This window comes from Lissotriton vulgaris, chromosome 10 (genome assembly GCF_964263255.1).
Source record: "Lissotriton vulgaris chromosome 10, aLisVul1.2, whole genome shotgun sequence".
NCBI lineage: Eukaryota > Metazoa > Chordata > Amphibia > Caudata > Salamandridae > Lissotriton > Lissotriton vulgaris.
Window position 1 is genome coordinate 696,420,471 of NC_141698.1, and position 72,089 is coordinate 696,492,559.

The window sequence follows — 72,089 nt, forward strand, 5'->3', positions numbered from 1 at the left end:
ACATCCACTTGTCCCATGTCTAACTAACTATACTGAAAACGCCTGTTACTACAAAACCAAATTGTCCATGGTCTAGCTATATTTCTTCAAAAAGTTCTAATGTTGTGCTGATCTCCAACAGTCTCATAATTACACAGTTCCTTCTCTGCTCTTGCGCTGAACCACGGTGTTGTTGTGTGTGTGAACTCGTGTAGTCGATAACCATTCCATTCTTCTTTTAGTGGGTGCTGTCCTGATGGTTGGACTATAGTTATGATGCTTTTTAATGAGAACAGGACGCACACCTTTCTTCTCGATTTATATCCAATTTATCCAAATTAATCCTTAGGTGCGTGCAAATTACGGTAGTGCCATGCCCATGAGCACAGGGGTACTAACATCATTCAGAGTGGGACTGTCTCCAGTCCCCAGAAATGCACAGCAAGAACGCAATTTTTGGCTGTACCTTTTAGAACCATTTTAATTCCAATTTTTATCAAAGTAATCCATAACCCTTAATCATTAGTATTCCAAATCTTTTGTAGACGGGAACACGCACTCCGTGTAAACGTAATTTTTCAAGTTTCTGCTGTTTAAATGGTGTCAATAAAGACTTTTTCCAAGAACATGATCGAGACGTAAAATTCAGTCCAAGCAGTGTTTATTCCTATACATAACCCAATGCATTTCGGGCTTCACGCCCTTCTTCGGGGGTCACTGTAAATGATGATATTACAACATAATTATATAACTGTTCACACCAGTATCCACGTTTTACAATGTCAAACCATATGCAGCAACATTTATCTCTTGTTACTATAAAAAGTGATCTCAGTATACCTCAATTGATTTACACAAGTGAACCAATAAAAACAACCTCAGCTTCGAACCCATGCCTATTCGCGTTACTTCCCACTGTTGAATCATGCTGAGCCACCCTCTTCTACTGGCGACATACACCCCTTAATCCTGAAGCAACCTGTTCGTTCTGTATGTTTGTGTGTTCTATGTTCCTCCATTAATTACGAATTCAAACATACAAACATCAGCTCTGACGAAAATTATATGCAGTACACATTGTTTTTAGCACATTTTAGCTAGCGGTTAAAAGCTGAGGTTGTTTTTATTGGTTCACTTGTGTAAATCAATTGAGGTATACTGAGATCACTTTTTATAGTAACAAGAGATAAATGTTGCTGCATATGGTTTGACATTGTAAAACGTGGATACTGGTGTGAACAGTTTTATAATTATGTTGTATTATCATCATTTACAGTGACCCCCGAAGAAGGGCGTGAAGCCCGAACTGCATTGGGTTATGTGATATGAATAAACACTGATTGGACTGAATTTTACATCTCAATCATGTTCTTGGAAAAAGTCTTTATTGACACCATTTGAACAGCAGAAACTTAAAAAATTATGTTTACACGGAGTGCGTGTTCCCGTCTTCAAAAGATTTGGAATACTAATGATTAAGGGTTATGGATTACTTTGATAAAAATTGGAATTAAAATGGTTCTCAAAGGTACAGCCAAAAATGGCGTTCTTGCTAAGCATTTCTGGGGACTGGAGACAGTCCCACTCTGAATGATGTTAGTACCCCTGTGCTCCTGGGCATGGCACTACAGTAAATTGCACGCACCTAAGGATTAATTTGGATAAATTGGTTATAATTCGAGAAGAAAGGTGTGCGTCCTGTTCTCATTAAAAAGCATCATAACTATAGCCCAACCATCAGGACAGCACCCACTAAAAGAAGAAAGGAATGGTTATCGACTACACGAGTTCACGCACAGAACAACACCGTGTTTCAGCGCAAGAGCAGAGAAGGAACTGTGTAATTATGAGACTGTTGGAGATCAGCACAACATTAGAACTTTTTGAAGAAATATAGATAGACCATGGGCAATTTGGTTTTGTAGTAACAGCCGTTTTCAGTATAGCTAGTTAGACATGGGACAAGTGGATGTTGGGAGATGGAGTTTTTTAGCAAAAGACCTCGGGTGTAATCAACAGTTAAGACGGAGAGAGCAGGAACTTTTCTGACTTTGCACCAATTGGATCACTTGATATGCGTTTAAAAGGGAGAGGGATTGTGGGATGGACGAGGGTTGTTGGAGCCAGAAGCGAAGCAATGTAACCTTTTAACCTTGTAACGGCAGGTATGTGTTACACAGGGGACGAGATTTCATGACTAGTGATAGTGATAGGGAATATCTATAGCGCACTATCACTCCGAGGAGCATCTTGGCGCTTTTATGGCTTGTGTATTCCAAAAATTAAAAAATTACGTTTACACGGAGTGCGTGTTCCCGTCTTCAAAAGATTTGGAATACTAATGATTAAGGGTTATGGATTACTTTGATAAAAATTGGAATTAAAATGGTTCTAAAAGGTACAGCCAAAAATGGCGTTCTTGCTGTGCATTTCTGGGGACTGGAGACAGTCCCACTCTGAATGATGTCTTTAATACATGCCTGGGTTGGGTGAAAGCTGCACTTCATGCATTCCCTCTAGACAGACACAAACACAGGAACGTGAGGCTCATCTGCATTCTGAGCACTCATCAGCCTGCATCTACATTCTGATGGGTCTTCCTAGGTAGGAAGGTGTAGGTAGAGGTGGCTCAGGCTTACCTCTAAATAGGCTGTGACTTGTCCTCACACAAACCATTGATTTACCCCCCCCCCAGTGTTAGCCTGGTAGACAGGGCTGGGCTGAAAGGGATTATTTTGCACTTCAGAGAGTTCTTTTGAAGTCACCCCCTATATCCAAGGCACTTTTGAGTGTTAGTACTGGGTGTATGACCCCCACAAATCCAACACTTTTGGATCTTGAACTGAACCTCTGTCAAAAGAACTGCTGTGCTGCTTAAAGGACTGAACTGCACTCATTTTCTGGAAGGGCTTCTTTTCTGCTTGTTGCCCTGCTTCCCACTGCTCACTGACTCTTTTGGAAGCAGAGCTGCACTCTGTCTTCCCTCCAAGTAAACTCCAAGGGCTTGCTGGCTTGCCTCCTGTTTTCTGATGTTTCAGGGACAAAAAAAGACTTCCTACAATTCTACTGGTGCTGGTGGACTCTTCCTTCTTCGAGTCCTACCATTGCCTGAGGTGCCCCATCCAAGCTCTGGGATTCAGAAGAAGGTTTTGCAGCTGCTTTCATCACCTAAGCTTCTGGGCACTTGAATCCAGCTTTGTGGCTCATCGCAACCACAAACAGACAGGGACAGTGCCGCTCACTCAAAGGATCAGTGTGAGCCGCGACCAGCAAGCATCATTGACTGCAAGGACCCATCTGCTATCTGCGATGCCCGGTTGACTCTTTGGGACCAGAGGATCATCACTGGCAATGCTCTACTTGCTCCCAGCAACTGTGTCCTCCACGAACTGAAAACTTCACTTAGCTTTTGAACGTAAAACTCCAGAGGACTGTTTGGAACTGTATCCTGCACGCGCTCCATTGCAGTCGGCCTGAACTTTGGGTTTACCCTGGTCTAGCACAATCTAAAGAAACCTTTTGGCGCAATTGACTTCTAACCACTGTTCCGGTTCTACTTAATGGATTTTCATCATTTTGGTCTTGTTTTATTCATATAAATATAATCTATATCTTTATCCCTTTAACCCTTTCGATGCTGATGACGAGCTCAGCTCGTCATCACCCACGGGTGTCGTGTGCTGATGACGAGCTGAGCTCGTCATGAACAATGGGAAATGAGAGGATCCAGCATACGGGAAAAATCATGGCAGCAGCCATGTGGTTAAGGAGTATGTTGTGGTGTATTCATTGTGTTACTGTGTGTGTGTGTGTTGCACAAATACTTTACACATGACCCTTGTAGGTAAGACTGAGTGCTCTGTGCTATGCTACCAGAGGGTGAGCACAGGTTCCCCCACTTTTTAAATAAAATTCATCCTGTCCTATGGACCATTTATGGCCTACTTTAGGGGTGACTTCTCTATATTAAAAAGGAAGGTTTAAGCCTTATTTTGCCAAGTGGAATTAGCAATTTAAAACTGCCTTACAGGCTGCAATGGGAGGCTTGAGACATGCTTTGACGTGCTACTATAGTATGTGGCACAATAAGTGATGCAGGCCAACTAGAAGCATTTAGTTTACAGCATTTGGTACATGTAGAACCACTTTACCAGGGATAAATGTGTACATTAAATGTGCCAATTGAGTGTAAGGCAAATTTACCATGTTTTAAGAAAGGAGCACAATCACTTTCTTTAGAACTGGTTAGAAGTTAGTTATTTGAGGTGCCTGACTTCCACAAGGTCGTGTAGTGACACAAAACCCTTTAGAGTGAATAATTATTGTAGTATTCAGAGACAGAGGAGGAAAGATTATGTAGCAATGCTGCCACTTTACGAAACATGTATAATTTAACTTTTTATAATAGTGTTTGATTTGTAATGTTACTTCCTCATTGTGAGAGAGGTATCGCACTTATTTTAAAATACATAACATGACAAAATGGTTTGATTTATATTTATCACATACACAATGTACAAATGTCTTTTTTTGCAGTAACAGGTAAAAACTTTATAATGTTGACATGGAGTTAACATAATAATTGTAGATATACCTTTTTACATACATTGAAATCTGATAGGATGTTAAAGTTAATAAGTAAATCATTTTTTTAAATGAATATTATTAAAAGGTTAGATAAGTGAACAAATTAAAAGACTGACCTATGATAGAAAATGTTTGATTTTTTGTAAATTTTCAATGTATGTCTACATTAATATTTTTCAAATATGATAAGCTTTTGTATGTACATTAACACAAAAGGGACGGAGCACATTTCAGGGTAGCATGCCCCAAATACTGCCTTGAGCACCGAAAAATGTTGAAGGTCATTACATGTTGATGTGCATTCTACCACTTTAGATAGGCAACTATTACCCTTTTTTGTCCATGGTTTAGTTTGTACCCCCATTTGGAAATCTATGTATAATAGGGTTTCTTTTTGTCAAAATAAAAGTCAAATGGTAACAGAATACTCAAGGTTCACTTTTTGATCTAAGTTCAATGTATTGAGAACATCTGCAGATTTTACTGTTGTGTTTAAATTTTCCAGCAATATTCTCTTACAATTGTGTATGTTGATATTTATTTACATTTCTATATTTGAATTAATTTAGCATGGTTTGAGTTCCACAGCATATACACTGAATGCTCTGTGCATGTTTAAATAGGATGGTATTGTTTAGCTATTTATGTTTCACATGTGATTTAACCCCTCCCATGCTTGTGACGGAACCGTTCCGTCACGAGCCTCGGGTGGGCTGTGCTTGTGATGGAACGGTTCCGTCACGGCACTCTCGCCGCGCCTGCGCAGCGCGAATTCCGTGCCTGCGCTAACGTTCTGTAGCACGGGCGGGGCCATGACCGAACCGTTCCGTCACAAGCACAGCTCACCCGCGTGCCGTGACGGAGCGGTTTCGTCACGAGCACGGGACCGCCGCACTGCCCCCCCACCCCCTTAGCAATGCGGCGGAATAGCCGCCGCAGTGAAGGGATTAATTTCAGTGTTGCAGAGAGCACTATATTTATAGTAATTCCTTTATAATTTCACTGAATGCTGAGTCATGTGATATTTGTTAATCACTTGACACTATTCACAAATAGTAAATACACTTCTGGTGATTTCATTTGAGCACTGAGGGATGGTTTGGAATGTGTGGTTTATCACTTTGGTGGAGATATGTTGAATTTTTGAGGTTTTGGTCCGTTTAAAAAGATGTTTTTTTGGTTGCACAGTTAAGATTCACAGCACAGTTTTGTTGCATGCTCACATTTTGGTTTACATGAAGGTGAGAGATCACGCACATGTAACACAGATCACAAGCACGGAGCATTGGTTATAAGTGTGGGGGCATGGATTTTGATGTTCACGAATGCATTGTTGGGGAGAGCTTGTTTTAATAGTATGGGCTGCACTTACTGTAACATTGTGTATAAAGGGGGGCACAGCATTTACACACAGTTATAAGTTTATAAAATATTTTACAGTTTATACTGGTAACACTTGGTTCTTATTTTGATTCTTTCATCAGAGTTACTCCTGAGGAAGGGCAATTCTTGTCTGATTGGGACTACAATTCCAAGTTTGTATTATGAGGAATTTTTAATGTCTATGTGTCTGTAGTAAAGCCTGTACAGACACTTGTTGAACTGTATTAAAGAGTGGAGCATGAATATGTTAAATGAGCATTTGGATTACTGATGATTACTTATGATATAAATGGATTAAGAAATGGATGATAACTTTTGAACTTGGATTGTTCAAAGACATTTGTTCCGTTATACATATAACAGTGCCACAAATGGCTGAAGGTATGTCCTGTGCCACCAGTACATATCAATAAGGCTCTCATTCACCTATACACAGATATCTCATTCATATGTACACATGTTTATACAACCTCAAGGACCATGCTCTCACTAACACACATGGCAGCCCTGTCATAGTGCTCCTAGTCAAAGTATTTTACCATAGCCTCTGGCTCTATGGGCATTAGGATTCAATTCAATTAAACTGGGCATGAGGGTGCCTGGTAACATTGTGTGATTGGCTTTGCCTTCAGTAGCTCACAATGATTTTCACTGATCAGAAGTAGCTCTCACTACAGAAAAGTTTGGAGACTCCTGTTTTAGACTCCCATTTAGGACTTAAAGGTACCCTATTGAGGATGTAAAAAAATCAGATGTGTTTAGTTACAGACATTTTGTAAATTCACTGTGTTTACACGTTCACCATTATTAACACCTTAGCTGCGTGTAAACATTTCTCCCCAGTGCTGCGCTGTCCATTGGAACTAGTGCTGAATGGACGTTCAATGGTCGTGCGCAGCACTGGGGAGGTAGCGCTGCTGACGACCATTGGCCGTCAGCAGCACTTAAGGGGTTAACATGACACTTCATGGTAATTCCCACCCTGTCTAACTCTAGCAAAAGGCTTATATAAATGTGTGCTGATAAAATGGCAATATTTTTTACCGCAGGTCATTCCCCAATTTTTTTAGGCTAACCTTTAAATGCTGTGCTAACGTCTCACAGTGATAATTTTTCTATTGTTGTGCATTTACACTCTATTTCCCAACTCTTAAATTGAAGAAAGAGTTGTTAATAATAAGAAATTAAATGGTCTAGCTGATGGTATTTTTAACACTATCTGCAAATGTGACCTGTGAAATTTGTGAATGGTGATCATGTGTTACAATTGACAGTAATATGGAATACCAATTCTCTAATTGCCACCTGGAAAAGTGATATCATAGAAAGAGTAGTTATATACTACCTGTAATATTTCTTCAGTATTAAAGACCATTCATCTTTCAATGTTCACTTATGTTTAGAAATCTGCTTTTCCTTCTCATTTCTAAAACACCTCTCTCCAAAGTTTTGCTTACTGCTACTCAAACATCCGGTTTCAAAGATCGCCTCCTCTCATATAAATGAAGTCCATCGTTCAACAGCTCTCCTCGAAAATCCACTACATCATTTCTGCACATAGCAGATCTACTTCTCACCCAAATGATTTTCAAAAACCACCAACCTCCTGCTGTGTGACTCAAGAATCAGATACCCTATCACCGGTCCCTTTTCCTTCCATGTAACATTTATCATACATCATCTCATTACATTTTGAATCAACTCTCCCTGTTATTAGATGCAACTCCACAACACATCTCTTGTCAAACCTACCTCTGGGACTACCCCGCCCCCTTATGGTCTGCCTATTCATATATTATTATTGATTTGAAACACAAACTCAACATACTTTAAAATGAAAGCAAACGAAAAAGACTTTAACCATGTAAAATTAGAAGCAGACATCAATCCTTTCTGAAACACTGACTGCCTGCACTGCTTGCTCTATAACTGCTGACCCACAAGTGTCACCATATTGAAAGCCACCACAGCTTGTTCTACTATTGCTCACAGGAACCTAAAGAAAATATCACAAATTATGAGTGACCCCCCCAGATATTCCATCATAAGCCTAGACGTACTCAAAATACCAGAGGTTGTTTTGGGCGTAATACACCTATATAATCTTCACTATAAACAAATCAGCTACCAGACATTCCATTCTTCCAATGCCGGGTGCCTGGTGCATAACTTTAAACTTTCCAGCTTCCTCTCGAATACTAAACATTTCCTTTCATCCAACAAGTGACAAGGAAAACTTTGTAGATAAATGCATTGAGTTTATAACCACTCAGCTGATATATTCCACAAATATTATCCTTCTGTGAGATTTTAACTTACACCATGGTGACATCAACAATAGCTGCTCAGTATTCAGCTTTGCTTCCTTCCTATATGACAATGATGGATTTTAGTTTTGTAAGAAATCTTCTCGTTCTAAATGTGACGTTCTCTTCAATACGATATCTTTGGAAAGCAAAATATAGGTTAAAAACCTCATGAAGGTGGACTGGTCAGATAATTTACAAATCCTCTTTTTTCGCTCCATCATTTTCAAAATATTGTAATGCATGGGCAATCAAAACGTTCATCTATGATACCAAACATATTGGCAATAACCCCTATTGCTAAAACGTGTTTTTACAAGTGGTTTGATTTGGCTAAATCAAACCACTTGTAAAAACTACTGAAGACCCAGAAGATCTAAAACAATTCTCTGAAGCAAACTATTGATTACCAATCTGATTGCAGAACTTAGTGCCGCTCCCAAACCACCAGGCTCCACATTGTAGATGATGGGGATACTCATTCCAGCCACTCCATCCTTTTAGCTCTACTTTATCTATCTGCAGTTTTGATACGGTGGACCAAACCCAACACACTTCTTTCTACACCAGAACAACCTTTGAGCATTGATTGTCAGGTACATGGATGGATCTCTTAATTTCAAATGGGAACAGTTGCACCTAGAGCACAGCGTTTTTATATACCCCAAAAAACAGTTCTACCACAATTTACGACCTCCAAAGTGCACTGAAAAATTGATCCAAGAGACTGACTTTAAAATAACTCTACGCCCATGGAATTATGTAGATTACATTTCGGAAATGCTATTTCCATTGCACTAGCTAAGGGCACGTGAATCCATCTTGTGAGCATTGTCCATGCTGAGGCTCAATTGATTTACCAGTATCCTTAAATGTAACCACATCCATCCTCGTCTCTTTCCAGTGGCTTTCCACTTGTGTTAGATACATCTTTAAAATGATATGCAATAGGGGCCCTATTCAATGGCTTTCCATATTAAATTGAAGAAAACGGGGGGTTAGCAAAAACTTAATTATGAAACCCTGCACTTGGAAACTCCTATTTTCAAACAGCACCACATTTTGACTCAATTATTCTCAGGATTTACACCCAGAATATTGTACTTCACCTGGTTCCATTGTACTTGACCTACAAAAAAGAGCCAAAGAATTCCTAATCGAACAAAAATGATCTATATTGTTACAATAGCTCCGACTTCCGTTTCTGCCCTACATATGCCACTGCAAATGAAAATGTAAATATTCACGTAATGCATGCAACTATTTTTGTCCTCTCAAAGAGATGAAATGTTTCTAACCTGTTGTTTCTTGACAGAAAAAAATGTTGCCCATGGCATGTCTATCAAATATCTTTCCAGATGAAATTCCGATGTTATCGAGCTGTAGAAAAATACACATTTTCTTTTTATGAGTAGCTGAAATATCTACTTTAATATTTGTTTTAAAATATTTGTTTCCATTTCTGCAGAGGGGAGCTATGCCAGATCCTTTATAGTTTTAGCTATATAAACATTTCCTGAACAACCTTACATTGTGTTGTTTTTAGTAAAATCGGATGTTTCTCTACGCCATCCGGCATATTCTCAAATAATTTGACCTTTCTCCTTGTTTGATCTTCAAAACTTAGCTCAGGTTAAGTTTTTCCTTGTGATACTGCTGTCAAACCCGGTGCAGATAGGATTGTTAATATGGGCTCGTCATACATTTTTGTGGCAGCTTGAACATACATGTCAGAGTCAAAGTCAAAAAGTAGCTCTGTTCGGTAACAATTTAGAAACCATAAAAGCACATATTAAAAAACTACAAATACAAATTTCAGCTAATTAATTAAATACATAATTACTTCAGTTAAGATGTATTAAGCATTATATGCTGTAAAAGAAGAAATCTGAAAACCGGACAGCCACTAATTACATGACTAACATCAAGAACTCGGTTCATTGATAATCTAAATCTTAAAACACATTTTAAAAACACTGAAACACTAAAAAGGGTAAGCTCATCCTCCAACATTTGCAGTCTTAACAGGGCCGGTCTGCATTGTCCTAATCCCCAATTTTTAATTAGATAGACAATATACCTTTTTCTAATTGAGGTATAAAATTTGCAGAACAAGATGCATAGTAGAGTCGTCTGTTGTGATGCATCATCACAGGGACAGAGGGGCAGAGTTTCTGATCAAGTATTTACCTCCGGAAAAGTCACAAGTCTAAAAAAGGTACCCCCTCGGAAACGAGTGAGTAACATCCGGGTAAAACAGCTTAAAGTAAGTGATAAATATTTCTGTAGGCCAGGACCTTCTAGCAGCATATGATTGTGGATGACAGTTGATTTCTTGCCCTCCAGTTGCCACCTGCAATCTTTCAGGAGGGTAAGGCAGGCTTCTTTTAGTTTCTGCCTGGAGACGCCTACCATGCTAGATGGGTTATCAAAATAATCCTGGTGGCCTATAGCAATTAAAAAGCGTCTCACATACCTTAGCCACTCTATTTTCATGCACCCTTCGTGAGACATACAATCATTGATGATGTCCCTGTTTAATCCTGTTTCTTTTGAGATCCAGACCCTATGCCACAACAAGACCTGGCTCACCTTTATAAGGTCCGACACATAAGCTATACCCAATTCCTTGTGACAGACATATGTGGACGTTGACTTTGGTACCGCCAGTAAGTACCTTAAAAATGTGTTTTCACACGCCTGGATTTTTCTGGAATCCGTAATACCCCATACACCTGCCCCATAGGTTACTGTGGACACACACTTTGCCTTATAAATATCAGTAAGGATTTTTACTGATCTGCCTCCTAATTTTGTAGCAAAATTTCGTACTGCACCAATGGCTCGGGAAAATGCTAGTTTCCTTGCCATTGCCGCTGTGGCCCAAGACCCATTATTATCAAAGTTAATGCCTAAATAGGAGAAGGTTTTGGTTGGTTCAATCTTTACGCCCTACAAAAAGTTGTTGCACCGGACCTTATCTTTCCTTGGGCAGGGCATGCTAAATGTCTTACTGCTGTTAATTTTTAGGCCTCGTGCGCCCATAAAATCAGAAAAAAAGTTGAGTGACTTCTGAAGACCCAATTGCGTGCGAGCCATTATGACCGCATCATCTGCGTATAGCAGGATTAGGACTGGCTTCCCTTTGACCTGTGGATAATCCTGCTTCTTTTCTATCAAATGGGATGCTATGTTGTTAATACATAAATTAAATAAAAACGGAGCCAAAATGCACCCCTGTCTAACGCCTTTTTTAATTGGGAATTTAGAAGTACATTCCCCCTTTATACTGAAGCGGACTTTTGCTTATAATTGCTTTATGAAAATGTATAATAGTTGGATCAATTTCCAGATTTGAGAGGGTTTCCCATAGTGTTTCATGACTGACTCAGTCAAAAGCAGAGCTTAAGTCGACAAATTTCATGAAAAGCTTGTCCCCCTTTGCCGACACATATTTACCAGTCAAGATTGCTAGATGTAAGCCCTGCTCCACTGTGCCCAAGCCTTCTTTGAACCCTTACTGGTAAATGGAGAGGACACCCGTGTCCGCAGCCCATGACTGTAGCCTATTTAAAACCATCCTTCCCGCCACCTTCATTAAAGAATCTAATAAAGAAATGGGCCTGTAACATTTTTGGTCTTTGGCGGTCTCCCTTTTTAAAAATTGGTATCACTATGGCTTCCTGCCAAGTTGTTATAAAGCCTATGTTGTTGGAGCAGTTTAACACATTGGTCAGGAGAGGGGCCCATAATTTATCATTTGATTTATAGATGTCAACTGAAACCCCATCCGGCCCCGGGGCTTTACCGCCCGAACTCTCAGCTATTGCCACTTCAATCTCCGAAAGATCAAAATGTAAATCCAGTGGGAATGCAGCTGATGTGATACTTTCTACCTCTCCTCCACTACCCACTATAGCTACCCCAGGTAGAGGGTCCGTATCATATAGGCTAGTAAAGTGATTGACCCAGGTTGCTTCTTCTATTACTAAATCGATACAATTGTCCTTCTCCTGGAAGAATGGGGCATTGACTGCCTTACCAGAAGCTAATATTGTCTTTCTGGGTGCTAGCTTTGTGTAGAGCCTCCCAGGCCTCCTGTTTTAATGCTTTTTTCCTTTTCTTTACCGCAGAGTAGTAAGCACTTCTTGCAGTACGGATATCATCCGAGTTTTTGGGTTCTTTCTTAAGTGCTAGTTTTAAAGCTGCATGTGCTTTGGAGTATTCCGAATGGAACCATCCCTTATTTTTATTGTTTTGTCTCTTACTCTCTGTCCTTTCCAAGGAATTTTTAATATCCTCGGAAATGTTTGAAAACGCCAGCATCACGGCTTCAGGCTTGCTAGATACTGTGAGGCAAGTCTGAAAGTCCGCTGCTCTCTTACTAATTATATTCTGGAGAAAAGGGACAGGGTCAATTTTGCTCCACTTTAGGGCGTATCCGTTTTTCTTGGCGAGATTTAGCCTATAAGAATAGAGGCTATTTACTATTCCACTACTTGCGTTTTTCGACTTCATAACTTCCAGTGAGAAGCTTAGTGGAAAATGGTCGCTGATAGCGATTTCGCCTGTTTTAAAGTCCACCAAGGATTGAGTGAAACTGCTCGAAACCAGGATGTAATCAATCACCGTGTTACTACCCCTACCGTTAAAGGTGGGTTTAAAATTAACCTGGGGATCACAAAGTTCGTTCCCAAATGACAAGTCCATTTCAGCCATCGAATTGTTTGCCCATGGGAGAATGTGAGAAATGGGTGCATGGTTCGCCTTTATTATTTACTAATTCCACAGATGTTAGAAAAACCAACCGGACACAGCGTGCAATTGAAATCCCCCACCCATATTACCCTATTTCCTGAAGTGCTATCTCTGTTTGAGTTAAGCAGAATTTGAGTAAGACCCTCAACAACAGAACAAAGCTCACCCTGTGGGATGTTATTATAAAAATTCACAATACTAATGGTCTCATGACCCTCGGTGGTAAATTCCAGCATCTGATAATACTTTGATTCGGAAGTAAATTTCTCCACTTTAATTGTAGAGGTGTTTGAGATCAAACAACACAGCCCCCCTTTATGTCTGCCCCTGACTACTATTTCTCCAGGGGTATGAAAGGTACGGTACCCATTTAGGTGTACGGGCTCTAACTCCCACGTTTCCTGGAGGCAGATTATAGAAAAATCCCTGACAAAGTTCAAGAAAGTGGGGTCATTTAACTTACTCGACAGGCCCGCAATATTCCATGATGTGCATGAAATAGGCCTGCCTTTGTTTCCTGCCTCTTGTGTCATGGCTAAATGTGTCAATTTACAATGCCCGTTCAGATTGGTGGGTTGCGGAGGGTCTTAGTTGGTTAATCGGAAAGATCTCAGTGAAGGATTCACCCCACCACGGGCCTCCATCTGGGTGGTTACTAGCAATTTGATCTCCTCTGTTGGATACTAGTGATGGGGTTCCCTTGGGGGGTCTAGCCATATTAATTGGTCTAAATTGCGTTTTGAGAATAGGTTCCTGCTCCTCTGTTCCCCCCTTAGTTAAGGATTCAATGTGGGTTTTGGGGTTGTTCAGTCAGTCAACCATTTCTAACACACTGAACCTATTTTGGAGAGGTAGGTAATTCTCGAAATGTGGAAGGTCCTGCCTATAGCCACCCACCCTGTTCTGTCTGAAACACACCTGTGACCATGTACCAGTGTTCTCTCAATGGACTGGTGGTGGGAAAAAGAACGAGAGTGATCTGGTTTCTATCATTGTACCTTGATTAGGATTAAAATTGTGTTGGTCCCATGAACATATGAAATCCACAACGCGGGGGTCACTAAAATTCACCAGAACACAGTCCCCCCCTAATTGATTTAGGTGAATATCCCACCCAGGGAGCCCTGCGCACCATCAAAATTCTGCTTCGCATATGAGGAGGAAGTGGCCTGTTTAAATTAAGCCAATGTACTACTTTATTTTTCAAACAGGGATATGACTCTTGGGTAGAATATTTAGTTCTGGTACCCCCATTAGAACTACAACATACGGGCTGGAATGAGGGGGAAGAACATACATGTCTATTTACAGGTGGTTCCATGCTACCCAGCAGTTGATTGAGTTCTGTCCTGAAGTGGAGCATTGTTTCAATATGTTGTTGCATGTCACTTGCATATAGGCCATATTCTTCCTTGGTCAAATCAGATATGTTGGCGCTAAAAATCCTGCCATTTGGAACTTTACTTCACCGCAACTGTCTGTCTGTAGGCTGATGCCAAAGACATAGTAACTGCTGCATCATGCTATGGCCTGCTGTCCAGTCATCGTAACAAGGTCTATTTTTTAAACATTATTTTTATAATACATTTCCAGACAGAGCAGGAACATAGTACCTTCACCTTACAGTGGCATCCCCGATCCTTATTATGTTCTGCGCTCCAATCGTCCAGTTGAGAAATCTGGAGGCGGTGTAGCGATTACTATCCATTTGAAACTCCATTTTCTGCAGATCCCTTCCTTAGCCATCCAAGCAGTAGATTACCTTTTTATTAGATCGGTCTCCACCACGGCCCCTTTAACCTGTGCCCTTTTCTACCGCCCGCAACAGTCTATGCCCCTCTTCTCTCATGCAATTGGGTAACTGCTGGCCACTCTTGTTGTCAATAATTCTCACCTTCCCATGCAAGGCGATTTCAGTTTTTGGCCTTCTGACCCCCGGGAGGATTCCTATTTCAAAGATTTCACTGATCTCCTTTGTAATTTGAATTTTTCCCAGCACATACACTCCCCAACCCATATCCATGGTCACATCCTAGACCAGGTTTGGTCGGCTAACTTAGACATTTCCTCCCCGACCATTAGCCCTTGCCTTTGGTCTGACCACCATTTAATTTTCTTTTCCTTTGCCCTCAAGGAGGTGGGCAAACCCTCGCTCCCTTCTAACACCTAGGCCCGTAACTGGGGACGTGTGGTTAAGTCCCTTCTTTGCTCCTCTCTCTTATCTTCTTGCCCTGATCTATCTGGCTTTTCTCTCCACGACCAGGCTGCAGCCATCAACAACTGGCTTTCTTCTGTCTGCGACCAGTTGGTTCCCTAAAACTACTTAAGACTCGATGCCTTCACGATTCCAACAGATGGTTTTCACCCGAGTTAAAGTTAAAAAAAACTGGCCCTTCGGCAAGCTGAGCTTCAATGGAGGCTCAGATACTGCCCCACTTTAAGATCTGTGTATCTCTTCTTACTGCATGATTACAAAAAATCTATTCTTTCTGCCAAATCGGACTATTTTATATCTAAATTTCTTCTTTCCTCTAATAAACCTAAGGGTATTTTCTCCATTGTTCACGACCTCGCTACATCTGCAAGGGTTACCCTTAAATCCTCCCCCTCACAAGCCCTCTGTAACTCCCTCAATGAGTACTTTATTGACAAAATCAACACTATCAAAGTGAATATTCCCTCTCCCTCTCCCAACTTTTCTTGCCCTACCCCCCAGCCCAATACCCATTGTCTGGAACAGTTTCCTCACATTTCTAGGGAACATTTTCTCATCTTGCTTTCCAAAGTCAAATCGGGTTCCCCAACTGACAGCTGCCCTGTCCACCTACTGAAAGAGGTCTTTTCTGCTTGTCCTGACCCCCCTCTTTCACTTCTTAATAATCTGGGGACGGTCCCCGACTTTTTCAAGTCCGCTAAAGTTATACCCATCCTGAAGAAGACGGGGCCGACCCCTCCTTTCCCAGTATTTTCCGCCCTATCTCTCTGCTCCCCTTCCTGGGGAATCTTTTAGAGAGCCATGTTACATCATGTTTAAATTATTTTGTTGAGACTTCCAATTTTTGGGACCCCCATCAAGCGGGCTTCCGTCCTGCGCACTCAACGGAGTCTGTTATCCTCACTGTCCTTGACGAACTTAGATGCGGCTCTGATGCTAACTCTTCTCAGGCTTTGGTTCTCCTGGATCTCTCGGCAGCATTTGACATGGTCGACCATGCTATTTTAGTCGACCGTGTCAAGAGTGCAGGCCTATGGGGATACTCTCAGGCTTGGATCTCCTCATTCTTGGAGAACCATCCGCAGGCCATTCAGCTAGCTGGCGTTTCAGCCACTGCCTGTTCCATCACTTGTGGTGTCCCCCAGGGCTCTTCTCTTTCTCCCCTCCTTTTCAATCTTTATATCCTCCCTCTTATCTTGGCCCTTCACAAACTGGACGTCACAGTATTTAATCATGCAGATGATCTCCAGCTTTTCTTTAATATTTCTTCCTCTCTTTCTTCTATCCTCAATTTTCATTCTGTCATGACTTTTATCAGTGACTGGATGAGCTCGAACCATCTTAAGCTCAACCCAGAAAAGACCGAGCTGGTACTCACCGTGGCGCTCCCAGTCCCTGGTCTTCCATCTTCTGGCCCCCTTCCCTTGGTTCTTCCCCCTCTCCCTCTGAAACTGTTAGAAGCCTAGGCATTAAGGTCAGCAGCGACCTTTCTATGCATCACCAAGTTAGCGCTGTGGTGTCCTCATGTTTTTTTAATTTGCACATTATACGCAAAATTTCCCGCTTTTTTTCCATCGAGGCGCTTAAACTAATCTTGATAGCCATGGTTACTTTGCGTTTGGTTTACGCGAATGCTCTGTATGTCGGTATACCCGCCTACGAGCTTTGCCGTCTCCAACCTATCCAAAACCAAGCGGCAAGGTTAGTTTACAAACTTCCTAAATATCATCACACTACCCCTCTTCTAAAATCCCTTCATTGGCTACCCCTCACTGAACGTTCTCTGTTTAAACTGGGCTGCCTGATCTTTAAGGCCTAAGCCGGTTCTGCCCCTGTGTTTATATCTGCCAAACTCAAGTACTATGTCCCTACTCGTGACTTTTGATCCTTCACCAAAAACCTCCTGCATATCCTTCGCATCAAAAGGAAGAAATATGGTGGCCCGAGCTTCTCTTATCTGGCCGCTTCCTTTTGGAATTCTTTACCTCTTTCTATTAGAACAAAGGCCCATTACATGGAGTTCCGCAAACGGCTGAAGACCTGGCTGTTTTCACAAGCCTTCGCTGAGGGAGCAGTTCTCCTTTTCCACTTGTCCTCAGCGCCAAGAAACCGCCTGGTCAATGTGTGCCTAACAAATCCTTTCAACTTCAACTTCATCAGAAGTAAGGCAATGTTATATAGCATATTGTTTTCGACAGTACATCATATGCATAGGAACCTGTAACGTGTTCCCTGTTTTTCTATAGTCTTTAGGTATCAGCATAGAAGAGCAAGTACAGTAGCAACATAATAGGAACAATTATAAACTACTGATTAGGTGTCAGCAGATGTAGTCATTAAATAGTCTGTGAATGGACCACACAAGTCCCTAGGGCGTGATGCTACCGGCAGGTTCTCGGCATATAGCTCCAGGGACTCCTTACAAAAGGCATAATCGTGGACCATGTGGAACCTCTTCAGCTATATTTGTGAGGGCCCTTGTGACCTCAAACCAGTACTGATTAATTTTAGGGCAGGTCCATGCCAGGTATAGGAAGTTGGACCCCTCCATTCCACACCTATCACAATTTGCAGCTGACCTTAGGCCGTATCTAAATAGTTTAGTTGGGGTGATATGTGGAGGTATTTGAAGTGTATGATGCTAAGGTTACAATTGGGGGTAAGTCAGCCAGTAAGGGTGCAACAGAAATCCCATTCCTCGGGCGAGAGAGAGGGATCCAGAAACTTATTCCACGTGTCAAGCGTACTTCTGCTCTTCTCCGTGCCCCTCTGGCAGAGAAGCTTTATTTAGTGTGGTGATTAGGCATCTACGTGTTGGTGCACTAAGCAGAGCCTGAAGGGAGGCCAATGCTGCCGGCTCCGGAGGAAAGGGCGCATACAGTTGTTTCACAGCTCTACGCAAGTAGGCATATGTGAACACCACGAGTGGGGTCTGTGGTTGCTGCGTGACAAAGTCTGACAGGGAGATGAAGGATCCATCAGGAAATATATCCCCAATGGTTGTGTAACGAGAGTCTTTTAAGATCACAAGCACCCCAGCATCACTCGTGACAGACAGTTCTGGGTGATAAGCGAGTGAAGGCGCTGGTGCATGTAATGGCTTTTTTTTAGCCCAGGTGGCAAGGGTGTGCCAGGCCGTCCTTGTACAATTTGCTGTGTTAATTTCCGAGCAGTGGGTTCCCGCGTTCCCTTGCGGCAAGAGGGCCATTAGTGGGAGGGGGTGCGCATCATCGGCCTCATTCGCCTAGTGTGGTATGTATTTGTAGGGGCGATACCAATAGTTTGTAAAATGTGCTTGGCCTCAGAGATAGCATAGATGAATATCCAGGGCTCCAAACCCTCCCTGTGTGTACGGGAGGGTGAATTTCCCCCACCTGACCAGAGGTTGCTTACCGTCCCAATTTAGTGTAATCATGTGCGAGCGTATAGTGCTCAGCAACTGTAAGGGCGGCATAATGGGTCAACAAAAAGGTAAAGGAACCTCAGGAGGACAATCATTTTGAAAAGGGCTATCCTATCGGCCAGCGATAAAGGGAGATTATTCCATCTGGCTACCTGCTCCACCAATCGCGTTACTGCCCTTCCACAGTTTTTCTGTATTACCGTGTCCGGGTCCAAATGAACCCAGACACCCAGGTATTTTACGGTATCATCATTCCAATCGAAAGGAAACTCAGTGTGGAACCATTGTGTGGCTGGGGTCAATGGGAGGATAACCAACTTCATCCAATTGATGCTTAACCCTGCAGAGTACTCAAAACGTATATATTCTGTGATCAATGTGGCTGAATGTGCTGCAGGGTTGCAGACATACAGTACCATATTGTCTGCCTATATGGAAATACTTATCTGGTGAAGTCGGAATCTCAGAGATCAATCTATGTGTTTTAGCCTCATTTTGCACACTAGTGGTTCAAGCATCAAAATAAATAATAATGGGGACAATGGGCAGTCTTGCCATGTGCCTCTTCTAATGCGCAAAGGTCACTATGCCGTTTTATTTTTATCTATTGCTTGGCTCTGTGTATAACAAAGTAGTACATTTTATAAACATTTGAGCTATACCCAATCACTGCATCTGCTGCAGGCATAGAGGGAGTTAATTGATGAAAAAGAACGAAGATCATGCGTAAGTTATGTGTAATGGATTTTGTGGGTGTGAAGGCAGATTGGTTGAATAATATTAACACTTGTTACAGTAGCTGGAGCCTATTGGCCAGAATCTTCGCCATAATTTTGCCATCAATATTTATTAGGGTGAGTGGCCTATATGAGCCACATTGATCTGGTGGCTTGTCCAGTTTAAGTAGAGTTATCAGCAGGGCCTCTCTCAATGACAGGGGTAGTGGGTCCTTTTCATATGCCTCTGAGTACATTTTATGTAAATGTGGTGCTTAGAGGTCATTAAACTCTCTGTAAAATGTGCCTGTTAGGCTGTCTGTCCCTGAAGCCTTGCCTTGCCTTCAGAATATCTTTTTGTGGGATAGGTTGAGACAGATATGCTTGTTGGCCCTGGGACAGTCATGCAAGCGCTACATTGTCGAGGTACTCTGCAACTTCTGCTGCTGTTGTGCATGAGTAATATGTCTGCACAAAATGCCTGGAAATGTTGCATTATAGAGGGTGTGTCATGGCATAGTAGTCCTTGAGTATCTCGCAGCTTTACTATGTGTGTAGGTGCCCAGGGCATTCTGAGTTTATTGGCAAGTTTGCCCTCGCCATAGGCATGCACCTCTTAACGTCTGGCTAGAAACTTAATCTCCTGCTCCGCTATTCCTTGATATTCTGACATTTTTTCCCTAATTACCACTAGAATCTCTTGTGCAGGTTCCCCCTCATAGCATCTTTCTAAGTCCCGAATATCCTACTCCAGCACCCCAACTGTTTACAGATATCTTTCAGTATCCCCCATGTTTCCTAATACAGATCCCCTTTAAAGTGAACTTGAATGCTTCCCATAAGACATCTGTGCCAGATACAATACCTTTCTTAAAGTCAAAGAATTATGTTTTGCCTTGTGTACTTCCACTCTAAACACCTGGTCCAATAACACAGCCATGGGAAATCTCCAGCCAAAACACTTTGACATCGGAGCAAATTACCAACGTTAATTTCACCGGAGCATGTTCAGAGAGCGTTTTCGGCATATGGCACACATCCTCTGTCCATATATTAATCTTGGGGGGGATCCAGCTGAGACCAAATGCTGTGCAAGGACAACATGTAAGTACCTTCCCTTCCGCCGGGTTTGCGCACTCTCCACAGGTCCAATAGTTAGCTTTCAGCCCGCTGTCTTAAAAATTACATGCCACCCGTTTTGTGGTTCTATCAGAGTGTCCTGATATGTCCATTTAAGGGTTTAGGCAGATGTTCAAATCCCGCCCCATATAATGGCAGAGGGGGTAGAGAGTGAAATTTGGTCCACATCTGAGTAAACAAATTAAAGATCTTCTGTGTTAAGACCATAGGTGTTTACTATGGTCACTAGAGTATCACTGAATCTGCCCTGCACAATAATGCCCCTACCTTGAGTGTCTACCTCAGCATGAGTAAGCCCAAATGGGGTACCCTGTTTTATCAATAATAGCACTCCTCTAGAGTAGGAGGAGTAAGAAGATGCAATTTTTATTGATGCCCATCTCGTACCCACCGTGGTCTTAGTTTGTGTAGTTAGATGTGTTTCTTATAAAAGTGTTACCTGAACAGCAAGCCTATCTAGGTAAGACACCACTTGGCAAATCTTACAAGGGCTGTTAAGGCTTAGCAAATTCCATGTTATAAGAAAAAGTCAGTTACATGTTATATTATTTACAGTCTCAATAAAAAATATACAGTTATCCCTGGATGTGCCATGAACATTTTGTTGTTAGTGCCATATAATGCCGCTGTAAGCCCAGTACTAAACCCCATTAACATCAAATTCATCCCCCATACACTTCAGTATCCCAATCATGCTAAATTCATACCCCAATATCAATAGTCCCTGTAACAAAAACATGACTATCTGTAAGAAAGCCTGGGTCCCAATATCCACCCAAGTACAAACAAATCAGTGAGGAATTGCCTGCTGCGCGACAGCTAGCGTCCCTTCAAACCTCCCACTGGAAGGGGAAGGTGGCCAAGAGGGTTTACATGTTTATCAATGTCTATGAACAGTTACATGAAGATGTGTGGGTGAGGATCAGTAGCCCCACTCTCGGCCCCACCGGCTTGCCAATCTCTGCACCCCAATAGGGATGTGAAGAAGTGCAAGTTCAAGTGAGCAGAGAGCGGAGAGCATAGCAGCAGCGACCGAGCTGGGTGTTCCCTGCGGAGGTCGCTCAATTGAGGAGCTGAAGGAACTGAAGGTGGTAAGCGGAGGGCTGAGGTCCCTACCACATGCATACCTCACGACTTGGGGGAGCGGTAAGACACAGTGAGATGCGGACGGCACAGTTAGACACAGACATGGGCGTGGACGGCAGAGTTAGGGGCTAGTGCCGCTGCAGCACCCGGTTTTGCTGAGGCAGCCAGCGTTTAGGCCTGTGCAGCTTGTAAGTCGGTGTGGGCTGCCTCCATTTCATTACGCTGTTCTCTGACTGTGCTTTTACCTGCATTCTCGACGCTACCTGATAGTAGCATCAGAGGCACTCCCCTGAGACTCCAAGCCCTGAGACCGAACACAGAGTGAGGCAATGAAAGAACTGTGGCGAAGAATGAGCGGGTTAGGGGGAGTAAGGTCTTTCTGAACACCACCCACACCTGGACCAGAGACTTTAGGTTGTCTTCCACCTGCTTACTCTTCCTGAGGTCCCTGCACCAACCTCTCTGAGCAGTAGAGCGAGCATAGTCACTGTGGAGGCGGCCCACCTAGGAGTGGGTGCAGCCTGCAGAGTCGCTAGGTGTTCTGGCTTGTTGCATGTGGGCCAGGGATGGACTTGTTTTTATTGTTTTACTGTTATGTTTTTACTGAACTTGGATACGTTTGTAGTTGGCTTCATCACACCACATGTATTTACAACCCCATGCTGAGCCCGAGCAGGCTGCATCAGGTTATTTGGTTTATCCGGCATAATTAACTCATCAGCATATCTTTTCAGCCACAGCCAGATCTGATGTAGAGGCATTTTTTACTCCAATTTCCCGAACTGAATTACTCATTAGAGATGCCATCCAGGTGCCTGTATTCAGGGCACATAAATGTAAATGCACCAGCAGGATCTCTCACGGGATCGTCAGGGCTTCCTGTAGGACCATCTAGTTACACCTCAGACCATTCTAAACCTTTTAAGTGCCAACAAACCATCAGGCAAAGGAAAATCCGGAGGCACCACTCACATTTTAAATCCTATTCCTCAGTGATGTCAATGCTTAGGAAGGGTGTGAGGAGCTCCCTAGGGGGTAAAGCAGTAAAGGATGAGGCCCAGGATGTGGCCTTTTGTGTAAGACATGAGGCTGAGGTGGGAGTTTGCCCTATTCTCCCTGAGCTTACAGTGCCTCCTTTTCTAAAACCTCTCCAACAGAAGATTGGCGAAACACCTCCACTGTCACCATCAATACAGATCTCTGATGGAAATGCTCTACCCACAGTAGCAGACAATATTGTGATGGAATCGGACATACCCGCGGATAGCGTTGAGGTCCATCCCAATGTGAATCTTGATGGAAAGGAACTGTCAGCGTTGGAAGGGCTGGTATCCCTGATTGGCAAATCTTGCCCCCGGAGAATCCCTGAGCATAGTTCGGATCGTTTTTGCCCCAAACTGTTCGAGCAGGTGCCACAGAATATAGACCTTAGCCCAGAATCGGGGAAGTTGGAGTACTATACCCTGCTAGACATTGCTATACCACTGAGACTGTCCTCAACTATATCAGCCGGTTGCCCTCACATGCCTGCCTTGTACAGTAGTACCCTCTCTATTGTGTCTCATGTCCACTGATTAGACCTGTCTCATCTGGGGGCATTAGCCGTGTCTCAAGATAAGGGGTACATGGCACTTTGAACGCAGCAGAGAATTATGGGGGTATCCTAGAGATATTGTAAGCCTTAGAGAGAATTCTCTCATCAGTTCTATCTTTGTTGGAAAAAACCACAGTGAGGTTCTTTCTCCAATTTTAAAGGGGTTTTAAAATCTCAATTTGGTTAATCAAGTCACGAATAAGTCAGTAAAGTGCCTTGAAATAGAATGCCATTCATGTCAGACAAAGAAGGGGGTTTCTACATTGGGAACTAAGGCAGAGGTGCAGGAAGACGAAGGGGTCTCCAATGCTTCCCCACTTAGAGGTACTCCCCTGGTAAGTTCAGCCCCTATTAAACAATGTGCAGAAGGGATTCATTCCATCAGTCCAGTGGGCAATTTGAATATAACTTCAGCTATGACCCCATTGCAGGTATACCCTATTTTAAAAAAATGTAATACAAATACATCTAGCATCATAGGATCCCCAATCAATCCCCACTTTATTAAAAAGTCTACTGTTAGTTTTGTCACTGCCCCTCTTGGGAAGGTTCCCCCTTCGAAAGAAATCAATAACCCACAAGGTCGGAGGGGGAAGAAGAAAAATAGGATCTGACGTATTCCTAAACGGAAGCAAAAAATACGGAGGTTCCCCATTTTACTTGAGGAGCCAGACAGTTCAAACTTGCTTCCAAGAAGAAAGGTTCCTGGGACTCCAGAATCGACTGATGGCCAAATCTCAGGGCTTGTTAACGGAAACCTGCTAAACCTTTATCCAACAGTAGTTGACCCCTCGCTGAACAAGTTAGGGAAGCAAAAAGGGCAGGGAGATAAAGGGGCTCCAAAAGTTATAATGGGTGGTGCAGAGAATTCCAGAAATGACACCAACATTGGCACAGCTTATCAAGGAACCAGTAGAGACCCTACACCAGCAAATGTATTAACACATACATATGCTACTGTGTTAGAATAGGGTTCAGCTAGGGGGAGTGCCCCTCTTTCCCCTCCTAGGTGGGATACTGTCCTAGTATGGATCAATCCCAGCCAGGGAAAGATCTGGGAGGGGGGCTCTATCGTAGCTACCAGTAGTAATAGGTTTATGTCTGTGAGGTGATCTGACCTCAAGTAAATTGATAAGAAGCACGGTAGGTCGTGTTTTGGGCAAGCAACTAATATTTTGATCTTTGCCTCCCTGTTTGATACCGATTCAGCACTACTCAATAGAAGCACTGTCTTGCAGTTAAATCTTAGAAATAGGGGATTTTACGACTAGTAATAAGCAAAGAAATTGAGTTGATTCATCTAGTTGTGGTAAATAAAATTACCGTATCATTTTTCCATACAATTGCAAGTGAAAAGGATAGCTCAAATGAGAGGCAGGGTCCGTGGAATCTGAGTCATACGGGCTTTAATGAAATACCTCGAGGTATGGGACATCGAGTTCCATCACCACTAAGGTTCAGGAAGGGATGTTCAACATTTTATTAACATCACACATTATATATAGTAAAACAGTATAATTGAATCGAATATAGTAGGCGTAACAGGTGAAAAGAGAGAGATAAGAACACATGTGCATAACAGGAGGCGTGTAAGAAGGCGTACACATGGGCGTGCACTGGACATGTCAGAGAAACGTCACATGAAACGTCACAAGTGGGTGGATGCTTTAGAGAAAGTTTTCAGAATCAGCAGAAACTCTTGACCTATATGCGCGCGCAACTGAGCATGACGTGTAACTGGGGAGAGCTGGGGGCTTTGACTTTTACACTAGTAGAGGAGACTAATGTCTGGGATGTCAGAACGACCTGCACCTATAACATATCTGGTATCTCATGTTTAGAGGATGTAGTGTCTGAAGTAAAAGGTCTCTCGGGCAGAGGCCGTACATCACTGAATGCTAGTGCGTGAATATGAATCTTCATGTAGAGTGCGGGGGCCATGGGCCTACCATGGTAACGGGAGCAGTGAATTACTTGCTTGGAGACAGGAAGGCAGGACCCTTTGCTCTGCAGCCAGGAATATGTTTACCTATTTCACTAGACTGGAATGTGTTTTCGAGGAGGCTGAGCAGATAACTGTAGGCAAAATAACGTCTTGGCAGGCAAGCAGGCTGAGCCGGGCACCGCTCGTCTGTGCAGGATGTAAGGTAGAGGTCAGGGATGCATACCTAAACTGCAGCTTCAGAGGCAGAAGAGAACTTGGAGTCTCGTTAAGGGCCTGGCTCGACTGGGCCAGGAAACATGGAGAAAACGTGTGCTTTACTCGAAAGTGTACCATGTAAAGACGTTGGCACCATAGGCCTAGAAGCCTAATTAACATGATTTTCTTGGGGAACTGTATAACTGACATGTTAACGTTGGACGCAAATGCATATGCCTCTTTCTAGCATGCACGGAAAAGGAATTACATGACATACAGGGGACACGTGTGTTTGGATGGGGTGCGAGTTGGGGACACATCTGCTACCTGAAAATTTCTATTACCTCATAGTTCTTAGGAGTGGTACCACAAACACCAGAGTTACTTTCACTTCAGGGGTAGTCTCAATGTTAGTGCTGGCTAATGCTGGTTTTATTAGCAAAAGACGGATAGATGTGTTTCCATACATGGAATCCCTAGTGGTCCCGCTTGAATCCCCTGGGATAACCCACCAGGAGCCAGGTAGTAGGTTCTCCATTCCCATGGGCGTCACAAATCCAAAAGACATTCAAATATCAGTCAGGAGTAGAAAAAAAGAGAGATTAACATTATACGCCCCCAGGCATACCCATAGTGGAGGATTAGATGGGCCAGTGGAGTTGGGTAGCTGGCTCTCTGAATGGCTCAAAAGAAATCACCAAATTCCCCTTGCTTGGGAGTTAGCCAATCGGAAAGAATCGTATCCTGGAACCTCGCGGGGTAGGAAAAACCAACTGGACGTTACACTCCCTATTTGTACATGATCCTAAAATAATTTGTCTTCAGGGAACATGGTGCTGTGTGGGTTTTGACTTTGAGAATTTCTTTGTATATTGTTGTGCAGCAAAACCCTATAGTAAAGGACATGCTAGTAGTGGTTTAGACATTTTACTTAGCTATACCATAAAATGTAAACTTGTGGTTTATATCCAGCCCTCTAAGTGTTGTATGGGAGTGAAGTGGAGGCAAGGTAAAGATACACGAGGGCAGTCTGTTTCCCTTTTTCTGGTAAACATATATATTCCCCCCTCACTGGTGGGATCCAGCTGTTCCTACGGGCAAATGATAAGTACCTCTGAAGAGTGCTCCTTGACCATAATGGAGGGTGATTTTAACGCAAAAACCTCGAATTTTTCTGTCATGTCGTTGATGTATGGTCCATCCCAGAATTCTTACTGACTGGCCATATAAGAACAGATTGACGAGGCCTGTCTGTTTTGCATCAATTGAGAATGTTTGATTTTGTGATGTTGAATGGTAGATTCCCAGAGGACTCCCCCGCCTCCTGGACTATGGACTATATATATTTCCCAGCTGTACGCTCTAAATTCCTCAGTCGGATGGAATTTTGACTTTGTCTCTGACTCCTCCATGGGGAGAGATTATGGAGCTCTCTCATGTAATGAAATAGACGGTTATATCAAAAGGGGCACGGTACTCAGGTGTGATGGGCCCTGATGATGGACAAATAGCCATAATCAAACAGGACGGCGAAGCATGGGCAGAATCTTGTGTCCACTATTAACTTATTGTTACACTCATGGGGTCATTCCGCCGTCCTAGAAGGGCAGTATAGTTGTTCCGGTATACAAAAAGAGTAAAAAAAAAATCCCCCTCTAGCTTTAGACAGATCGCACTTTTGGATGCGACTGGTAAACTGTTTGCTAAGAGCATTCTGATCCATCATCAAGATTGGGCTTTTGGAAACAGTTTTATCCCTGCAGAGCAAACAGGGTTTCACAAAAATAGTGGTACCCTTGATAACATCACCACCCTGCAAAGTCTAATTGAAAAATATCCAATGAACCGGGGAATGCTGTTATATGCAGCCTTTATAGATTTCTCTACTGCCTTCAACGGTGTTGATCAGGGGACCTTGTGGAGAAAACTAGTCACTATGGGGATACCTGTAAATTTGCTTAGACTGATTATTGCACAAAACTCCACTTAGATGCAGGTCCTATTGGGGGGGGGGACACAGGGTCTATCAAGTTAAATGGAGACCCATAATGAGTGGGAGCAAGGGTGCCTTCTGGCTCCTCTTCTATTTTCTCTTTATGTCAATGATTTGCCAAGTAGAGTGGGGCTCAGCAAAAGGGATTCCCCAAAATTAGGAACTTTAAAGCTGAGCTGCCTGCTATACGCTGATGATGCCATCTTACTTGATCTAACCCCAATTGGACTCCAAAGACGACTTTCAGAGTTAGCAAAGTATTCAGAAGACTACTTCTTGAAAATCTTAAAGCGTAAAGTTATGGTTTTTAGATAGCGGGGATGCAAAGTCAGAAAAAACATGCACTGGTTCTTGGGCATCGAGAAACTTGATGTTGTAAAGTTATATCCATACTTAGGAAGAATTTTCACAAGCAGGTTTTCAGGTAGCAACCATACAGATCAATGTAGAGGCAAGGCAATTTCACACGCCTCCGCAATCAGTTAATTCTACAAACCCTGCGGGAAAAGACACTTTGCACATATTTTATAAGTCTATAAAATAAAGATACCTCAAGCATTTAGCTATGCCTGTGAAACAGTAGATGCACATGAGTGGGATAAATTTGAGAAAGTAAAGGGTCGGATTTGGTGCCGAATGTGTAATCTGATCGTTATTATATATGGGGTAACCCAAAGAAAGTCCTAGGACCTGGGTATCGAGTGTTACAAATATGGTGGTCCTAGACGTGAACTTCCACACACAATATTTGATAATATTTCAAAGAAAACTTTCTCAATTCTTATTCCACATGCGAAATCGTATTGTATTGTATTGTATTGTGATTTGTAGAGCGCGATTGCTGCCCAATGGGCGTCCAAGCGCTAAAGCATAAAAAACAGAACTGAGGAATGACGGAGAAACAAGCTTTAGGAGGACCTAGCAAACAAATAAGTTTTCAGCTGCTTGCGGAATGAGAGTAGGTTGGGATTGGACCTGATTTGTAGCGGGAGTGTGTTCCACATCTTCGCAGCGTTTAAGGAGAACATCCTTCCTCCGGTCCTGGCTCTCCGCACTCTTGGGACTACGGCCAGGAAGGCTTCCGTAGAACGGAGGGTTCTGTTAGGATGGTATTGAGTGACCAGTTTGTTAAGGATCGTTGGACCTGACCTCCAGAAAGCTCGATGGGCGATGCATAGTGCCTTAAATGCCACTCTCTGCTTTACTGGGAGCCAGTGTAGGGCGACCAGGGCGGGTTTTGCAGACTGCGTCCTCGGAATCTGTAACAACGCGCGGGCTGCGCAGTTCTGGACCACCTGAAGTTTTCGCATGGACAGCTCTGGGGCCCCTACATACAGAGCGTTATTTGAGTCCAGCCGGGACTGGATCAGGCCCTGAACTGCCACTTGTTTGGCTTCCATTGGGAGGAGGGGGAGGACCTTCCTTAGTGTTCTAAGTAAGCCAAAACAGATGGCGGATAATTTAGTGGCCTGGGTGGAGAAGGAGAGGTTTTTATCCAGCCATACTCCCAAGCTTTTTACGCTCTCTTTGGGGGTGGGAGGAGTGCCCAAACATCCAGGCCACATGGAGGGGAGTGAAGTGGGTGAAGCAGAGCCTAGGAGCATGAGCTCCGTTTTATCTCCATTCAACTTTAATGAAGAGCCTGTCATCCACTTTTTTATATCCTCTAGGCAGTTCATCAGGTTTCCTGAGGTGTGACCGGTGCTTTCCTGAGTCAATGAAACCACTAGCTGGGTATCGTCAGCATATGATACAATTTTTATGCCTGATGGTTCGACGAGCCCAGCCAATGGTTTCATATAGACATTGAAGAGCACAGGGCTCAGAGAGGAGCCCTGTGGTACTCCACAGTCTTGGGGTTTTCTGGCTGATGTTATGTCCCCATCGAAGATCTGGAAGGAACTATTGTGCAGGAATGATTCCAGCCATTTTAGTGCGTCGCCTCCGACACCGATGTTATGCAGACGGTTCAGCAGAGTGGCATGGCTGACAGTGTCGAAGGCTGCACTTAGATCAAGGAGGATCACTGCCACCGATCCCCCCTGATCCAGTATTCTTCGAGACTCTTCGACAACTGCCAGCAAAGCAGTTTCAGTACCATGTTTTGGCCTGAAACCTGTCTGGGATGGGTCCAGGAGTGCATGGCTTTCCAGAAATTGTGTCAACTGGGTGTTTATGTGTTTCTCTAGCACCTTGCTTACCCAGGGAAGTAATGAAATTGGATGGTAGCTAGAGTGATCTTCTGGATTAAGGGTGGGTTTCTTTAGCAGAGCCCGTACCATGGCTCTCTTCCATCCAGTTGGTACTATGCAGGAGGATATGGATGAGTTAAGGAGCTCTAGCACCACTGGAAAGATGGCTTGGCCTGCCTGGAGCAATCAATCCTGCAATGAAGAATTTTGGAAACAAAAAAGGAAAAAAACACAATAGCCCAAAAACAGATGTCCAGTATACACACAAAAGAAATGTTCAATCGTTTTAAAAGTAGAGGAGAGGAGCCTATACTGTTTATTCTCAATAAAATTCCTCCTCATGGTACAATATACACATATGCAATTATTATGAAACACAGGGGTTACCAGAAAAGTAAGGTGCATAGAGTGAGAAGTTCAGTGCTCGTGTGAAGGAGAGAAAGGACCGAGAGGTCAGGGGATGGTGAATTACACAATTGTCTTTGAGTCCAAGGTTAAGATAATCCTTGGTATGGTTCAACAGGAGCCTGCCCTCAATAGTTTTTGCAAAGAAATGTCAATCTTTCTGTCTTTGCGGCGATCAATTCACTCGGAGCTTGGTATCTTCAGAGGGGGTGAGTGGGCAGGGGCATAGGAGATGCAGGCTCAATGCAGGGGAGATTGTCGACGTTTCGACCCAAGGATACGAAGGGCAGTTTATATCCTCATGGACGGGTCTTCATCAGGACGGGAAGGTGAAGGGAAGGAGCTAAGTTACATTATAATCATGTAACCCCAGCAGTGTGGGCGGACACCTGTAACAAAAATGTAAGGGCTAAGTATTGCAAACCAACAACATGAAGGTTTAGAACTGAATGACAGTACTCCAAAGGCACTCACCCTTTAATGGTGTGCCTTTATGCGAATAGATCAAATCGGTTTATGAAAGCCGTCCAAACGTGCTCTCGGGTACTAGAGAGAAAATGAAAACACATTGCCATGAATGCTGTGTTTCCTCAAGTACAATTGGACAGAAAAACATATGGAAAGGGGCGACCACTCGGTCCCCCCGAACGTATGGCAGAGTACCTCGATCCCCCCGGGAAGCCATTTTGGGCGGGAGGCGCGTCTCGGCTGGTATGCCCGAAGCGGCGTAGCCGGGGCGCGCCCTTTCCCGCCCTAGAGTGGGCTGGCCTAGACACTGACGCGGCTGGCCACGCCCTCGGGGCAGGCAGGGGCGGGTTTACGCCCGCCCTGAAGACGGATAAAAAGGGACGCAAGACCAGAAGACATCCTCTTGTTCCTGTGCTCTGAAGCTGCACCTCCTCGCTGCACGTGAGCTCGAGACGGAACGAAGAGCCAATTTTGAGCATTGTAATCTTTCTTTTGTCTTACAGATACTCTGTCGGAGAAATGCCCAAGAAAGGCGGGAAGAGAATGACGACCGAACAGATGGTTCGGGTCCTCATGAAGGAGATGACTGAGCTGAAGAAGCGGGTAGCGGAGAGAGACGGGGAAGGGGGGCCGGGGCGTCCGTCGGCTGGAGCAGCTCCGGGAGGAAGAGCCAAGAGGCCAAGGAGGGGACCAGCTGGGGGAGACGCCCCGGTTCCCTGTACCCCGCTCGAAGCGCCAACCCCAGTACCAGTGGAGGGGAATCCGATTCCTGTGGTGGTCACCCCGGTGTCCAAGGAGGATATGCCGCCCGAGCTGGCAGCACAACTTGCAGCGTGGTTGGGCGACAGTAGTGAGGGCGCCACGGCTGCCGAGGCCCAGGCGCTGATGAAGCAATTGCGCGAGAAACGGGATGCAGCCAAGGCGTCCGCGCCGGCTGCAGTAGTTGACAAGCCACAAGGGACGGTTGCGACCGCAGATGCAGCGTCCGGTGCAGGTAAGCGGCCATTGCCGATTGCGAGGGATGAGTCAGCACCCTCTCGTAGAGAAAGGTTGGGTCAACATGTGCCTTTGGCAATTAAGGAGAAGATTTGGGCGGGGGAATACGTGAACATCTTCTCGTTGCTTGTTGATCATTATGAGGTGGAGCATGTTAAGGGTCAGAAAGATCTTATGCATCCGAGTGTTTGGCGCGCAAAAATGGCCGCCTTTAAAGTAAATGAGACTATCGGCAATTGGGGCAATGCATGGGGAATTTTTACGTCGATCTTGGGGGAACGTAGGCCCGAGTTGCTTTCCGAGTTGCCGACCTATCAGTCAAGAATCATGGGGTACTCGACATCACACCAGGGTAACCATTGGTTCTGCTACGATAATCTTTTTAGAAAGGCAAAAGAGCATAATAAAAGCTTAACCTGGGATTGTTATGATTCTTTGACATGGGATAAAATGAAGGAGACAGGTATGTTGAAAATGCCATTGGTAGGAAGTAATGTTGGCGAATCCTCCCGCCATTATGGGGGGACGCCCTTTCGGTCAGGTACGAGTACCGACGATTACTCGAGACCTGCCGGCAATACAGGAAAAAGGGGGTTCTGCTTCAATTTCAACAAAGGTAAATGTACCAGGCCCCAGGGATCGTGTAAATTTAAACATGAATGTAGTGGGTGCGGGTCGTCCCATCCTGAGTCCACGTGCAGAGCCAAAACGGGTGATAACGGGGGGAGAGGAGGCGCCAAACAGGTCTAACATAGTCCGGGGGGCGCCTTTACCTACCCCGATTGATACCTTGGCGATGATTCCCTGGCTCAGTGAATACCCGGATCGTACTTCTGCTGGGGTGCTGCGGAACGGATTTTCGTATGGTTTCCGCATCCCGGTAGGGGACTTTCAGGGCGTGGAGAAGTGTAAAAATCAACTTTCCGTCCTGCAGCATACGACCGTGGTTCAGGAAAAGATCCGGAAAGAGGTTACTCGAGGTCGGGTCGCCGGCCCGTTTAGTGTACCCCCGGTACAGAATTTTGTTTGTTCTCCTTTAGGGGTGGTCCCCAAGAAGGACCCAGGTGAGTTTCGACTGATTCATAATTTGTCAGCTCCACGTGGTCTTTCTGCAAACGATGCAATAGACCCAGAAGTGTGTTCGGTGCGGTACGCATCTTTCGATGAGGCCGTAGCCATTTTGAATCGCCTGGGGCCCGGGGCGCTGATGGCAAAGTCAGATATCGAGTCAGCGTTCCGGTTGCTCCCGGTACACCCAGACGATCAGCGTCTCCTAGGTTTCATGTTTCAGGGTTATTATTACATGGATAGGTGTATGCCGATGGGGTGCTCTATATCTTGTGCCTATTTCGAGAAATTCAGTAGTTTTCTACAATGGGTCTTCACAAAGAAGACGGGTTTCCAACATGTAATGCATTACCTTGATGATTTTCTGTTCCTTGGGGCAGCCGGGGATCTCGAATGTGGCCGGGCCTTGGCCGAATTTTGTGTATTAATGAAGCAGTTTGGTGTGCCATTGGCACCAGGTAAGACGGTGGGTCCTGCGACTTGCCTCGAGTTTCTGGGGATCGAGTTAGACTCCAGAGAAGGTTGTTTTCGTTTGCCAACTGACAAAGTGTGGAAGTTCAGGGCAGCCCTGCAAGTGTGTCTAAATGGATCTAAAGTTACGCTGCATCAATTACAGCAGTTGGTGGGACAGTTGAATTTTGCCCTGAGAGTTATACCGATGGCTCGCCCCTTTTCTCGTTCAATTGCCCAAGCTATGGTCGGCCTAAAGGAGGGCCATCATCGCACGAGACTATCGGCTGAGGTCCGCCAGGACGTGCGTATTTGGTTAGAATTTCTGGCGGACTTTAATGGTCGAGTCATCTGGAACAAACCAGCCGTGTCCTCTGAAGAGCTGGGGCTATGGACAGATTCAGCAGGTAGCATAGGTTTTGGTGCCATCTTCGGCACAAAATGGTCGGCACAAAGGTGGCCGACATGGTGGCATGACAATGGTCTGACAAGTAATATTGCTTTCCTGGAACTTTTTCCCATTTTGGTGGCCCTGAGAACCTGGCCGGAAGGGTTCAAAGATCACTCTGTGATATTTTGGTCTGACAATATGACCGTGGTCGAGTGCATCAATAGTCAGGCAGCACGATGTAAACTGATTTTAAGACTACTCAAAGAGATTGTTTTGCTGTGTATGCAACTGAATGTGCTGTTCAGAGCAAAACATGTCCCAGGGGTAATGAATCAGGCGGCTGATGCACTGTCTCGTTTTCATATGCAGGCTTTCTCGGGTTTCCTTCCCTCAGCGGACCCAGAGCCGGCACCCTTCCCCGAAGCTCTCTGGTCTCTCGGTGCCCCGAACTTCGTCACCTCGTGGGAGAGAGTCTAGCACCACGGACGAGGAAAGCATATGAAGGGGTGTTTAGGTCCTATTTAGCCTTTTTGGGGACTGATAGAGAGAGGCTTTGGGGCCACGAGGAATGGGTAGTGAATTTTCTGATGTCCTTACGTAGGGCTGGGAAATCTGTGGCTACGGCCCAGAGGCATCGTGCTGCTATTTCCTTTGTTGCCAGGGCTCATAGTATCCAGGACCCGACAGCGTCTTTCGTTGTTCAGAAAGCACTGCGTGGGTGGCAACGCCTTGAGGGTCGCAGAGTAGATGAGAGGCGCCCGATAGGTTTTGAAAGGTTGGCCCAGTTGTTGGCTACACTCCCTGCCACATGTTCATCTCAGTTTGAGGCGGTGTTGTTCCGAGCCGCTTTTACGCTAGCATTTCACGGGGCGATGCGAGTAAGCGAACTGGTGGCAAGGAACAAACAGGATGTGGCAGGGGGTTTGTGCCAAGAACACGTTCAGATCAGAGGAGAGGCAATGACGATCTCCTTTGTCAGGTCCAAGACCGATCAAGACGGGATGGGTGACTGCATAATCATACGCAGGATTCCCGGGTCCTCCATGTGTCCGGTAAAGTGTTTAGAAGATTACCTAGCACGAAGGGTGGCATTATGGGGGGGGACCTTGTTGAGACACGCGGACGCCACCCCACTGACGAAATTTCAGTTTCAGCGGGTGCTTGCGATGTCAATTGCCGCTGCTGGCTTGAACCCGGGCGAGTTTGGGACCCATTCCTTTCGGATAGGGGCTGCTACGAAAGCTACAGCCAGGGGTCTTAATGTTGAACAAGTGAAACGAGTGGGGCGTTGGTCCTCCAATTGTTATAAGAGGTATGTGCGGTTACATATGTTGTAAAGCCGTAATGATGTACTCACGCCTCTTGTTTTTGTTTGGTTTTCAGTTGCGCAAGCCTACGAGGCGGGGCGGACTATGCAGTCGACCCAACACCGGGCCAGCGGTCAGACATCACCGGCTGTGAAAAAGGAGGTGTGGGTCGTGGGCCACTCATACGTGAGGCGTGCCGCGGACGTATTCAAAGCAGGTGATATGATTCACGTAGCTGGGGAATACGGGTACAGGGTGTCCTTCTACGGAAGAGGCGGTCTCTGTATTGACCAGTTTCAAGCATATTTTGAGGATTTGTTAGGGCGGACGAGGTCACCGCCGTCTATAGTCATAGTACATTTAGGGGGCAATGATTTGGTCACCACCGGTAGACGACTTCTCCTGGAGGCAATGCTTTCCACTGTAAGTTGGTTGGCGAGGAGAGTTCCGGGGTGCTCAATTGCGTGGTCCCATATGATCCCACGAAAGGTGTGGCGGGGGGCTATTTCTATTCCTGCTTTGAATCAGTCTGTTAGAAAGCTTAATAACAAAGTGAGTAGGTTGTTCCGTTCCGGGACATTGCATTCTATTCCGCATGGCTGTATTAATGATGACAGTATGTATTCGGGGGATGGTGTGCATTTGTCTCGGGTGGGGAATGAGTTACTCATAGGAGACTTCTTAGCATGGTTAAAAACGTTAAAGCATGACCTTTAGGTAGGAGCTTTGTGGGGGGTCCGGATAGCCGGTCAACTATCCGGCCTGTGGCGGTAAGGTCATGATCGGTGAGCAGTAATTGGAAGATCCCTATGAGTGGGCGTCACCCAACACGGATGGGAGCGCTCGGGAGAGGTGGCCTTTGGCCCCTCAACGGGGAGGCGGTCCTGTCTAAGGAGAGGCCGCCGGAAGGAAAGGAAAGGCGGTCAAGGCCCCTTCCTGTGTAGGAGGGGTTACAGCCCCCTCCTGGGGAATTTCCCGGGGCCAGTGACGTCTGCGACGGCAGATGTGGTAAGTTGTGTGGGGTTTGGGGGGAGGTCTACGCTACCTTCTAGATACTCACACGAGTCCTCGAACGACCTTTAAGTGGCGTCGAGTTTATTGGGGCCCCCGTCAAGTCAAGGGAAATTGGTAGTCGCACTTGAGGTACGCCTCAGTGCTGTCGCCCCTCCCAAGTGGGGGGGGGTATTTCTGGTTAGGGATCTTGACACCGGTTACGACCTTGCCGTTGGCCCTTAAACGTTAGGATGTACAATTTCAATATTTCAAGAAAATGTTTTGTAGGTTGTTAGTTCGGCTAGGAGAACCTCTGTATTAGAGAATCTGTTAAGGTTAGCCAAACATCGCAATGTGGTAATGAAATTGTACATTAATATGAAACTGTTTAATGTTTTAATTTTTTGTTTTAATAAATACGGCCGGGGAGGGTCACTCCCTCCCTCTTCCAAAAACTTCAAGAACTGTTTCCGGTTTCCCTCCTTTGGGGATTGTGTTGAGAGGGGGTGGCGGGTATCTCAGCCATATGGAAAGGGGCGACCACTCGGTCCCCCCGAACGTATGGCAGAGTACCTCGATCCCCCCGGGAAGCCATTTTGGGCGGGAGGTGCGTCTCGGCTGGTATGCCCGAAGCGGCGTAGCCGGGGCGCGCCCTTTCCCGCCCTAGAGTGGGCTGGCCTAGACACTGACGGGGCTGGCCACGCCCTCGGGGCAGGCAGGGGCGGGTTTACGCCCGCCCTGAAGACGGATAAAAAGGGACGCAAGACCAGAAGACATCCTCTTGTTCCTGTGCTCTGAAGCTGCACCTCCTCGCTGCACGTGAGCTCGAGACGGAACGAAGAGCCAATTTTGACCCACCCACCAGCCCCTGAAGACAGCCAGTTGTTTGTAATAAAATGGATCGATAATTCTATTTCGTTTACAGGTTGTGGTATTATCGTGTTGATATTGAGCGTGTAATAAAGTTGGTCGATTTTATGTATGTTTTGTGATTAAAGATATTCAGTTTTTAGTGTCCATTTATAAGCATGCTTATTTTGGTCATAGTGGCCAATGTATTGTTGGTTTAGTTAGCATTGTCGTATTTATTTTGGTCGGGCGGTAAGGTCATGATCGGTGAGCAGTAATTGGAAGATCCCTATGAGTGGGCGTCACCCAACACGGATGGGAGCGCTCGGGAGAGGTGGCCTTTGGCCCCTCAACGGGGAGGCGGTCCTGTCTAAGGAGAGGCCGCCGGAAGGAAAGGAAAGGCGGTCAAGGCCCCTTCCTGTGTAGGAGGGGTTACAGCCCCCTCCTGGGGAATTTCCCGGGGCCAGTGACGTCTGCGACGGCAGATGTGGTAAGTTGTGTGGGGTTTGGGGGGAGGTCTACGCTACCTTCTAGATACTCACACGAGTCCTCGAACGACCTTTAAGTGGCGTCGAGTTTATTGGGGCCCCCGTCAAGTCAAGGGAAATTGGTAGTCGCACTTGAGGTACGCCTCAGTGCTGTCGCCCCTCCCAAGTGGGGGGGGGTATTTCTGGTTAGGGATCTTGACACCGGTTACGACCTTGCCGTTGGCCCTTAAACGTTAGGATGTACAATTTCAATATTTCAAGAAAATGTTTTGTAGGTTGTTAGTTCGGCTAGGAGAACCTCTGTATTAGAGAATCTGTTAAGGTTAGCCAAACATCGCAATGTGGTAATGAAATTGTACATTAATATGAAACTGTTTAATGTTTTAATTTTTTGTTTTAATAAATACGGCCGGGGAGGGTCACTCCCTCCCTCTTCCAAAAACTTCAAGAACTGTTTCCGGTTTCCCTCCTTTGGGGATTGTGTTGAGAGGGGGTGGCGGGTATCTCAGCCATATAGACTGGACTGAGACAGTACTACACACAGTGACGTTACATAAAAAGCGCTTGAAAACGCTGGTAGCACTCACCCTCGCTGTGTATGGCGATGGATGGGAAACGATTAGTCGGTCGAACAGTATACACGCTGTGTCTGTAGACAAGAGTATATTGTTAGCCAAATAGATCAATAGTCCAAAGAGAGAGAGGATGAGTAGGAAAGCTCAAGGATGCTTATTGCCATAACATACCTCCTCAGTAGAACTGCGTGGCCTATCAATGGGGCTCTGTCTGTTGGCGACTGCTGAGTGATGCTCAGTCGGCGCCAAATTAAGTAGTGGACGTGACGGAAACGTGCACGCCACTAAGACTCACGTTACAGTCGGGGCTGTTGCCTAGCAACATGCGTGAATTGGAGAGAAGACAGACTCCAGGCGTATTAGAGATTTGGAAAACATAGTAAACAAAGGAAACAACTGTATGTAAAACAAAATCATTAACAGGTTATATGTTACACAGTACATAGTTACGAGATGCAAGAAGAGTTATATACATCTGGATGACATATTTACATACAATTTCCTATGACTGCCCGCAATACAAGTCAAACCAGCAGGTTTACATTAACCATTGTATAGGGTAGCCATTTGCCTTGTTGTTTCCTCATACTCGTTCAGACCCCGGTTGACTGTGTCAAATATATGCATCCATTTGCATTCCCGGAGGCTAAGGGTACTTGCAAAATTCCCACCCCTTACATTCACTTGGACTTTCTCTAGAACCCACCAACGGATGCTTTCTGGCGGGTGACCGAAGGTCAGAAAATGCTCCACCAGGGGGGCGCCCTGTACCTTGCAGCGTATTCTGCTTACATGTTGTAGAATGCGAGCTTTAACCTTCTGTATGGTCTGACCAACATAAAGGAACCCACAAGGACATCTGATTGCATAGATAACACCGGCCGAGTTACCATTGGTTTGTTGGCGCATGGTGTGGGTGTAGTTGTTATGCGTACACTGTTTGATTTCCTGAGTCATGGGGCAGGCTTTACACGAGCCACATTTAAAGTGGCCGATCACTGGTGGAGTATTCCAAAGTGTTGTTTGTGTGTTGCTGGGTTTGCTGTGAAGCAGGGATCGGACTACGTGGTCCCTCACGCTCTTCCCTTTCCTAAACGCATGCATCGGAGGGTCTGGGATGCCTATCTCATCAGCCACTAAGTGCCAGTGACCGTTTATGATTCTCTTAATGTCACTACTCCTGGTATTAAAGGTAGTAACACAGGTCATTCTGTTGTTAGTATCCTTCTCTCTCGATTTGGGTTCGAGGAGGAATTCCCTGTGGCAGAACCATGCTTTTTTACGGGCCTTTTTAAGCAATCTGCGTGGATAGCCCCTGTCTGCCAGGCGCTCAATCAATAGCGATGATTCATTGAAGAAGTCAACCTTTCGGCTACAATTCCTACGCAACCTCAGAAATTGCCCGTAAGGCAGGTTATCCCTAAGGTTGCGTGGATGATGGCTAGAGTAGCGAAGCAGGGTGTTCCTTTCACTAGGTTTTCTATAGAGTGTTGTTCGTAGGTGTCCCTCATCTTCAACTATGCTGATGTCAAGAAAGTTAATCTTATTATCACTAAAGTCGAGTGAGAATTGGATGTCGTTGGATCGGCTGTTGAGCCAGATGTGAAAGTTTCTTAAATGTTCCTCACTGCCCTGCCATATCATCAACACATCGTCTATGTAACGACGCCATAGTACGAAGTTGTCATGGAAGGGGTTGGTCTCGTTTAGCACAAAGTTATGTTCCTAGGAGTTCATGAAGATTATGGCCATATCCGGGGCAAAACTTGCCCCCATGGCTATGCCCTTCATTTGAACATAGTAGTCTCCATCAAAATAGAAGAAGTTCTTCTTCATGGCAATTTCTAGGAGATCCAGAATGAAAGTCGTCGGGACCTGGCAAGGTCTCGGCCTCTCATCCAGAAACCCTTTGATGACTTCAAGTGCAGCCTCTTGTGGGATATTGGTGTAAAGTGAGGTTACATCCATTGTGACCAACAAGTTGTTAGTTCGGTCAAAGGGGTACTCATCCACCAATTGTATCACCTGCATGGTATCTCTTAGGTAAGCCGTAGTTGCCTCAGCAATAGGTTTTATGAATATATCCACGTACTTACATAGGGGTTCTAACACTGAACCGCAACCGGAAACGATCGGTCGTCCGGGGGGTTTGTCTAGCCGTATATGCACCTTGGGGAGCGTGTAGATCGTGGGTAGCCTAGGGTGGCTGTTGTTAAGATACTCATATTCATGTTTGGTTAAGAACCCATCCTCTAAGGCCTTGCTAATGATAGATTTTATGTCAGCGCTTATCTCTTTAGTTGGATCTGACTGTAGTTTTTTGTAGTTGCCTTCCACCCCAAGCTGTGAGATTATTTCAGACTTATAATCATCCCTACTCTGTATGACGATCGCCCCACCCTTGTCGGCTGGTTTGATCACAATATCAGGGTTTTGTTTAAGTGTTTCCAGTGCCAGTCTCTCTTGCTTGCTGGTATTGAACTTTGTATATTTCTTCTAAGCTAGCACCTGGTTGATATCTCTCATCACCACTTGCTCAAATGCCAGAATTTTATTTGACATCATTTGTGCTGGTGGCGTAAAGGTAGAGGGTGGCCTCCGGGAATGCAAATGGATGCATATATTTGACACAGTCAACCGGGGTCTGAACGAGTATGAGGAAACAACAAGGCAAATGGCTACCCTATACAATGGTTAATGTAAACCTGCTGGTTTGACTTGTATTGCGGGCAGTCATAGGAAATTGTATGTAAATATGTCATCCAGATGTATATAACTCTTCTTGCATCTCGTAATTATGTACTGTGTAACATATAACCTGTTAATGATTTTGTTTTACATACAGTTGTTTCCTTTGTTTACTATGTTTTCCAAATCTCTAATACGCCTGGAGTCTGTCTTCTCTCCAATTCACGCATGTTGCTAGGCAACAGCCCCGACTCTAACGTGAGTCTTAGTGGCTTGGTGGATGAGTACCCCTTTGACCGAACTAACAACTTGTTGGTCACAATGGATGTAACCTCACTTTACACCAATATCCCACAAGAGGCTGCACTTGAAGTCATCAAAGGGGTTCTGGATGAGAGGCCGAGACCTTGCCAGGTCCCGACGACTTTCATTCTGGATCTCCTAGAAATTGCCATGAAGAAGAACTTCTTCTATTTTGATGGAGACTACTATGTTCAAACGAAGGGCGTAGCCATGGGGGCAAGTTTTGCCCCGGATCTGGCCATAATCTTCATGAACTCCTATGAACATAACTTTGTGCTAAACGAGACCAACCCCTTCCATGACAACATCGTACTATGGCGTCGTTACATAGACAATGTGTTGATGATATGGCAGGGCAGTGAGGAACATTTAAGAAACGTTCACATCTGGCTCAACAGCCGATCCAACGACATCCAATTCTCACTCGACTTTAGTGATAATAAGATTAACTTTCTTGACATCAGCATAGTTGAAGATGAGGGACACCTACGAACAACACTCTATAGAAAACCTAGTGAAAGGAACACCCTGCTTCGCTACTCTAGCCATCATCCACGCAACCTTAGGGATAACCTGCCTTACGGGCAATTTCTGAGGTTGCGTAGGAATTGTAGCCGAAAGGTTGACTTCTTCAATGAATCATCGCTATTGATTGAGCGCCTGGCAGACAGGGGCTATCCACGCAGATTGCTTAAAAAGGCCCGTAAAAAAGCATGGTTCTGCCACAGGGAATTCCTCCTCGAACCCAAATCGAGAGAGAAGGATACTAACAACAGAATGACCTGTGTTACTACCTTTAATACCAGGAGTAGTGACATTAAGAGAATCATAAACGGTCACTGGCACTTAGTGGCTGATGAGATAGGCATCCCAGACCCTCCGATGCATGCGTTTAGGAAAGGGAAGAGCGTGAGGGACCACGTAGTCCGATCCCTGCTTCACAGCAAACCCAGCAACACACAAACAACACTTTGGAATACTCCACCAGTGATTGGCCACTTTAAATGTGGCTCGTGTAAAGCCTGCCCCATGACTCTGGAAATCAAACAGTGTACGCATAACAACTACACCCACACCATGCGCCAACAAACCAATTGTAACTCGGCCGGTGTTATCTATGCAATCAGATGTCCTTGTGGGTTCCTTTATGTTGGCCAGACCATACAGAAGGTTAAAGCTCGCATTCTACAACATGTAAGTAGAATACGCTGCAAGGTACAGGGCGCCCCCCTGGTGGAGCATTTTCTGACCTTCGGTCACCCGCCAGAAAGCATCCGTTGGTGGGTTCTAGAGAAAGTCCAAGTGAATGTAAGGGGTGGGAATTTTGCAAGTACCCTTAGCCTCCGGGAATGCAAATGGATGCATATATTTGACACAGTCAACCGGGGTCTGTACGAGTATGAGGAAACAACAAGGCAAATGGCTACCCTATACAATGGTTAATGTAAACCTGCTGGTTTGACTTGTATTGCGGGCAGTCATAGGAAATTGTATGTAAATATGTCATCCAGATGTATATAACTCTTCTTGCATCTCGTAATTATGTACTGTGTAACATATAACCTGTTAATGATTTTGTTTTACATACAGTTGTTTCCTTTGTTTACTATGTTTTCCAAATCTCTAATACGCCTGGAGTCTGTCTTCTCTCCAATTCACGCATGTTGCTAGGCAACAGCCCCGACTCTAACGTGAGTCTTAGTGGCGTGCACGTTTCCGTCACGTCCACTACTTAATTTGGCGCCGACTGAGCATCACTCAGCAGTCGCCAACAGACAGAGCCCCATTGATAGGCCACGCAGTTCTACTGAGGAGGTATGTTATGGCAATAAGCATCCTTGAGCTTTCCTACTCATCCTCTCTCTCTTTGGACTATTGATCCATTTGACTAACAATATACTCTTGTCTACAGACACAGCGTGTATACTTTTCGACCGACTAATCGTTTCCCATCCATCGCCATACACAGCGAGGGTGAGTGCTACCAGCGCTTTCAAGCGCTTTTTATGTAACGTCACTGTGTGTAGTACTGTCTCAGTCCAGTCTATATGTTTTTCATGTCCAATTGTACTTGAGGAAACACAGCATTCATGGCAATGTGTTTTCATTTTCTCTCCAGTACCCGAGAGCACGTTTGGACGGCTTTCATAAACCGATTTGATCTATTCGCATAAAGGCACACCATTAAAGGGTGAGTGCCTTTGGAGTACTGTCATTCAGTTCTAAACCTTCATGTTGTTGGTTTGCAATACTTAGCCCTTACATTTTTGTTACAGGTGTCCGCCCACACTGCTGGGGTTACATGATTATAATGTAACTTAGCTCCTTCCCTTCACCTTCCCGTCCTGATGAAGACCCGTCCATGAGGATATAAACTGCCCTTCGTATCCTTGGGTCGAAACGTCGACAATCTCCCCTGCATTGAGCCTGCATCTCCTATGCCCCTGCCCACTCACCCCCTCTGAAGATACCAAGCTCCGAGCGAATTGATCGCCGCAAAGACAGAAAGATTGACATTTCTTTGCAAAAACTATTGAGGGCAGGCTCCTGTTGAACCATACCAAGGATTATCTTAACCTTGGACTCAAAGACAATTGTGTAATTCACCATCCCCTGACCTCTCGGTCCTTTCTCTCCTTCACACGAGCACTGAACTTCTCACTCTATGCACCTTACTTTTCTGGTAACCCCTGTGTTTCATAATAGTTGCATATTTGTATATTGTACCATGAGGAGGAATTTTATTGAGAATAAACAGTAGAGTCTTCTCTCCTCTACTTTTAAAACGATTGAACATTTCTTTTGTGTGTATACTGGACATCTGTTTTTGGGCTATTGTGTTTTTTTTCCTTTTTTGTTTCCAAAATTCTTCATTGCAGGATTGATTTCGCATGTGGAATAAGAATTGAGAAAGTTTTCTTTGAAATAATATCAAATATTGTGTGTGGAAGTTCACGTCTAGGACCACCGAATGTGTAATCTGAATCACGCCTCTCCCATAGCGGTGATTCGGCTCTAATTCGTTTTACTTTCTACCTACGTGCTCTCTATGGCTTCATGCTTAAGATGGAGCAATGGACTATGGAATAGCTCTGAGAACCCCCTACAGGTAACATTGTGCGAGGAAATGTTTGAAATCTTGAAGGGAAAAAAAATATTTTTAGGAATGATCAAAAAGTCAAAAATCTGTTTGGCTTTGAGACGGTCAGTATGGGCGTTCTTCCCAAACAAGTCTTGAAAAATATCTTTATTGAACTTTATATTTTTCTCTGGCCATTCTCAGGACTGTGTTGCAGTCTCTGTAATTCAGTAATTTTGCCACAATAGGACAAAGGGGTCCCAGGCAACCGCCTGGCCGTAAGGGTTCTATGTGCCCGCTCCACCAGAAGCAGGGAGAAGAAATTTTTAGCTCCAAACACTTCTGCCAACAATGTCTCCACATATGTTTCCATCTTTCCTGTATTCGGGGACACCGGTATCCCTGTAATGCGCACATTGTTGTGGCAGGGGCGTGCTTCCAAGGCCTCATTTTTTTCCTGTATAACAGCCAGCACTTTTTCCATATTAAAACATTTGGTGCTCATGGTGCTTACTTCATCATCCGCGGAGGATATACGTTGTCCTGCTTCATTGAGGCCTGTTGTATGCTTCTCTAGCTTAGTGGTGAGATGATCCATCCAGATATTTAAGGTGTCAATTTTTCCTTCAATTAATGGCAGATTCTGCTGCATGGGCTGCAAGGTTGCTGTAATACGGAATACCTGCTAGCCGGGAATTCCAACATGGACGCCGGTGCTCCTACCTGTGACAAGGTGGTTAGCGGTCCAGTGCTGGAGTTGCACCCTCCTATGACGTCAGATGCCACAGTTGAAGGCGCAGAGGAACCGGAACAGAGGCGCCCGAAGTAGGAAATAACGGGAGAAGGAGAAGACCGAAGACTGCCTGTGGAGCGGAGCGGGAACGCGGAACATAGAGAGCCAAGGTGCGGGAGAGAGGAGAACGCGGACGTGACCAGAGAAGACCTTGGTGGATCATCGCAGAGAAACGCTTATATATCCGGATGTCCTAAGGAAGGAGAGGACGCCCCGATACCCCCTACTGCGGTCCATGTGGACCGCAGTCCCAGGCAAGTCCACTGGGTACAGGTTTTGAGGAGACTAACTGGGCGGGAGGAGGGAGGACGACTAGTCAGGGAAAAGGAGGAAGGGAAGGGAGCACTGAGTCTTGAATGTGCCCTCACCCCCCTTCTCCCTCACTGCGGTGATGTTTTGCAGACTGGTGGTGGTAGCACTGATATAGAGCAATAAGGATCAGAACCAAACGTAGTTCCTCTTTTATTTTGTTTATTTTGCTTGCTGGCACCCTTCCTTACCTTTCTGGAACAACAGAGCCCAACCACAGCCCAAAGAAAACACAGAGGAAGAAGAAGAACCAAAAGCCAGGAACACCTTCATAAACAAGAAAACATTGGAGACATTTTTCTTTCATTATTTTTTTTATTGTTAATGGACTGTCATGAAGACCATTTTTTTTGTTTATCTGATTTACTTGTCTTCTGAATTAGAATAAAATAGAATTTCGATTTTGAACTACCTTGTCACGCAAGCAACTAGTCTCTTTTGCCTTCTTGGAAACACTGTGCAACCACTGAAGACGCCCCCTTTTTTCCAAAATGTAACAGTTGCCTTCAGCGATGCTGCGCCAGACAGGGTTGCAGCAGCTCCCCTGTCCTCATATAAGGTTCACCTGTTCTCCCCATTTTTCTTCTTGCAGGTTAATCTAGGCCGGGTTCTCTCTGCCTTCCCCATTTTGGTGTTGGTGTCACCACATATTTGCTATGTCACTCTATAGAGCTTTAAGGTTAATCACAATCACCTCTCAATGAGCCCTGTCAGCAATCCCAAATTTCTTGTCACTCAGGCATTGCCCCCGTACTCAGTCCCCTCACGTTCGTCAGCTACTGCTGCCCCCGGCCTGGGCCGTGTCCCTCGGGCAAATGATCCATACAGTGGACCGCCCCTTTTGTAGCCTACCGCACTGCACCTGCCACAGGCTTTCGGGCCCTCAGGATCTCATGCTGCCATTAACTCAAAGGGGGGTCCTCTATTCGCCCAGTAGGTCTCCGCTCTGTCCAGCGCAGTCCTCCCCCACTGTATTCCTGAGTGGAGCACCTCCCTTGTCCCACACCAGAGAAGAGGTATTCCCACTGCGTAAATATTGTCCTAAGCTTGTTGCAGGGCCGCTAACTTCATGGTCTAGTGGCCCTGTGCTTCAGCACCAACCAAGCCCCTGGTGCACGACTCCAATCTCCAGAGCTGGTGCTGCGCACCACGCTAGTCTCTTGCAGCCTCCAATGGTCCCCAGCACCTTCCCATTGTTGTCACCCGGCCGGCAAGAGCAGTCGAAGCTCCATCATTGTATACTTCCTCCCACCTATTTGTTGCAGGATCTCTGCCTTAAGGCTGTGTCGTTATTTTTTGGTTCCCAGCTCTGCCATCCAAGGGCCCGCATTCAGCTATGGCCCTCACGAGGCCTCGGAAAATAGTAGCTGCATCAGCAATTTCCGTCACCTCAGGGGCATAATCTGCCTCCAATTTCTTCCGTATAAGATCTTTACCATGCTGCATTTAGTTTGAGACAGGATGGGCATCGATAGTCAGGATTAATGTTGGTGGATTTTTGAACTTGCCCGGTAGAGCGGCACTACAGTATCACCATCTTGCCGTGGGCTCTGCAGTATAAACCCCCCCTAACCCACCCCCCCCCAATCAGGTCTATTTTTACTATTGGCAACCAGTAACACGCTATTTATACTAGGCCACACAGTGGTTTGCAGTTTAAACCACAGTGAGCCCACGTTCAAATCTGTAAACACGTCCCACACTGCTGGAGGCCATGACTAAAAACTGGCATTACTGGCATGATTGCATGTTGGCAGCCTATCCTTCCCAGAATACTGCCCTGTAGCTGCAACCTATAGGAACCTGCAAGTTTGGTAGATTCAACCCTGATGGATTTCTAGTGCTGTGTGGCTCCTACAGTGCCATGCACCAACATAGAATGTGCTCTGGGGCTTGTTTTTTACTGAATTTCTCACTCTTACATTACTGGTTGGAGGGTGTGCTGTTATTTGAGAAATATCTACAGTGAATTTCAAACGAATTTCTAGCCTTCTGGGCAAGATTGGAGCATTCACTTGCATCCCACTGTGGACTTTCTGCCCTCATGTTAGACGTTATTCAATGTATTATTTGCCAATGTGTGGTGAGAGTGGAATGCAACTTAGCCACACTGATGCGCATCAACAAAACCTTTGTTCATTTACACCATAGAATGCAGTCACTCATTAATCACACACTATCCAGTGCCAGTTATAATCAGGTATCCCTATAAATGCAGGGTCAGAAATGTGTCCCTTGTCAAGTGCAGTAACTTCAAAGTAGTCCTCAAGAACTACAGAAATTCTTTACTGAAAGTGTATTGCCGCCATATATCCCCCAAATCAGCTAATAAAATTAGTTTGTCACAAATAATAAAATGAATGCACACGATACTCCAACCTCATAAATCCCTAAGGTGATGTTGAAATCAATGTATACCATGCAAATTTACAGCAGCTAAGACTGAAAAAATTGAGAAAAAATAAGATCAAAAAAGTGCACAATGAGTTATAATGCATGAAGATTCTCATTTATGCGCGGGGTAATTAGACCAAGAGGGAGAGCACAAGTTTACTAATCATGTGTATTTAGGAACAGCCAATGTTCCAGATAAAAATGTACTGCGTTATCTCCTCTTGTGCATCATTTATTTAAAGCATAAGGGAGACCATTCCATATTCCGTTTCCATTCGACCTCACCGTGACAACGGCGTCATTCAAAAATCTATAAACTATAATCGTAATTGGTGTTAATTGTTGTCATTTAATGGCATTCCTCCGATCGTTTAATCGGCTAGTTTATTCAAACAGATTACTTTTGTTTGCTCAATTATAGGAAAAGAATGTTACAATTTAATGAAGCCACCTGTGGATTTGATAACTCGATTGTGAACACAAACTAATTTTTCTGAGGGCAAATACACATTGCTCCAAATTGGAAGATATGGAAAAGCAGACATCAATAACTGGATAGCTTGAGGTCAGTTCAATTAATAAAATAATAACATCTTTGACAATGCAGCGTGCTGGGGATTACAACGCCGAGCCAATGTCATTCTGTTTCGGCGCGTGTTTAAACTGCCGTTTACTCTCAAACTGCATTTTCAAGTTTTATTAATCCGAGTCTGTCCTTCACATTACACAATGAACGTAAATTACCAAGTTTAATGCTCTTATTTCGAGACCAGGCATTGCTTCCTGCATATTAACTAGAAAAAGTGATTCATTAGTGCGTGCATATATACATGCATATATGCAATTAATCAGTCGCTGTCCATCACCTGTCAATTGATAAATCATGGGATAGTTTGAAGTCGCGGTCCATCACCTGCCAATAAATACTACCTTAAGGCATACACGGTAATGGTTTCTCCAAATGCAACCATAAGAAGTTAATACTTAACTTATATATTGGCACCATGGTGCTCTGTGTATCCGGAATTTCTTTTAATAATGAGCATTATAACAAAAGTAGTCCATAAAATATGCCTCTTACTTTCAAATAAAGTCCTACGTTAATTATATGTCAATATATTCTCTTAATGTGTTTTCAATGATTGTTCTCATCCAAGATCACGATCAAGGCAGTTTGTACCAGCTTCAGTGCAGCAAATGGGCTATTTGGTTATTACAACCATTACATGACCATTTCAAATTTTCGGCGCTGATCATAATGCACCAACTGTTGGGGGAGACGGTCATTGTAGTCGGTACAGGAGAGAGAAACTTTGCATTGTCAATAAACTGTGGTTGAAACTCAAAAAGAGAAAAACATATGATACAAATGCATAACATTTCTGATTAGTCCTTTCAATAGGCCAGATCCTAAAGGTGTTCAGCACAGGCACAGTCTTAAACAGGCATTGAGACGTGTCCCTACACAACCCTTCCTCACATCAGCATAAGAAACCTAGGGCTTTATTTGGAAGATGCCTGCCTGCGCCTCCGGAGCATCACTTTTTTGTCGCCATGGTGGCGCAGGCCTCTCAATCATAGGTGACACAAAGACATCCTGCGTGGCTTTGCATGGCCGCATAGATATATGGATTAGGGCAGGGGTCTCTAAACCGGTCCTGGAGGGCCGGATCCATGCCAGATTTTTAAAATTACTACATGTATCTCAATGGGGATATCCAAAAAATCTGGCATGGATCCGGCCCTCCAGGACCGGTTTGGAGACCCCTTGATTAGGGTATGGCAGCCCAAATCGCTGTGTTGCCTTACTCCGCGTCAAGGAGGCCTTCCATTGGCGTTGCGGTGGGTGTTCCCATGTAACACCCAGGGATTTTAATGCTAGCCTAGATGAACAAAATCATGTGGACCTGGTTAAGTACCAAAACCTTACACCTCCCCAGAGCAGGTGTAATACGTTCTTGCAGAACACAGCACACACAAAACGAGGACAACTCCTCCATGGATTGTTTATGTGCAAGAAGGTGCCCTTCCAGCACAAAAACAATCCTACCAACAACGCAGACACCCTTGCACCATGAGGGAAGGGTCCCTGCATTGACGCTAGGCACCAAATAGTGCGCCGGAGCTGACTGAAAGGAAAGGAGTGCGCCTTATTTTCTAAATACGGTGCATTCCTGCACTTTCAATTGGCATAGGGTAGTGCAGCAAAAAGATTTGCGGCGCTGGACTGCGTCAATGTTTTGTAAGTCTGCCTACTAGAAAATAAGGCTAAAACAACCCTGATGTGTAAGTTAAGATGCAACACCTACCAGAACTCAATACTGGCTGCCAGCACCACACCAGTCTGTACATGAACTGCAGCGGTTTCTTAGACACTATATAGTGATGAGCGACAGTGCCACAACAACCTGTACAGGACCTGCAGAGACTTCTTCATAGCCTTAGTCATGGCTGATAGCAACACACCATCTTCTACTTGGACTGCAGAGACTTTTTTAACAAACTGCTTAGGCATAGCTGATTGTACCACACCATCATCTATAGGAACTGCAGAGACTTCTCAAGAAACTGCTCAGGCATGATTGACAGTACACTCACTATCTTATATAAGACCTGCGGAGAATTCCTAACAGACTGCTTAGGCATGGCTGACAGTACCACACATTCTTGTACAGGAACTGTAGGACCTCTAAAGAGACTACTTAGGTTTGGCTGACTTTACACACCATCCTCCACAGGAACTGCAGAGACCTCTAAAGAGACTTCTTAGGAACGGCTGGCAGAACCACACCATCTTGTACCGGAACTGCAGAGACTTCTTAAGAGACTGCATAGGCATGGCTGAGAGTACCACACCTTCTTATACAAGAATTGTAGAGACCTCTAAAGAGACTGATTAGGAATGGCTGACAGTAGCACACTATCTTGTACCGGAACTTCAGAGACTTCTTAAGAGACTGCTTAGGCATGGCTGACAGTACACACAGGAACCGAAGAGACCTCTAAAGAGACTGCTTAGGCATGGCTGACAGTACACACCATCCTCTACAGGAACTGCAGATACTTCTTAAGAGACTGCTTAGTTATGGCTGACAGTACACACCATCTTGTACCGGAACTGCAGAGACTTCTTAAGAGACTGCTTAGGCATGGCTGACAGTACCACACCTTCTTGTCCAGGAACTGTATGGACCTCTAAAGGCGCTGCTTTAGAATGTCTGTCAGTACCATACTAGACTGCACAGGAGCTGAAGAGACTTCTTAAGAGACCGCTTAAATATGGATGACAATACCACACAATCATGGTCAGGAACTACTGGGACTACTTAGTCAAGCATGCAGGCAGATTCAGGATCTTGCCCATTCATATGGTTTCCTGTTAGTGTATAGACCCAACAAGATCAGACCAGGGACATCCACTCGGAACAGAACACAAGGCTGCCAAGGTAACACTAAGGATAAGTATTGTGTGACCATTTTTGAAAACATCTGGGTTGTTTAAATAAATATATACATTGATTTCTGATGTTCAGGAGTAAAACTGAACTGGGACAGCAGAAAATTAAAATGATATTATAGGTAACGATTCACAAAAACGCCAGGGGTAGCAAAAGTTGCATCACATATCCTTTGACTTTATTGACATCACAGGAAGCAACATCATATGAGCCTTGACTCTGATTTTTTCCACGAAGGCTTGCCACATGACTCTAACATCACAATAATTGACATTGCTAAAGTTCCATAATAACTGCATAATTAATATTAAAACATAACAGACACACGTCTATTTTTGAAACCACCTTTTTTATGATGCTAATTTGATCTTTGAAAGTTCTAGGGCATAATACCTGCCCTGAATTGTAATGAATGAACAAAGTGAGTAAGCCAGACTTCTTCTACGGGAGGTTCTCCTCGACCAAAACACTTTCAAAAGAATGGGGCCAAATAGTTCAACAATGGAGCATGATATAAAAACAACAAAGATGTTACTAGAAACCTTGATTCACAAGGAAAGATAAAATGGGTATCATCCAAGCTAACACTAATTAGAGAGGGAGGCTAATCGTAAAATGGAAAATGTGCTATATACTACTGGAGATTTAGGTCAAAATGACCGAACATTTTTCTCTGTTGTAATCCAGATATTCTTTTGCTGGGGAAACGGCCTGTCAATTGTTTCAGACAACTCAAAATCCTGCATTGCAGCACAGAGGCCTTCAGGATGGAAGATTAAATATAAAGAGGAACGAAATTCAGTTCCCCGGAGAAAAAACCTGCAACCTAGGCATTTACAATAATCCAGCAGAGATACACAGTAATCCAACACAGTAGTGTAGAATTCACAGTGAGCAGCAAACGTAAGAATTCATGAAGAGGTGGTCCCAGCCTTTTTTCATACTTAGACATGGAATGGGAAGGGATTGGGAATCAAACGAAAAGTAAAGACATTTCAACAGAATTTATTTTTCCAGACAAAAATCAAGTATGGAATTTAAAGGTATGAAATGAGGAATTTCCAAATACCAGGTAAGAGGAAAAATAGGAGTTCCGTTCAGGATACTTGACATTCACAAGGCAAGATGGTAAGATAATTCACTAGAAATTGCGATTTAAGCTGCTTAAAAAGAAAAACACTGATGTTGCCACACACCGGAAGAGAAACACCAGTTAGAGACTCATGCAGTACACAGTGCTCAGAAGGAAAGCTGCCGGTGCTGCACACTAGAAGTGAAATGCTGTGGATTGGCTGGTGGGCTCTGCTCAACAGTTTCAGATGAGGAGCAGGCTCTGAAGTATAATAATAATAATAATACAGAGTTTTGTATAGCGCGAACAGCTACCTCACGAGGAGGTGTCCCGGCGCTGAGAGAACAAGTGTATCAGACCATGGAGGCTGGAGAGGGTAGCATTTAACGAGACTGGGTAAACAGCCAGGTTTTCAGCAGGTGTTTAAAACAGGCTTCAGATGGGGCCTGTTGGAGGGTGATGGGTAGTGAGTTCCATAGATTGGCCACATTGGCCGAGAAGGTTCGTCCGCCCAGCCGGGCTCTTTTTACTCTAGGGGCTGTCAGACGCACATGGTTGTTGGATCTGAGCGAACGAGATTGGGAATACCTTGGAAGTCGAACTTTCAGGTAATTTGGGCAGTTTCCATATAAGGATCTGAAGGCCAGAGTAAGTGCTTTGAATTTTATTCTACTAGCAACTGGTAACCAGTGAAGGGAGAGGAGGTACGGAGAGACTGAGTGCTTGAACGGAATCCTCATTAAAAGTCTTGCAGCCGCATTTTGAACCAATTGTAGTTGCTGTATAAGGTACTTTGGTAGGCCCAAATACAGACCGTTGGCGTAATCCAGCCTGGATGTGACTGTGGCGTGGACTACGGTTTTTCGGCAGCTGACTGGTAGAAGTCGAAGAATCTTACGTAGATTCCTCAACTTGCTCATACAGCAGCCAGCAACTTGCTGTATGTATGAAACAAAGGACAACATATCATCCCACCGCACACCTAGATTTCTTGCTGAATGGCTAGGCGAGGGAGCTAGACCCATCTCTGCCGGCCACCATAAATCAGATGGTGGGGGGGGTCTCTGCCAAAGAAGATCACCTCAGTTTTACTAGTGTTGAGTTTCAATTTATTGGTGTTCATCCAGCAGGCTACGTCTTGTAGGCACCCCTTGAAATTTGAGAAGGATGCCTCTGACACTTCTGAGTATGGGAACACCAATTGGGTATCATCGGCGTATGAGATTGCCTTGATCCCCCAATTGGCGATCAGCGTAAAGAGTGGAGCCAGGTAAACATTAAATAAAAGTGGGCTCAAAGCCGAGCCCTGTGGAACGCCACAGTTCAGCGCTTTAGGTGTAGAAAAGACGTCCCTTAATGCCACCTTCTGAGTTCTTTGAGTCAGATAGGACTGTAACCACTCCAGTGCCTGACCCTGGATGCCTATCTCCGCTAGTCGAGACAGTAGTATAGCGTGGTCGACCGTGTCAAAGGCGGCCGACAGATCCAGGAGCACCAGCATTGCTGAGTCTCCCGAGTCCATCGACCACCTTACTGACTCTGCCACCTCAATTAAAGCTGTTTCGGTGCTAAATCCAGGTCGGAAGCCTGATTGCGTCTCATGTAGAGTTTTGTTGTATTCAATGAATTGATTTAATTGCCGCTGGATAACTTTTTCAAGCATTTTGCCTGGTGCTGCAAGGAGGGAGATTGGACGGAGATTATTGAGATCCTTAGGGTCCCCATTAGATTTTTTCTTTAGGGGGAGAAGAGTGGCATGTTTCCAAATATCCGGGAACACCCCCGATGAGATGGACAAATTCCAAATGCGTTGAATAGCGGGGGCCACAAAATCAGCTATGCGGCTCCAGAGTTTAGGAGGGCAAGGGTTCTCTGGCGAGCCCGATTTGCAACGACTTAGTTCCTGCTTGACCGTATTTAGGTCTATTGAATCAAATTGTGTCAGGGTAGCATAGTTCGGTGTTAAGCCCGCTAAATCGGATTTAACCGTGGTCTTCACTGGCCCAAAAGACTCATATACTTTCTTGATTTTAGAGTCAAAAAAGTCCGAAATGCTGTTGCAAAACGAGATTGATGGGGAAACTTCCCTCTCAATACATATGGGTTTGAAAAATGACTGAACTATTTTAAAGGTTTCTTTGCTTGAATGTTCAGCTAGCTGAATCGAGTTCGCATAGTACTGTTTTTTTTGCTTTTCTGATGGCTTTATGCAGTTTTTTTTTAGGCTTCCTTATAGTGGGCCTTCTCTGCAGGATCATAATTTAGCCTCCAAAGTCGCTCCAAGTTTTTACAGTGCGATTTTTGCACTCTGAGCTCCTCAGAAAACCAGGGGGCAGAAGGGGAGTCTCGTTTGGATATTGTGGCTGTTGCCGGAGCTATAGATGTTAGCATATTCCCGATCCAGTCATTAAAAAGCTGAGCATCGGTGTCCGCATTGGAGGAGAAGGTCGGCATGGTCTCAGCTAGGTGTGGACCCATAGTAGCTGGGAGCAGCTTACTCCATTGTCTCTTCATGAACGAGCACTTACTGGTCATAGGTTTATCCACCGTTACTATAAATTGAAATGGTATCAGGGAGTGATCTGACCATATCAGGGGTAATGGGGTGTTAGCCATCATATTAGTGATGTTGGAGAATATTAAATCGAGCATGTGGCCCGCTCTGTGTGTAGGGCCCTCATTAACAAGTTTAAGGTTGGCTGAGTTCAGAGTGGACCTCAGTAAATCCGCTGAAGAACAGTCTGTCCTGTCCATGTGAATATTAAAATCACCGACAACCAGAAACTGAGGGTGAGAGACTGAGCTTTGGATGATAATATCCATCAGAGTCGTCAGGATGGGCTCTTCCCCCCCCGGGGGGCGGTAGATGACTAACCCCGCTAGAGATAGCTGAGCTCCAATCTAAAAGCAAAAGTGTAGTCCCTCCAGACCCTGGATGGCCGTGGGGGCAGAAGAGGAGAGTGTGAGCTGTTCCTTAAATATGACAGCCACTCCCCCACCTCTTTTTCCACCTAGCTTGTTAGAGGAACACATTTTGTACACAGGGGGGATAGCCAGTGCAATGGCGGTCATGTTATCATCATTGAGCCAAGTTTCTGTTAGAAACAGCAAATCCCACTGGTGCTCTTCCAAAAGCAGCCAGATGTCAACGGCATGTTTTGCGAGGGATCTGCAATTCAGTAGTCCCGCTCTAATGTCTTTACTAATCGGTGGGTTGATGAAACGAGCAGCCCTTCTGCCGACTGGAATATCCAGTTGAAACCCACAGGTCTTGCAGACATATGGGGGATTGTGGGACCCAAGGTCAATGTTGTGAGAACATGTGTCGGCCAGAGTGTTTAGGGACCATAGGTTTTCACGCGTCCAAACAATCCTATCTATGTGTGCAGTCTTACCGACAGAATGCCCATCCCCGGTCGCGGTCTGGTCGCGGACGGGCGCAGACGGGCTTGCCTTAGGCGCGCCTTCAGCGCGCAATTGGCGCGCCCGCTGCGCTTCCGGAAATTGCACATATTTAAGTAGGGGTGAGTGATAGGGAGGGAGGCGTGGCCTGGTGTTGATGGGCGTGGCCTCAGTGTCCCGAAAATCGCGGCAACACAACAAATCCCGTCGCTGCCTCTAAGCTGCAGTGTGGTAAATGCCCAGAGCAGGTGTAAGTTTGTTTTAAAAACAAATCACAAGTGCACAGCTCAAATTTTAAAAACCCGGCGTAGTGACCCTCCCGGCTTCCGCCTCAAGAGGTCTGATGTCAGGCAACGCGCTAGCGAATCAGCGCGCTTTAAATGCTGGTGTGGAGTACGGGAGTTGTCTCGATAAAGTCAAGAACGCCATAATATCAACTGTCTAAACTTCGAGACTGTGAAATGAAATCAGCTGCGCCCCATGTGGGTAAGAGCGGTGGGGCCAGGTGCAGGTAGATTTCGACAGACGACGACAAGGTAAAATGAATTACTCATTTAATTTCCCCTTGTGGTCGTCTGTCGAATGCCCCCCAACCCGGCACCACCGTCCCACGGCTCTTACCTGCACGGGCCGCTCCTGAATGAAATGCAAGGCGTCAGGTCATCTATGGAGAGTAAGATGAGTTTCAGCTGTTGGGGCTTCCTTTCCCCCTTCTGACATTGGGAGCTTGACAGGCTCGAAATAGTCTATTGAAAGGTCCTCCTGAAAGAGAAGTAATCAGGTCTTGTTTTACCAGAGGGCAGTAATAAGACAGTGGCGCTGGAACAGTTTTTGGAGTGGAGGTGCTGCCATCAATTTAACATCATTGAAGCCACAGGGATTGGTTGAAAAAACCAAACATCTCCCAAAGAAGAAGTGTAGCAAATGTGTTCAGCAGGAGAGTGGGAAGGGTGTAGTATGTAGCGGGTGGTGCTTTATTGGTAACAATTTTGTAATTAGATAAGTAAAACATAGTATAGTAGTGCAGTATCATTCAAATATAGGGCATTTCCCAGTGAAATGTCCACTACATTTGCTCATATATGGAGTTTTAAGTATGTTTTGATTATTTTGATCCTATTAAAATCTTTATTTCCATCCCACTTTTTACAAAAAAAATTGTACTTCATGTGTGTTTTTCTAACTGCTGATATATTCTGAAACGTTTGTACAGTACTTTTACGGGTATTTAAATGCTATTGTATGTTAGAAAACGTGAAATTCTGCAGCCATTGCTTTCAAACTATCTGTACCCCATAAAAATCACCACGCAGTTCACTTGCTTAAATCATCTAATTTTGCACTAAAATAAAGTAAAAGAACAAACAGTCTTTTGCCAGATATTGAAAGCCATTTGACCCCCATCTATGAAGTATAGGAAAGGTTAACAGATACAAACACAATAAAGGTATCTTTATTGGTCATTGATATTCTGAAATCTGGCATGGTTAATTTGGGGGTCCTGCAACACCCCCTAGCCCCCCAAAAAAACTACCGCACCTATGTCAAAGAAACTCTAATCAACCTAAAGGAGATGGTATTCTAAGGAAGAAATGTAAAGGGAGTTATTAGCAACTGTTAAACACTAATTCATTCTCTCTGGAAGCCACTCTCCTCGTGCAGGCATTTTAATGTGTCAGAAGCTATGACTTAAAGACGAATTGGGAGCAAAAAAACTAATTAGCTCTTTTGTTGTTTGAATAAGCGTGTATGGGCAACATTTTGGATGTTTTTTTAATTTCAAGGCACTGGATTTTGATAGAATGTAAAAATCATTTGGGTGAATTCATAATGGTAGGTTGTGAGGAAGAGCAGATTATTCTTTGAAGAAAATGCTTTTATTCGACAGGTAACTTGAACTAAAGAGATGCATTTACCCATTTTCCCATGGGGTTTATGGATTCGCAAAGAGTGAGAAAGGTGTTCAGTAAGCAGGCACACGAGCAACACAGACAAATGTCTACAATGAACTACTGGATCAGAGGGCAATCACCTTAAAACTCCTACCGTAGGTTGTTCAGGCTTCCTTTTAGGATGTCTATGTGAAATCCAAGAGACACATTTTGAGATTGGTTTAAGCATGGTCGTTATCTTTGTAGCCCTAGATGAAATTATTTGTGGCATGCTACCAGGATATCAAGTTTTACATTTTGTGCTACCAATAAATATGGTGAAAGTAAATAGGTATATGTACGTATATAGATGTGCTATACTTACCGCCAGATATATTGTCAAGCATTAAATAAAACCCATTGTAAACATTCACGTATTCCTTTATCATCACTCCACTATGCAAACTGATCTTTTTTTACTACTTAGCCAAACATCCTGAGCCTGGCCATGTAAGCGTGTGTGTGCATGCTCGATCCTCCAGCCGAGTATCCATTTAAATAATAAAATGACAACTTTAATACAATTGTATGAGTCAGTAACTATGCACTGGTGTGTGACGCGTAAAGGTGGGTGTTACAATCTCCTACTTATCATCATGTACTCCTATTTAATCTGGTGTCTTTATTATCCGTCTTATTTTATAAACACCCAATTGCCTTTCAGTAGATTGGTTGACTATTACCACCAATGTTTGTATTGTGCCAAACATACTGGTGTATTAATTCAGATTGTATATTCTTTCTCTAACATAGAACCCTTTCAAACTGAGGCTTGCGTGACATCACTTGTCTTTAAAAATGTGATCTTCCTTTCAGTGCCAAATATAATATCAAGAAGTAACATCAAATTTCGTTTCCGTAACAATTCTAAGATCAGCAATTTAAAAAAATTAAATTTCATTCATTCTCCTAAAAAACAATATTTGGTTATCCTATCTTTAGTTCACTGAATTTAACATCCACTTCCTGTAAAGAAGTCAATTCCATAGCAATAGATACCAGTGAGCTTGAATATATTTATACAATAATACATTTAATTTTGCAGCAGAACTGCAAGAATAGTAATTATAATCATTATTTTGTTTATTTCGGTTCATAAAAACCACCCACCGTTAAATCTGTCCAATTGCAAAATCATCCCCTGGGTCGACCCGCAATGCAATAGCCTTCTGTCCCCATTGCATGCATACCTACCTAAGGCACCCAAACTAAATGCAAGAAAAACTAACTGCAAGAAAAAGAACGGCAAGAATGGAGAATTCAAAATGTAATTAGGGTGCCTCATTTTTTATGGTCTGGCTTGACAATGCAACTTTCACTAGACAATTATGTGAGTATCATAGAGATGGACTTTGGCTCCGCCTACATGTTGGGAACCAATAGTACACGTTTTGATTGGACAGTTGATGTGAGTTTCTACAGAAAAAGTGCTTGCCTGCCACAAAGCTGTGATCATTTTGTTTATTTATCCAGCAGCCCAAGCCAGAACGTTCAGGGTCACACACATGACATTGCAATGCTATTAAAGTGTTTTACATAACTAGATAATTTGGATTTTTTTCTCTGGCGGCAGCAGAGATGGCAGAAAGGCAGTCATTAACCTACGTGGGAGCATATCAGCAAGGACCGGCGATAACTGTCGCTCAGCGCGAGGATAAATATCACCGGCTAATGCTGATTTTTATCCCTGAGATAGCTTGCTATCAGCAACGCTCATCTCAACAGCGATAAAAATCAAGGGGCAAGTCGCCAAATGTGCAATTATTGCTGGAAATCAACCAATAATAGCACAATGTTTGGCGAATGCTTGCTGATAGGGCAGGGCAGACTTAGCCATGATATCCACATTCCATAGGATATCATGTCTAAGTCAAATGAAAAGCAGGCGTAAGGAAAGTAGCAATAACCGAGGTTAGCTCTACTTTTCTTATCGCTCTGCAGGTTAGCGGAGGCTAGATAATAGGAGAAATGTCGGTTAGCGACCTTTCTCCTGTTATTCTGGGGAGGAACGCCCACTTTGCATCTCCTTAGAGATGGAAAGCTGGGCATTAAGGGAAAGGGCGCTGAGGCAAGGACCTTGCTAATAGGGCGATACAATTATCGCCGCTTTCCGGCCGAAAACATCTGCTAAAGCACCGATAATTGTCTTGATAATATGCCCCATGGTTTTTTAGGTCTGGCTTGACAGTCCAACTGTCACCTGACCTTTCAACCTACACCAATATTCTACAGTTCTTTTCTTCAACACATGTATATCTATTCCCCTGCTATTTTTTTGCAATGCTTTACATTACTTTACAACATACCTTAAAGCCACATCTATTGGCATTGCTAATGCTAGTTGTGGATTGCAGTACATTTAAAATCAATTGTCATATTCATCCCATGTTCTACTCTTATTTTGCAACAGTATCCAAACCATTATTTGACCCAAAAGATGAAAAATTGATTACACCCATTAGTTTATTTTTGTCATTTGCCATTATTATTCTGTGAGACTAATGCATTTTTTAAATAATAATTTGGGAATGTTGTATTTTGTGAAGGCTAAAGGTGAGAATAAATAAAATGTGTAACGGAATAATTGTGTCCTGGAGAACTGGTTAAATATTACCTTTTTTCAAGATCTTAAGGCCCAGATGTACGAACGTTTTATGCAATGCAACACAGCAAGAAAACTGTGATACGTTAAGAGAAAGGGAGAGAGAAGAAATGTGCCATATGTACTAGGATATGGCACACTTATGCTCTCTTATAGCATGTTGTGACGTGTATGTTCAGATATAGTGGTGCCTATGACTTCCTGTAAAATATAGTATGGACGTATTTCTTACACTCTTCTTCTGTACCTCTTTTGCCCCAACACCAGCTTTTTACTTACTAACCTCCTTCTTCCTATTGCATTCATTTGAAGTCCACACTCTGATTTCTCACATCTGCTAGATTCCTCTTGTCTTGTGGTTGCCCTAAACTCTCTTTCGACTGAATTTAATACTTTCTCTTGCTTGTTTTCAGTCTGGCAGTTAGTTTCTCCTCTCTACTAGGAATTATCCTCTCAATGTGCACATATCTTCGACAGTGGCTCTAAATGCATACCTGCTCAGGTTATAACCCTTTGTAGGGAAAATGGTGCTCAGTTTGCAGAGGTATGCTACCACCTCTCACATTTACCCCTTAATGTACAGGAACAATGAGGCAGCACACTGTGAATCAGGCTAAACACATAATAATTACTCAATGATTAATCTCAATACATGAATCTGGAAGTAATTAATGGTACCAAGGTAAGCTCATGGAATCGATGTGGGAGTCATGAAACAAGGCCCATTGTGGGGCATGGAAATTGTGTTGAAAACTTTTCTAGAACTGATCTTACTACTTGATGATCTTATCAATTGTTGGATCATTCTAGAATGACCTCATTAAATTTGGTCAAGTCCACGATGGCAGACTTTGGTCTCACAAGATCCTCAGTGGCATCTTATGGCTTTGTGGGACCCTGTCTAATATATATTTTTGGGCTTCCTATTTGGAACAACTTTAAAATGATTACTCCCATTAGGCTTTGGCATTGATGTCTATCAATGTTGAATTATATGTCAAATCTTCAGAAATGGGTGTACACAAAAGCAGACAAATAGTATGAAATAGTACAAAACGAATGCTTAAGCAAGCCTTAATACAACCCTTTTCTTCACTCAATCAATCAATCAGGGAATTGTAAGAATGCTACTCCCCCGTGAGGGTCTCATGGCACTGAGATGGGGGGGGAGGGGTAACTTTAAATTATAGGGGTTACGTCCGTTTCGGGGGCCCGGTAGGACGTGCAATATTTTTTCAAAACGAATTACCTGGCCACCAGTTTTGGAACTGCTAGTTACTCATGCAGATTTGGAAATACAACGCTTCACATCATTGCATTTTACTTTCACAGTTGTATTAATTCAACTTAATTTCAAACATCCTTTCATTTTTTTGAAGCATGAAAAGATTACACATTTCATTCATTTATACACTCCTTGTGAATACATGTTAATAAACACATAAAAAACTGAACAATTCAAAAACTTAAACATAACAACAATAAATTCAAATCTAACGATTAATTCAAACAATAACACCAGTCGGTGATTCAAACAATGCCTGTAGGCTCTATGACATTGAGTATTGTTCAGTCCGTTAAGCGCTTCAAACAGGTATACTGCGGGGACAACTTTCTCTGGAAGTGATTTGCTCTCGGGGTATATTTCATGTAGAGGCACACTCTCTAGAGCTTCAATTAATGTAGATCCCTCGCAGGCAAAATCTAAGCGTGCCGACGCGTTTCCAATCCCCTTCTGCCTCAGGGGATAATCATCAGGGCTTAGACAACAGAGTAGTCTTATCTTCTTTGCTGAAATTCAATCTCCTAATAGTATCCTCTTAGACACTGGAGTCTTCGTGTTTACTTACGATGACTCCCACCTTGTATTCTTATTTGCGATTTAAATTGAGCCAAAATACTTCATTGAGGGCTTTACATTCCACCTTGTGAATATTGTAATCCTTTTTCAGGGGATTTCTGGCTCTTCTTAACAGGTTATGACTTCCTGATGGAAATCTTCTTTGCGGGTCATTAACCTTTAACAGTTCATCACGCGGCTGCTTTTTTGCACTAGATTAAAACGTGCTTAAATGCTGCGCACATGTTCGCCAATAAACCTTAAAGCCAAACATTTGGAGCAGTGGAGAACTGCTCCAAATGTTTGGCTTTTAAGAGATTGAATTTCAGCAAAGAAGATAAGATTACAAAGTGGTCTAAACCCTGATGATATTCCCCTGAGAGGGGAACTTGCTTGTTACTCCCTTAATAGGACGAAACATGCAAAGTAACTGGTAAGATGTCTGGCTATTTTATTAATAGGATCTGACAGAATGAGGTGCAAAGCACCACAAAGCATCATTTGTGCTGAGGGAAAGGGCACAGTTCCACCACAAAATACTTTTTGCTTTTAAAAGAAAATACTCTTACAAGAGCTTTACCTGCTGGGTGTGACTTTGCCCTGGCTCAAACCCTTAGTAAATCTGGCCCTAAGAATGTTTGGTTGTCAAATTAGAATAATTTGTTGTTCTTTATGAGCAATGTTATTATGACAGGTATCTCAACTTTCTCATTCAATTTGCACGGGGTTCCCTGGAATTTGGGGACCCTGAGCAATTGCCCACTTTGTCTATGCCTTAAATTGTCTTTGAAGATCATGTAAGAACAAGATGACCCTCCCACGTTTCCACAAAATCCTGCAAAGCCCAAGATCTGCATCGGCAGCAGCACCAGGCCCTGAAAGTTTTAGTCCTTCTCATGGAGAGTGGATATGATGGATAAATCCAAGGGCAATTTACCTCAGAATGCACTGTCTCACATGACATTCATGCACATAAATAGGAGCAGCTTTCTGGGCAGACCCTATTCCACAGATTATGCTATTGTATTGGCTTCTGGAGAGCTGCACAAACCATATTTAGAAACTGTCCTCAGGCCCTTTAACAGTATTTCTTCCAATGATCCATGGAAGGATGCAGCTTGCATCTATTATTTTAATGAGATTGGAGTCCCAGGGACAGCTTAGAGAAAAAAATGGTGTATGGGGCATGTGAACATTTGATTAAGAATCACTTTTCTGCCAATCCAGAAACATAATCTTCCACCATACTGATAGTTAAGAACCTTTGAGCCATATTCATTTCTGGACACTCCTTGGTTTCCCCATTAATACAGTTGGTAAGGCGATAATCTGAAGCTCTCCCTGCAGTGGGAATTCCTTAATTCCTCTAATCTGTCCACCAAGTAAAGCAGATAAGAGCTGTTGAGCTGGCCAGCTTAACACTCATAACATAGGTAAACCAAGCCATGTTCACAAAGTAACTCATCAAAAGGCTGCAAAGGCTTCAAAAACTAATGCCATAATGTGTTGGCATAGGACAACAACATCAAACCAACCTTGAAAAAAACAACAATGTTGCCCAGTAACTACAGGATTAAAGTTCAAATTTCTTTGCAATACGAACAAGTGTTATAGGGACAAACGTCCAAATAAAGTGTAGATACTGGCCTCCTACTATACACCCCTCAGATACCTTTGTTCAGCAAGGACAATCCTTATCTCTTAGTGAAACTTAGGACGGAATAAACATGAAGGCAGATGTGTGGGAGTCTATGGTCTTAGACTGTGGAACTGACTGAATCCAAGGCTCATCATAAGACTAAACTACACACTTTTCAGAAAAGACTTGAAAACTGATCTGTTGCAGAGTAATGTAAATGAACCCTCAAAATTTCAGGAAATGGTTGAAGAATATTCGACTGTGACCCTACATTCATCAAATAATCTCTGCTGAAATGTTAACTGGACACCAACTGCGGCATATATAAACATAATACGGACACCAAAAACTACAGTACCACTGAAAGTCAATAGATACAAGGCTGGAGTTCCTTTGACAGTCAGTGAATTTCCGCAGAGAAACAACATGGATGTGAAAGGCTTTATGGCTGAGATACCCGCCACCCCCTCTCAACACAATCCCCAAGGATGGGAAACCGGAAACAGTTCTGAAGTTTTTTGGAGACGGGAGGGAGTGACCCTCCCGGGCCGTATTTATTAAAATATGAAACAAAATTAAAACATTAAATCAACAGTTTCATATTATGTACAATTTCATTACCACATTGCGATGTTTGGCTAACCTTAACATATCCTCTAATACAAAGGTTCTCCTAGCCGAACTAACATCCTACCAAACATTTACTTAACTTTTGAAATTGTACATCCTAACGTTTGAGGGCCAACGGCAAGGTCGTAACCGGTGTCAAGATCCCTAACCCAGACATATCCCCCTCACTTGAGAGGGGCGGCACGGAGGCATACCTCAAGTGCAACTACCAATTTCCCTTGACTTGACGGGGGCACCAATAAAACTGGACGCCACTTAAAGGTCGTACGAGGACTCGTGTGAGGTATCTAGAAGGTAGCGTAGACCCCCCCCCCCAAACCCCACACAACTTACCACATCTGCTGTCGCAGACGTCCTGGCCCCGGGAAATTCCCCAGGAGGGGGCTGTAACCCCTCCTACCCATGAAGGGGCCTTGACCGCCTTCCCTTTCCTTTCGGCGACCCATCCTTAGAAGGGACCGCCTCCCCGTTGAGGGGCCAATGGCCACCTCCCCCGAGCGCCCCCATCCGTAATGGGTGACGCCCACTCATAGGGATCTTCCAATTATTGCTCACCGATCATGACCTTACCGCCCGACCAAAATAAATACGACAATGATAACTAAATAACTAAAGACTAAATATAACAGACAGTATCAACAACAACTTTATTCAAAGCATGCTTACTGATGAACACTAAAGCACAATTACTTTATTTGCAAAACATAACACAAATCGATCATTCTTTATTGCATACTCAACATCTTCACGATAATACCACAACCTGTAAACGAAAATCAGAGTTATCCATCAAACTTTATTCAAAAGCACTCGCTGTCTTCAGGGGCTGGTGGGTGGGTCAAAATTGGCTCTTCGTTCCGTCTCGAGCTCACGTGCAGCGAGGAGGTGCAGCTTCAGAGCACAGGAACAAGAGGATGCTTTCTGGTCTCGTTCCTCCTTTTATCCGTCTTCAGGGAGGGCGTAAACCCGCCCCTGCCTGCCCCAAGGGTGTGGCCAGCCGCGTCAGTGTCTAGGCCAACCCACTCTAGGGCGGGAAAAGGTGCGCCCCGGCTACGCCGCTTCGGGCATACCAGCCGAGACTCGCCTCCCGCCCAAGATGGCTTCCCGGGGGGATCGTGGTACTCTGCCATAAGTTCGGGGGGACCGATTGGTCGCCCCTTTCCATATGGCTGAGATACCCGCCACCCCCTCTCAACACAATCCCCAAGGATGGGAAACCGGAAACAGTTCTGAAGTTTTTTGGAGACGGGAGGGAGTGACCCTCCCGGGCCGTATTTATTAAAATATGAAACAAAATTAAAACATTAAATCAACAGTTTCATATTATGTACAATTTCATTACCACATTGCGATGTTTGGCTAACCTTAACATATCCTCTAATACAAAGGTTCTCCTAGCCGAACTAACATCCTACCAAACATTTACTTAACTTTTGAAATTGTACATCCTAACGTTTAAGGGCCAACGGCAAGGTCGTAACCGGTGTCAAGATCCCTAACCCAGACATATCCCCCTCACTTGAGAGGGGCGGCACGGAGGCATACCTCAAGTGCAACTACCAATTTCCCTTGACTTGACGGGGGCACCAATAAAACTCGACGCCACTTAAAGGTCGTACGAGGACTCGTGTGAGGTATCTAGAAGGTAGCGTAGACCCCCCCAAACCCCACACAACTTACCACATCTGCTGTCGCAGACGTCCTGGCCCCGGGAAATTCCCCAGGAGGGGGCTGTAACCCCTCCTACCCATGAAGGGGCCTTGACCGCCTTCCCTTTCCTTTCGGCGACCCATCCTTAGAAGGGACCGCCTCCCCGTTGAGGGGCCAATGGCCACCTCCCCCGAGCGCCCCCATCCGTAATGGGTGACGCCCACTCATAGGGATCTTCCAATTATTGCTCACCGATCATGACCTTACCGCCACAGGTCCGGATAGTTGACCGGCTATCCGGACCCCCCACCACACTCCTACCTAAAGGTCATGTTTTAACGTCTTCAGCCAAGCTATGTAGTCTCCTATGAGTAACTCATTCCCCATCCGAGATAAATGAACACCATCCCCCAAGTACATAGTGTCATCATTAATACATCCATGCGCGATAGAATGCAGTGCATTGGAACGGAACAACCTACTTATTTTGTTATTAATTTTCCTCACAGAGTGATTTAAAGCAGAAACAGAAAAAGCCCCCGCCACACTTTTCGTGGGATCATATGGGACCACGCAATTGTGCACCCTGGAACTCTCCTCGCTAACCAACTTACAGTGGAAAGCATCGCCTCCAGGAGAAGTCGTCTACCAGTGGTGACCAAATCATTGCCCCCAAGATGTACTATGACTACAGACGGCGGTGACCTCGTCCGCCCTAGCAAACCCTCGAAAAATGATTGAAACTGGTCAATACAGAGACCGCCCTTTCCGTAGAAGGACACACTGTACCCGTATTCCCCAGCCACGTGCACCATGTCACCTGCCTTGAATACGTCCGCGGCACGCCTCACGTCTGAGTGGCCCACGACCCACACCTCCTTTTTAACAGCCGGTGATGTCTGACCGCTGGCCCGGTGTTGGGTCGACTGCATAGTCCGCCCCGCCTCGTAGGCTTGCGTAACTGAAAACCAAACAAAAACAAGAAGCGTGAGTACATCATTACAGCTTCACAACATGTGCAAACGCACATACCTTTTATAACAGTTGGAGGACCAACGCCCCACACGTTTAACTTGTTCCACATTCAGACCCCTGGCTGTAGCCTCAGTAGCAGCCCCTATCCGAAAGGAATGGGTCCCAAACTCGCCCGGGTTCAAGCCCGCAGCTGTAATTGACATCGCAAGCACCCGCTGAAACTGAAACCTTGTCAGTGGGGTGGCGTCTGCGTGTCTCAACAAGGTCCCCCCCCATGATGCCACCCTTTGTGTCAAGTAATCCTCTAAACACCTCACTGGGCACATGGACGACCCGGGAATCCTGTGTATAATTATGCCGTCGCCCATCCTACTTTGATCGGTCTTGGACCTTACAAACGAGACCGTCATCGTCTCCCCTCTGATTTGAACGTGCTCTGCGCACAACCCTCCCGTAACATCCTGCTTGTTCCTCGCCACTAATTCGCTTACCCGCATAGCTCCATGAAATGCTAGCGTAAAAGCAGCTCGGAATAACACTGTCTCAAATTGAGATGAACATGTTGTAGGGAGTCTGGATAATAACTGGGCCAACCTATCCAAACCTATCGGGCGCCTCTCGTCTACTCTGCTACCCTCAAGGCGTTGCCACCCTCGTAGCGCTTTTTGCACAGTGAAAGATGCTGTCGGGTCCTGTATCCCGTGAGCCCTAGCAACAAAAGAAATGGCAGCCCGATGCCTCTGGGCCGTGGCCACCGATTTCCCTGCCCGATGTAAAGACATCAAAAAATTCACTACCCATTCCTCCTGTCCCCAAAGCTCCCCTCTAGCAGTCCCCAAAAAGGCTAAATAGGAAAGGAACGCCCCTTCATATGCCTTCCTCGTCCTGGGTGCTAAACTCTCTCCCACGAGGTTACGAAGCTCGGGGCACCGAGAGACCAGAGAGCTTCGGGAAAGGGTGCAGGCTCCGGGTCCGCTGTGGGAAGGAAACCCCAGAAAGCCTGCATACGAAAACGAGAAAGGGCATCAGCCGCCTGGTTCATTATCCCCGGGACATGTCTCGCTTTGAATAGTACATTCAATTGCATACATAATAATACAATTTCCTTGAGCAGTCTCAAAATCCATTTGCATCGTGCTGCCTGGCTATTGATACACTCAACCACGGTCATATTGTCAGACCAGAATACCACAGAGTGATCTCTGAACCCTTCAGGCCACGTTCTCAGGGCCACCAAAATGGGGAAGAGTTCCAGGAAGGCAATGTTACTTGTCAGCCCACTGTCTCGCCACCATGCTGGCCATTTTTGTGCAGACCATCGAGTACCGAAAATGGCACCAAAACCTATACTCCCTGCCGAATCTGTCCATAGCCCCAGTTCCTCGGAGGACACGGCTGGTTTGTTCCAGACGACTCGACCATTGAAATCCGCCAGAAATGCCAACCAAATGCGCATGTCCTGGCGGACCTCGGCCGAGAGCCTTGTGCGATGATGGCCCTCCCTCAGTCCGACCATGGCTTGAGCGATCGAACGGGAAAAGGGGCGGGCCATTGGTATAACTCTTAGGGCAAAATTCAACTGCCTCACTAACTGCTGTAGCTGATGCAGTTTAACCTTAGTTTCACTCATACACATTTGCAGGGATGCCCTGAATTTTAACACTTTATCACCGGGTAAACGGAAACAACCTTCTCTGGAGTCTAACTCGATCCCCAGAAACTCGAGGCAGGTCGAAGGACCCACCGTCTTACCTGGTGCCAATGGCACGCCAAACTGATTCATTAAAACACAAAATGCATCCAAAGCTTGTCCACATTCCGAATCCCCAGCTGCCCCCAGGAACAAAAAATCATCAAGATAATGCATAACATGTTGAAAACCTGTCTTCCTAGTAAAGACCCACTGTAGGAAACAACTGAATTTCTCGAAATAGGCACAAGAAATAGAGCATCCCATCGGCATACACCTATCCATGTAATACTGTCCCTGAAACGTGAAACCCAGTAGCCGCTGATCGTCTGGATGTACCGGGAGCAACCGGAACGCTGACTCGATATCAGATTTTGCCATCAGCGCACCGGGCCCCAGGCGATTCAAAATGGCCACGGCCTCATCAAAAGATGCGTACCGCACCGAACATATTTCCGGGTCTATCGCTTCATTTACGGAAAGACCACGTGGGGCTGACAAATTATGTATCAGCCGAAACTCACCCGGGTCCTTCTTGGGGACCACTCCTAAAGGTGAACAAACAAAGTTAGCCACCGGGGGTACACTAAACGGACCAACGACTCGACCTCGAGTAACCTCCTTCCGGATCTTTTCCTGTACCACGGTCGTATGCTGCAAGACCGATATCTGATTTTTTGCATCTTTCCACACCCTGAAAGTCCCCTACTGGGATGCGGAAACCATATGAAAACCCGTTCCGCAACACCCCAGCAGAAGCACGATCCGGGTATTCACTGAGCCAGGGAATCATCGCCAAGGTATCAATCGGGGTAGGTAAAGGCGCCCCTCGGACTATGTTAGACCTGTTTGGCGCCTCCTCTACCCCCGTTATCACCCGTTTTGGCTCTGCACGTGGACTCAGGATGGGATGATTGCCCACACCCACTACATTCGTGTTTAAACTTGCACGATCCCTGGGGCCTAGTACATTTACCCCTGTTAAAATTCCAACACACCCCCTTTTTACCTGTATTACCGGTAGGCCTCGAGTGATTGTCGGTACCCGTACCTGATCGAAAGGGCGTCCCCGCATACTGACGGGAGGATTCGCCCACATTACTCCCTACCAATGGCACTTTCAACATACCAGTCTCCTTCATTTTGGACCAGGACACAGAGTCATAACAATCCCAAGTTAAGTTTTTATCATGTTCTTTTGCTTTTCTGAAAAGATTATCATAGCAAAACCAATGATTACCCTCGTGTGATACCGAGTACCCCATGATCCGTGACTGATAACTCGGCAATTCGGGTAGCAATTCGGGCCTCCGTTCACCCAAGATCGATGTGAAAATCCCCCATGCCTTGCCCCAATTGCCAATGTTTTCATTAACCTTAAAGGCGGCCATCTTTGCGCGCCAAACACTCGGATGCATGAGATCCTTCTGATTTTTAACATGCTCCATCTCATAATGATCAGTAAGCAACGAGAAGATGTTCACATATTCCCCTGCCCATATCTTTTCTTTAATAGCTAAAGGAACATGCTGACCCAACCTCTCCCTTCGAGAGGGTGCCGACTCTTCCCTCGCAATCGGCAATGGCCGCTTACCTGAACTGGACGCTGTCTCTGCGACTAAAACCGTCCCCTGAGGCTTCCCTACAGCCGCGGCCGGCGTGGGCACCCTCGCTGCTTCACGAGTTTCCCGCAGTTGCTTCATTAACACCTGCGCGTCTACAGCCGTGGCGCCCTCGCTACTTTTACCCAACCACGCTGCTAATTGTGCTGCCAGCTCGGGCGGCATATCTTCCTCGGACACGGGGGTGACCACCACGGGAATCGGATTCCCTTCCTCCGGCACAGGAGTGGGTGCTTCGAGCGGGACACTGGGACCCGGGGTATCTCCCCCCGCTGCTCCTCTCCTGGGCCTCTTGCCTTTTCCAGCCGGGGCCGTACCCTCCAAAGGACGTTTCGGGCCTCCTTCCTCATTTTTATCCATCCGCCTCTTTAGGTCGGTCATCTCCTTCATGAGAACACCCAGCATCTGTTCGGTAGTCATTCGCTTTCCCGCCTTCTTCGGCATTCTCCTACAGAGTATCTGCAAAACAAACGAGAAAGATTACAATGCTCAAAATTGGCTCTTCGTTCCGTCTCGAGCTCACGTGCAGCGAGGAGGTGCAGCTTCAGAGCACAGGAACAAGAGGATGCTTTCTGGTCTCGTTCCTCCTTTTATCCGTCTTCAGGGAGGGCGTAAACCCGCCCCTGCCTGCCCCAAGGGCGTGGCCAGCCGCGTCAGTGTCTAGGCCAACCCACTCTAGGGCGGGAAAAGGCGCGCCCCGGCTACGCCGCTTCGGGCATACCAGCCGAGACTCGCCTCCCGCCCAAGATGGCTTCCCGGGGGGATCGTGGTACTCTGCCATAAGTTCGGGGGGACCGATTGGTCGCCCCTTTCCAGAAGTCCCCTAAGTTCAGTAGAAACTATCAGAAAGAATAATTGGAAATAAGAGCTTGCAGTTATCCTAACAACTAACAGAAATGTTTATATGTATTACAAAAACATCAACATTTATAGCTTCACTGAAAGCCATAAAATGCAATCCCGGAGATTGCATAGAAATGAAAGGCTTCTGTCTACTATCACTCAACAGATTACTTCACATAGATTGCTTTCAATTTCTATCAATTGAGAATTCTGGTGGGGTGTTTTAGGTGCTTTCAAGTGTTTTCAAAACTTGTAAAACTCAGTGGTAATCAGTTTTTATAGTTTTTGCTCCATTAAACATCTTAGGGCACATTTTCCAGTGCCTATGTAGATTATTTTACCATGTAATCTATTAATCTATCTATCTATCTATCTATCTATCTATCTATCTATCTATCTATCTATCTATCTATCTATCTATCTATCTATCTATCTATCTATCTATCTATCTATCTATCTATCCGTCTATCTGAAAAAACAAAGGTTATAGTGATGTTATAGTTAGGAGAGAAGTCACTGTCAACATAAAATTTTAAACACCCAAAAAACTGTGAAATTCACTATATTTATTTCTAGTAACTATAACACGTGCCCTAAGGTAACTATAATGTTTGTCCCTGCCATGCACAGTTTTGTCATCAAAGATGTGGTTTCAGATGTTGCAGTGATGTTATCAATGATGTCATAGAACATTTAATGAGCGATGTAATATGGTAGGTTACTAGCAGTTTTAGAAAAGAGAAGAGAGGTGTGTGACCCCCCTTCCCAAGTCACAATTCTTCTAGGGATCCCATTTCCTGGGACCCAAAAATATATCATTAGGGGAGGTAGTGTATTCCCCTCCTTCCCTGAAACCAAATGGGACCTGGAGACCCCCAGCCCCAGGGCCAGAATTGAATAATAGGAATACAAGGGGAGGGATACATGGTCTCCTTCCTCAACCCTGAGGAGGGCAAGGGACCCCTTCCCCCAGGGCCAAATGCATTAACCTCAGGGGAGAAGGATGTGTGTCCCCAGTCAAAATGGGCAGTCTCGTTGAGCTGCAGGGTCGTGGAAGCGATGTCCAGTCCATCCGTTGCTTCGATCAAAGCAACGGACGGACTGGACATCAGGCCATGCCCCCAGAATCCCAATCCTACGGAGTCTTAGGCCCCCCTGAGAATAAACTCGGTGGATCAATCTGGACCTTTATCCGGACATCGTTCCCCCGCTCCCAGAATCCCAACCAAACGGAGTGCTACCACTCCCCGAGAACGAACTCGGAGAACCTGTCCGGACTCTGCAGCTCAACGAGACTGCCCGGACTCCAATACTGCCAGGATCCCTAGAGGTCACACAACCATAATCTCGGCCATCTGCCACATAGGTGGCAATGCAACACGCTTCTTGCATCAAGCCCCACCTGGGTGGATGTATCAATACTACAGGCAGGCAAATGTTGTCACTTTTAGTCCTGATGATGGTCCCATTTAACTAGAGAAAAACGGATCGAAACTTCGACTTTAGATAGTGCTTTCTCAACATAGCCATTGTGTTTTACTCAGTTGTGTCTAGCATTTTTTGGCAAAACTTTAATCCAAACACTGAGTCACAAGTGGCCAATATTGCTCGTTTTTTGCCTGTGAAATGCTTTTCCTTTTATGTTGTTTGTCTTTCTTGAGTAAGGTACAGGACTGTGCCTCTTGAT